Source organism: Pteropus medius, unplaced genomic scaffold (assembly GCF_902729225.1).
Source record: "Pteropus medius unplaced genomic scaffold, Ma_sr-lr_union100, whole genome shotgun sequence".
NCBI lineage: Eukaryota > Metazoa > Chordata > Mammalia > Chiroptera > Pteropodidae > Pteropus > Pteropus medius.
Window position 1 is genome coordinate 11,814,206 of NW_024353517.1, and position 72,089 is coordinate 11,886,294.

The following is a 72,089-nucleotide window of genomic DNA, read 5'->3' on the forward strand; positions in this document are numbered from 1 at the left end:
GGAGGGAAGGGTGTTGGGAGGCTGGGAGAAAGGGATGAAGGGTTAAAGAGGAACAAATTAGTAGTTGAAAGGTGGTCAGGGGATGCAGAGTGCGGCATAGGGAATGTAGTCAATAGTATTATAATGGCTATGTATAGAGCCAGAGGGGTGATAGAGTAATCAAAAGACTATATTACCTGCAGCTATGAGCAAAGCTGCTGGACTCCCAGGGAAATCAAGACTGCGATTCAACTGGCACAAGTCAAAAATTACAGTCCACTACCACAGAGGGAACTGAGTCACCCAAGGGATAGAGCGAGAGAATTCTTTCAGAGACAGTAGTGTCTGATTGATGTTCTGAGATGTTTCTCGGTGGGTGTACTTTAGGATAGATTAGGCCTGGAAACACTTAAAAGAGCAGGAGTTAAATGATAGCCAAAAAACTTGATAATAATATAGAAAGAACTGAAATAGTAGCCAAAAATATTAGTGAAAACATTAATAAACCATGTTTTCATAGGTGAAATCTTAAAAATAAGAATTGAAAGAATTTGCTTATGATTATGTGATAGAAATACTTGTAGTTTGAGTTGTAATTACTATTTAAGATATTCTGAAATTATAATTCTATGTAAGTAAAATAACAAATATTACAATTGGAATTATTGACAAGGAAATAATGCTTTCTAAGTTTATAGTGGTTTATAGGTTAAATTTGGTAATACTGAATTTAAGATTATTTCAGTGAAATGATACTTCTTTCAACCTTAAGATCCCTTCAATCATATACATCGTTTGAAAATATTACAAAAGGCTTATAACAGAAACAGATATACATAGGCTTTGTTCTATTTTAGGTGCAAACTGTCAGCAGAAATGAGCTGCTCAGTAGTTGTGTGGCCTTTCAGTGCCTCAGTTTCCTGATTTGTAAAATGATTATAATAGTACTTATTTCATAGAATTGTTCTGAGAAAATTAAATAAATTATATAGTGTAAGCCTTTAGAACAGGGTCTGACACATATAAAGAGCTCAGTAAGTGTTAGTTGTTTTTATTGTGATGATTGATTTTTTTTATTATTTGGGATAAATTCAAGTGTATTCCCAATGACCATAGAAAAGAAAGCAGGCTTGGGTAGCAATTTAATTGAAACAAGATAACTTTAACCACCCCCGCCCCCCACAAAAATGTTGCATTCCCAAAACTTACCTAACCTTAGAGGAAAAAAGAAGAGAGAGAGAGAGAGAGAGAGAGAGAGGAAGCTGGCATTGTGGCATAAATTGTTTAGAAGAAATCCACAAGAGATAACCATTCTACTAGGGAACCCATCACTAACCTCAAGTGGCTCCCAGAGCTGTGCCACAGTTATCTTTCTGTCATCCATGTCTGTAATGAGTGCAAGATGGTCCATAGGCAGGAGGAAGCAAAGGTTTTTAAGAAAAGCCTCTCTATGAGAGAGGGGAGAGGGTGAAGACATCCTAGGATGTAACCAAGGAAACCCTGTTAGGAGTGCAGAGGGGAGGGTGTTGGGTAATAGGTCATGAGGACTGAAAGCTGAGGGTGGAAGGAGAGAAGAGATCCAGAAAGGATGTTGTGGTGAGATGACCACAGCTCCCACAACCAGTTGCAGGAAATACACCACAAGCCTCTCCACATCCCAAAAGCAGTCCAAAGGCTGGAGATGCTGACAGATGATCTCAACATCCTCAGGCCTGCTGGAACGTTATTGACTTAAAACCAGACTGTGGTTTTTAATTAAATTTATTGGGGCAACATTGGTTAATAACATTATATACATTACAGGTGTACAACTTTATATGACATCTGTATTCTCTGTTGTGTGCTCACCACCCCAAGACTAGTCTCTTTCCATCACCATATATCTGACCCCTTTACCCTCTTCATCTTCCCCTCCACCCCCTTTCCCCTCTGGTAACCACCATGCTATGTGACAAGGTCTTTTAACTATTAAGAGACAGAACTTGGCTCTGGGGTCATACTCTGGCTTTAATGTCCATGCTCCACCATCTGCCAGATGATGAACTTGAGTAAGATACTTAGCTTCTCCGGGCCCTAGCTTCCTCATAGGAAAGGTGCCTTTCACACAGCAAGAGCTCAATAGACTTTAGCTATTATTATTGTTTGCTGACAATTTCATCTTCTGAGAGTAGAGGAAGTAATAAGGGGAACTGCCACTCTGAACCTAAATTTGGCCAAAAGGCGGAATTAGTTGGCAGGGTGGAAGTGGCAAGAACCTTGGGAGAAAGCAACTGAGTCTTGAAGTTTATGATCCTGAGAGAAATGGTAGGGCACAGTAAGATGTGTTCTCTAGATTTTTAACAATTAAAAGAATATTAATACGATGGCTTGAGACTTTAGAAAAATGCTCAAGAACCAAATAACTTCTTAAGAACATTCACTTTATCTATGAAATCTCAAGTCAGTGAAAAAAGGGAAGGACTTGAAGAAATCATACAATTACACATACGTTTGTATATTTGATCGTAACAGAAAGTAAGCCTAAAATAGACAGAGGGGTGATAACCACTGATGAACATAAGAAGATGAAATAGATGCCTAATGTACTTTTGAGAAAGTGAAAGCCTCCTGTGAATTGAGTCCTGTAAAGGGCTTCAGAAAGTCATATTTAAAGCAAAAAAGGGATACACTGTTTGTGGTCAATGTTGTCATGTTGGCGGTTGACAAAGAGAAAGCAGAACCTATTTTGTATTTTGCTTCTGGTTTTTTTTTTTTTTGCCAAGAATGTTCTCAGAACAGAAACGCCCAGAGAAAAAATTAACCCAAGGTGGGAGAAAAATTTGCAAGAGACAACCCCAGTGTCTCTACATGAATTCCAGGAATCTTACCAGGACAAATTATTTCCTAGAATGTAGGGAGACTTGCAAATTAATTACCCTTGAGGCATTGTCTAAAGGATAGATCTCTGGAGGCAGGCATTTAGTACAATTTTTAAAACAGTGAGGGAATTCAATTTTCCACACGCAAGTCATTGTATTTATTGAGAGTCCCAGAACTAAAAGAGATTATTGATGAGAAGGCTGGTAAGTGCCTCCAAGAGGCACCCTCCCTAGGATTTAGTGTAGATGGATAGAGAGCATTTCCACTGCTGCCATTTTGGCCCTACGGAGGTTTTCAACACAAATATTTAAAGTCAATTATACCAACATTGATTCATTTTTATCAGGAATGTATTTTCTAGAACGAACACCACTAAGTCAATTTAATTCCTCCATCATCTTTCTATGACACATTCTTGAAACATTTCTATTTTTATCCATTTTAATTTTTTTCAAATGAAGTGTTTTTCACTAAAATCAATTTTTTTTCATTTAAATGCTTTTATTAAGTTATATCTCATTGCTTGGTTTCTTTATCTGTATTGGAATGATATCAAATTTTACTAAAGTTTTTGCCATTATTATTGTCCCCCACTTCTCAACAATATCCATGTCCTTATTCCTGGTGATTACCCCAACTTTTATCCAATAACCATATTTCCACCAGGCAACCAGGGACTTTAAGGAAAGCCAACTCCACCCCTGGCTAAAGTAGGGACCATGGCTCAGGCCTCAGCTCATCAGCAAAATCCCATCTCCAGTGAACTCTTATTACTGCAAGAAGCAGAATATGACTGAAATCAGGCCAGTGAGGTTTGAAAAAATATTTTGGTGGGGGCTTCTGGGAAAGCAGTTCCCTTCTCTTCATTTGACTAGTGTGGTATGAAGATGTGAGGCCTGGAAGCACTGCAGCCATTTTGTTATGGTGAGGGAAACTTGGTTGAGCGCTAAGCCACCACTTAGCGCTCTAGAGACTTCCATGGAAACCAAACCGAAGCCCTATCAAGCTGCATCCGAAAGAGCTATTTGTGGACTTTACAGTTATGTAAGCCATGAAGACCCCTCCCAGTCCTCCTTTTTAGCCAGCTTAGTTGAGGTTCATGTTCTCTGCAACCAAAAATATCTTAACTTAATACGCCCACTGTAGGTTTTCTTTTATGGCTTTCTATGAAGTCCAAATTTTCTGACTCAAATTTTGCTGGCCTAACTTTTGTCAGGAAGATTTTTATTTTTCAATTTTTAGCTAAAAATAAATTTTAATGTTTCAGCATAAGCAGTTTTCAGTTGAATGTGTTTACCAATGATATTCATTTTGAATTAGATACAAAATTACAAGATAGCTTATATTTATTTCTTGGCTAATCCATGAGGATATTACAAGCCATGAGTCAGAAAGAGGAAGAGGAAGAGGAGAAGAAGGAGGAGAAGAAGAAGAGATTGTGGTGTAGGTATAATGTCAAAACCTAAATGTATGAAGGGAGGGGGAGCTCAAAATACTACACTTTACTCAGAAGGGGCTGGACACGGTATTTGGAGTTGGGGCTAGACTAAGTAACTATTCAGAACTTCAGAACCCCTGAAACCTATGACTATGATTCTATGAACATTAAACTGCGCAATGAAATATCTGTGGAAGAATTCATTACGAGGTGGGCAATATCACTAGTAGCTCTAGTCCATGGCTTCTGCTGTGTCTTCGTATGAGTTAGAAGAGGAGCCCCTCCAGCTGGACACAGCCCACAACAAATCTAGCAAAGGCTAGGTTTCAGCCTCCACTTCTCTCTCTGGTCAGTGCTCTTTTGCAGTAATCCAGCACAACTGTATAATGTGGTTCTCAGCGTGGCAGAGGCTTTGGACCTTGGGCCATGGGACTAGGAGTGCCAGCTGAGAGGTCCAAAGTCTTGGGGTCATCAGTCTGGGTCATGAAGGGTTACACCTAAGGACAAAGCAATGTCTGACCAAATAGGCTGTCTCAGAGCTGTGGAGCTTCCAAAGATCAGGGCAAGGATGAAGAGGCCCAAGATTGGTTCAATAGTGGGTCCAGTGCTGCAGGATGAGATCAGGGAATGGAGCCAAGGAGAGAGTCTTTGTCAGCAACAACTCAAGAAGGGATGCAGCTGCTGCTGCTCTGCCAGGAAGATGGTTTTTGTCATTTCAGCTTCATCCTGCCTAACCAGGCTCCTTTTCTGCAGGTTCTTTACCAGTTTCTGCCCCAGTTCTATCCTCTGTGCCCTCTGCATCCAGACCAAAGTGAGGAGGGTTCTCTGCCCCTCCAAGGGAAGTGCCCTGGTAACCAGGACCCTTGCCAGAGTTGAGAGTCAAGGCAATCCCCTTCTCTGCTACACCCTGCGTAACTCAGATGGCTGACCTGGTCCATAAGAACCTTAACCTTCCTTATGCCACACTTCTCTCTGGTAGTCTGGAAAAGCCTGTAGACTTCGCAGAATCATGTTTTTAATGTGGAAAATAAAATATATAGTTTATGTATATAATAAAATATATTTTATTATAAAGGAAATAAACTATATGGAAACAGAATTCTATCCACAGACACCTTGGCTCCATGGACTCCAAGTCAAGAAGTCCTGAGGGAATAGTAGATAGTAGTTTGGAATTTAAAAAAAACAGGTGAAAATACTATTGAAAGAATTTGTTTTCAGAAAGGTTGATTAAAGTAGAAAATAGCAAACTACTCTAAGTTTTATATATGTTCAAATTTTATTTTATTATTAAACATAAATATTTTCTGGTCAGCTCTATTTCAGCCTCTCACATCTCAATATTAACCTAAATATTCAAATTTCCCTTAGTGGCTTAAAGTTTCTTGATTTCTGTATTTAAATCACTTTTGGAATTGATTTTTACTTTCAAATTGTACCACTTCTTAGGGTAATGAATTTCACAAGTGTCCAAGTTCTCTGCATGAATTAATACTTCATTTTATTTGTTTATGGTATATCTCCAGGTTCAAGATGTGCTCCCAATACTATTATTCTATTTTATAATCTAATCTATAAATTATTCACTTAAAGTTTTTATGCTCAGGCATCACATTTTGATTTGTCCCCATAGGACTGCTCTAACTCTCACTCCCAGCCCCTTGATCATTTCTGTTCCCCTCCTGTACACTTTTCCTACTTTGCTCTCATACAGTTTTTTATTTTTGAGGTTCAGCAATCACAACCAAATTTCTCAAATATGACCATGTTATGTGTACCAGATAGGATCCTAGAAGCAAAGACTTGGCACGTGCAAATAAGGCAACTTGAGGAAGGCTTGATAAATGGCCCAGTACAAAGATGTGGTCATGGTAGTATAGGAACCCAGGACTTGCCACCAAAGGCTGTAAAATCCCTAGGTCTCAGGAAAGGCAACGATGATCAGAACCCAGATGGTAAATGTCCAATGTGACACAGAGAGGCTTTTGACCCAGGGAAGCAGCCATCCTGGAGAAACCCTGATTGCAAAAAACCAGAAGAATAAGTAGCCCATCTGCTCTCTCCTCTCTGCCTCTAATCTCTTGTCAGAGTTCCTGGTTAGAGATCCCACCTTAGAAGCCAAAGAACACAGAAACTGTTGATGTAGTCAATATAGGTCAGCTGCCCTGAATAGAGAGCAGGGTACGCAAGGTAGAGAGTGGATCCAGAAGATCAAACAGAATAAATCCACACATTGTGGTTCTATACAGGAGTGGAAGGAATCATGTTAACTTTTTTTTTCCCTACTATAATTTCCTACTATGTAATGGTAACAGTAGCATCTTGGCACAATATGTTCTTAAAGAGACTTTAATGCCTCTCATTCTATGTCTTGCAACTTGTCATACTATAAACAGAATTTAAATTGTTTTCTTTGTGTGTTACTGGTCATTTGCTTACACTGACACCTAAACTTGACAGTTATTGTTCTTACTGCTAACATGCTCTCACACAATTTTCCTACAGAATTAGTCCCATCAGCTTGACTTTTTACTATATAAAAAGAATTTAATATCAGTCACTATTTGTCCATCATTTTCATACCCTCATCTAGATCATTTACATACTTTGGACTAATCAGGATTCTTTTAATTATTAGTGACAGAAACCCAAGTTCAACTGGCTTATGCAAAAAGGAGACTTTATTGGGTCATATACCTAAAAAGTCTGATTTTAGGCAAGCCTAGATCCAAGGGCTCAAATTATGCTTTCAAAAACTTTTCTCTTCAGCTCTCAGCCCTGCCCACCTCCATGTGGTTCCACCATAGGGCAGATTCTTCCCAGGTGGCATCTATGATGGCTACTGGCAGCTCCAGGTCAATATCTTATTAGTTTAGCAATAAGATATTGGGATAAGAGGGCCTTTTTCAAAATAGCCCAGCAGAAGTCCCAGGACAGTCTCCTTGGTGCAACTTGGGGTCAAATGCCTCTCCCCTCACCAGTCACTGTGGCTGGAGGATGGCATGTGCTGATATTTGTAGACTGGGTCATATGCTTATCACTAAAGTTCCATCCAAACTACATGGAGCAAATGTGGAGGAAGAGTGGTGCCCTAAAGAAAATCAGAGAGCTTTTATCAGAAGAGGGGTGGAAGATGGGCAGATAAAAAAATAATGGCCATCCTCTACAGGTTTAGTGCTGATCACAAGTTAGACTTCATCCAGAGAAGCACACTGATCTATACCGCTTATCCTGGTCTCTAGGTCAGCTCCCAATCTACTGATCCCAGAATATGTATAATTGCTTTTAGAATATAAAAAACTTTTTAAATATGTAGATTACATATAACAAACCCATGCAAATTTCCCCATAGCAGAACTTCAATGGAAGAAAAATTCCCTCTTAATAGCTTGGTTGTCTTTTCCTATAATATGTTATGTTTCCTGGGGAGTTCATTAAAATAACCAGTAGACTTGTAGAGTTGAATCACAATGCTGGTGAAATAGAGCACAGGATAGAGAGGGCGAAGATTCACATTTTAGATCCAGGTCTGTTGTTAAGAGTGGGCCCCAATTTGTTCATTAATAAAATGAGATTAGATGAGATGTCTAAGATCTATTCTAACTGTAAGAACTTAGAGTTCTATACTGAGATATGAATTATCAAAGAAGCAGTGAGATAGGAATACCACTTATTTAGGGGAAAGAAGTTAAGGTCCTTAGGCTGAAACCATGGGCCAAAGATGAGAGGAAGAATTGCAGCTCAAGTTTTATAGACTTGAAGTTTGTGTGTATCAAAGGACATAATCAACACAATGAAAAGGCAAACTACAGAATGGGAGAATATATTTGCAAATCATAAAACTGATAAACGGTTATTAACCAGAATACATAAACAACTCTTAGAACTCAACAACAAAAATCCAAATTACCCAATTAAAAAATAGGCAAAGGACTTGAATGGACATTCCTCCAAAGGAGATACACGAATGATCAACAAGCATATGAAAAAATGCTCTACATCACTAATATCAGAGAAATGAAAATCAAAACCACAATGAGCTAGTATCTTATATCCATTAGGATGACTTTATCAAAACAAAACAAAACAAAAACAGAAAACAACAAGTGTTGGCAAGGGCATAGAAAAGTTGAAACCCTTATGTTCTGTAGGTGAGAATGTAAAATGGTGCAGCCTTTATGGAAAACAGTTAGGCAGTTCCTTAAAAAATTAAAAAAAGAAGTGCCATATGATCCATCAATACTGCTCTGGATACAAAAAAAGAATTGCAACAGGATCTACAGGATATACTTGTACACTCATGTTTATAGCAGCATTGTTCACAAGAGCCGAACGGTAGAAGGGTAGAAGGAACCTAAGTGTCCATCAACAGATGAATGGATAAGCAAAATGTGGTATACATATACAATGGAATATTATTCAGCTTTAAAAAGGGAGGAAATTCTTACACACCCTACGGCATGGATGAAGCTAGAATAGATTATGCTAAGTGAGATAAGCCAGTCACAAAAAGACAAATATTGTATGATTCCACTTATACAAGGTACCTAAAATATTTAAACTCATAAAAACAGAAAGTAGAATAGTAGTTGCCAAGGGTTGAATGGAGGGGGAAAACTGGAGTTGTTTACTGGGTACAGAGTTTCAGATTTGCAAGATGAAAAAGTTCTGGTAATGATGGTGATGATGGTTGCAGAACAATGAAAATAATTAACTCTACTGAACTATACATTTAAAAATGGTTAAGATGGTAAATTTTATGTTATGTGTATTTACCACAATTGCAAATTAAAAAAAAAAAATGTTTAAAGTGGAAAGGAATGTCAGAGATCTTTTAGATCAAACCCTTTATCTTACAGACAGGAAAACTAAGGCCCTGAGTGTTAAATAATTTACACAAGAACAGAACACAGTAGCACAAATGGAAACTCCATCCTTCCCAGCCTTACCTTTTCCTTTTCTGATCAATAGTGACTTTAAAATACACATCACTTGACATTTGTCTGGCTCTATAATACAGCAACCACACAGATTTCCTCCTGGTCACAAGAAGAAAAAACACAATGAAGGGGTCAAACCATCAGCACTTAATCCAGGGGTTAATCTTAGCATTACTAGTAGTAGGACAACCAGATATGTTTCCCGATGTGAGGCAACATAAAGTTCCAACATCACTGAGAATATATCCTTGCTAAAAAATGTTTAACTGAATTGAATCAAACCTTCAAATCTAATCTACCATTTATAGGAAATAAAGGGCATAGAAAAGCCAGCTACACTACAACAAAGAAGTAGGCAGATAAATCCAGAGGACGGGACATCCCCTTCCATTTATCGGCATAACAATTGTTTTTGCTTATTTTTCTTTCTTTTTTTCTTAATTTTTATTCTTCAATTAGAGTCGACATTCAATATTATTTTATATTAGTTTCAGGAGTATAGCAAAGGGGTTAGACATTTACATAATCTACAAAATGATCTCCCAATTGTCTAGTACCCACCTGGCACTATACATAATTATTACAATATTATTGACTATATTCCCTATGCTGTACTTCACATTCCTGTGACTATTTTGTAACTACCAATTTTACTTCTTAATCCCTTCACTTTTTTTATGCAGCCCCTAACCCCCTCCCATCTGACAATCACCAGTTTGTTCTCTGTCCCTATGTCTGTTTTTGTTTTGTTCATTTATTTTGTTCTTTAGATTCCACATATAAGTGAAATCATATGGTATTTGTCTTTCTCCGACTTATTTCACTTGGCATAATGTCCTCTAGATCCATCCATGTCATTGCAAACGGTAAGGTTTCATTTTTTAATGGCTGAATAATATTTCATTGCATGTATGTGTGTGTATATGTATATGTGTATATATATATACCACCTCTTTATCTTATCGTCTATTCAACTTAGGTTGCTTCCATATCTTGGCTATTGTAAATAGCAGTGCAGTAAACATAAGGTGCATATATCTTTTCAAATGAGTGTTTTGGTTTTCTTCAGATAAATACCCAGAAGTGGAATTGCTGGGTCATAAGGTAGTTCTAGTTTTAATTTTTTGAGAAATCTCCAAACTGTTTTCCACAGTGGCTGCACCAATTTGCAATCCCACCAACAGTGCACATTACCCTTTCTTCACATTCTCACCAAAACTTGTTTTTTGAATTATCGATGATAGCCATTCTGACAGGTGTGAGGTGATATCTCATTGTGGTTTTAATTTGCATTTCTCTGATGATTAGTGACTTTGAGCATCTTCTCATATGTCTATTGGTCATCTGTATGTCCTCTTTGGATAAATGCCTTTTCAGGTCCTCTGCCCATTTTTTAATCGGATTGTTTGTTTTTTTGGTGTTGAGTTGTATGAGTACTTTACAAAGTTTGCATCATAATTAAAAGAGCCTTAAGTACCATAAAAACCAGATGTAGTACATAGTCCTAGATTAGATCCTGGCTTGGATGAAACAGCAATCAAAGACATTTTGGGGACAACAGGGGAGATTTTGAACATGAATTTAATAATAGATAATATCAGAAGATTATAATTAATTTTGTTGGGCATTATATTTTTATTTCAGCTCTGCAGATTAATATTCTTATGTTTTAAAGGTATATACTAAAATACTTAGGAGCGGAATTTCATTATGTCTTTAAATATACTTCAACACATTTCAGCAAAAAATTAGTAAAGTGAGCCGACTGGGAGGAAAGCTCTTCTTGAAAGACACTGGGCACACAGGAGGTAGAAAGGCGGTATGTCAAGATTGTAGTAAACATCGGGGTGAACCAAGTGCATCTCTTTGGCAAGGAAAGGGCCCACTAACAGCTCTTTGTTCTCAGCATTTCCTTCCCGCTGAGGTTCCAGTACTGACTTCCTTTGGGTTTGTAAGTTTCTGAGAAACTCTGCTTCTATCAGGACCTCCTCTGGGGTGGGGTGGGGGTGTGGGAGGTGGCGGGGGAAGTAAGTCTGGAGACTAAGGCATCTGAGGGCCTGCCCCACAGAGGAGAGTCCCACGTGGGCCAGTGGGGATAACTGGAAGAGGCAGATTTCAGCTGCATAAGAGGCAAAATGGAGCTGATTTCCTGGAGAAGTAGCAAAATTCCCATCCCTGGAAGTATCAAACACAGGCTGGAAGGCTTGGTAGTGCTGGCCTTGACAACGTCCTCAGTCCCTTTCAGCCTCACATGCCAAGACCCAGGAAAAGGGTAGGTGGAGCTAGAGGTGCTGACAAAAGGACAGAGCGGTAGGCAATGAATGAGGCAGGGAGCCTGGCACTGACTGGGCTGGGCCTGAGCTAATTTTCTGGTTTCCCTTCCCAGACCCCGCTTCTCAGCTCCACTTCCTGTTTCTCGCAATCTGGAGCCAATTTCCTTCAAGGGCTGATTTTATTTGATAAAGAAAGGAAGGGAGCCCAAGCCAAGCCATCACAAGGCCTGTCCTTGAGCAGAAACAGGGAGCTCAGTCTTTACAGTTTCTACTCCATTCCAATCGGTCCCCAACAGAGGGAGAATTCGGAGAGAAGCTGCAAGCCAAATTATTGCAAAGTTTGTTTTGAACTTTGCAAATACTGTATTTAAAGCCAACAAAGAACAGTGCCCAGCATATTTCTAAGCTCCGGTGAGGATAGAACAATAGTTTCAGGTCAAAAAGCTGAACTCCACGGCCACTTTGTGCTGGGCTCAGATGGGATACAAAGATGAATAGATCCTTTCTCTGCCCTCAAAGCATTCAAAACCTTTGACTGCAGCCAAAAGGTAAGAAATTAAATACAAAGAAGAACTCACTGTAAGACATACTTAGTTCTGAATGACTGAGAGAGGATATGGAATCTCCTGGAAACACTTAAGAAACAGACTATATACCATGCTCTTGCTTATCCATCTGGGGTAGTTTAGATACAGCCTTAGGTAAGAGACAGGAAAACGGCCTAATACTAATGACACTTTGGTGGTCTTGTCTAGACCCAGGATTCTAGAGGTAGATTTCCCTATTAGTCTCTCTTGGCCACAGAAAAAAAAAAGAATCCCCCTCCTCACACAGCACTACGAGCCAAATCCCTAGAAATAGTCCTGCTCTGTTCTGTCCTGTCTTGCCTCTCAAAAGCCATAGAACCATCAAGAATCCAGTTTGTCCCAATACCTAATTCTGTGTCTATGAAACAGAAGCCAAAGTACTGTTGAAAAAGAAACAGTCATAATAAATGATGTTTTAAAAGCATTCTACTGTTTACAAAACCTTCATATCATTATCTTATTTGACTATCTTAATTTTGTGGGATACTTATGGAGAGCATTATTGATATCCATTTGCAGATGAAAAAAACTGAGGCTCAAAGGTAAGTGACCGCCTCAAACCACACAGCAGCAAAATCAAGCACATGGCTGTGGTCTAGTCCCACCAGGGGGAGGTGATAAAACTCCCATCTGCTTTCTCCTAAACCACACTGCCTCTACTGGAATATGCCAGAGTGGAGAGAGTGCATAAGGGCATCGTAACAGTAGAATTGGGGCAAAAGCTGTGAGAAGGTACAAGGTCACATTTTTGAGGGATCTCTACAAAACTGCTCCCCACTACTGTGCTTTGATCCCCAATTCCAGATGTTGTGCCCCCCGGATTCCTTCCCCACATGGCACGCAGGTTTAGACCAAGTTATAGGCCAGATTGCAGGTAGGTGCTCATATGCTCACCCTGTCTGGGTAGAGGATACAGCAAGGGAGTGGGAATACCAAAATGTGTAAGAGATTGCCAGAGGCCTTTGATTAGTGCTGATTATAGTCTCTAAGATAAATGTGATGCCTCTGTGGGGGGTGGGGGGAGGAGATAGGGGAGCTGGCTAGCTTTGCCTCTCCCACATGCTCCATCTATTTATTCCCTGAGTGACCGGATATCAATGAGGTGAATGTTTAGATTGGCTCATGATCCTGGTGGTAGGGAAAAGGAGGAAATGAAAATACGGGAAAGGGAAAGTTGGAAGAACTAGAGCTTTCATGGGTAAAAGCAGAGGGTAAAGAATTAGGAAAAAGCAAAAAACAAAAAGCCAGGTCCTCAAAAGTCATCCTCCTCCCTCCTGAAGAAGACTGTCAGCTTTACAAAAAAAACATGGTGTTTGTGGCTCAACTCACCACAGGGTGTGGGTTTGGCTCTGAAGTGGAACTGAGAACGAGTTAGCTTTTCCACTCTACAGGTTTCTTCCTTCAAGCTCCTCCCCACAGGGCACCCCACAGTACCCCACCCTCCTGAGCACCTGAAGTGTGCCGCTGCTGCCCCCTGCTGCAAGAACGCTGCTGCACCCAGGGGAGAGGGATGCCTTTGGAGGGCCCTCACTTCTCACAACCAGGGGCAGGAGAGGAGGGGACGCCAAGGAGTAGGCAATAAAACAGAGTGTTTTAAATGTTGACAGCCCAAAAAAATCAATCTTTGCAAGAAATGTTAAAGAGATTTCTTTGGAGAGAAGAAGAAGGAAAAAAAAAAAAGATCAAACATGAATAATACAATGGCAATAACAACACATCGATCACCAATTACTTTAAATGTAAATGAATTAAATGCTCCAATCAAAAGGCATAGGGTGGCTGAATGGATAAGAAAATAAGACCCTTACATATACTGCCTACAAAAGACTCACTTCAGATCAAAAGACACACACACACAGTAAAGGATGGAAAAAGATATTTCATGAAAATGAAAATTTTTTAAAAAGCTGAAGTAGCAACACTTACACCAGATGAAATAAACTTTAAAACAAAGGCTGTAACAAGAGACTAAGAAAAGAAAAAAAAAAATGAAACAAACTCATAGATACAGAGAACATTTTGATAGATGCCAGATGGAGGTGGTGGGGGGGAGGATGGGTGAAAAAAGGGAAGGAATTAAAAAGTACAAATTGGTAGTTACAAAATACTCATGGGGATGTAAAGTATAGCAGAGAGAATATAGTCAGTACTATTGTAATAATTATGTGTGGTCTCAGATGGGTACTAGATTTATTGGGGTGATCACTTTGTAAGTTATATAAATGTCTAATCACTATGTTGTACACCTGAAAATAACATAATGTTATATGTCACCTGTAATTGAAAAATGAAAAGTTATTTTAAAAAAAAGACAAGATGGGACAGGGCATATGCCGTCACCCTAAAAATGGGATCAGGGCATAAATGTGGGGAAAATCTTAAATAAGACACTCTTACTAAAACATAAGATCCAGGGGATGCTTTCTGGGCCCCACCTAGATGCCACGTATTTCCTCTCTGCATTCACTCACTAAACATTCATCGACACCTATTGTGTACACAGAACTATGCCCAGTGCCACATGTGGCATGTAATGAGGAAGACTGATCTGGAAACAGAACATATTTATTGTAGGTAACAAGTGTGGGACTACAAGAGCCAGGTGTGCCAAGTCACTGAATTCTACTGAGGATAGTCAGGCATTCTTCCCTTTGAATGAATTTCCTTTGTTCTTTTAAGACACAATGTTGTCCTGGAAGAGAGGATGGGCAGAGAAGACCTGAGGGAAAGGCAAGGTGGTGGAACAAAAACAAACAAACAAACAAACTTGAGATACACTTCACACCCATTAGGATGGCTGGAATTGAAAAACAAACAAATATGTGTTGGCAAGGATATGGAGAAATTGGAACCCTCATACACTGTGGTAGAAATGTAAAATGGTACAGCCACTGTGGAAAACAATTTGGCCATTCCTCAAAGATTTAAACATAGAGTTACTATATTATCCAGGAATTCTACTACTAGGAAATTTCACCCAAGGGAATCGAAAGCATAAGTTTATGCATATGTTCATGGAAAAAAATTGGACACAAATATTCAGAGCATCATCATTCATAATAACTCAAAACTGGAAACTCAAATGTCTACCAGCTGATGAATGGATAAACAAGTGTGGTATTCATCATCTATAAACCAATATAATTCTTATATAACCATAATAACCAATGAAAAATGTAATTGGAAATAAATTTTGTTCTCATTAAAAAGAAAAAAATCTTGTGTACCTGTAAGGAAAGAACACTTCTTTCCTACAGAAGACTTCCATCCATTCGAAAGGAGTTCTACTGGTGTGACAATCTCAGTCTCTCCGCCCTTGGAGGGCAAAGCAACATTAATTAGTAAATTTAGAAAGAATAATCTGGGCATGCTAGGCTCAATTCTGTTTTTCTTCTTGGCGAGAAAACTGCCGACAATGTCTTATATATAGCTATCTCTATTAGATTGTTTGTATAAATCTTTTGAATGCTTACTAATATTTGTTGGCTTGATCTACCAAGCACTTGGCTATCTGACCTAAAGCCACACACTCTAACCTGATCTCTATCAGCAGTAAAGTTAATATTTTGGCCTCTCAAGTACTACTCCTCTATTTCTCAATTTGTTCCAAACTCAAGTGGGGAATCCTATCTAATTATTGTTTCCTCAAAGATAATATTGAAAGATATAAAGGATGGTGAGCTATATCATCATTTCAGGTAAGAATACATTTTATCATAAAGCTATCAGTTCCCCCAAATCTATCAATTCAATATGTATATTGATTTATATTTTCTATTTTTAATATAACAACACAACAGAATTTTCAGGTAACGTGACAAGCTAGATCTAAAATTCAAGTGGAAGAGCAAAGGATCAAGAATAAACAAAATAATTTTTAAGATCACAACGTTGAGAGACGCTCTTTCAAAAATGAAGACTGATTGCAAAGTAAGGAGAACTAAGAGTGTATGATATAAGCCCTATGTGTGGAGAAATAGACCAAAGGAACAGAAACTGACGCATATATATATGGAAACTTGGTAAGTGGCAGAGGGGGCACTACAAATCAATGGAGGAAAGGATAAATTAGTCAAAAAATAGGACTAAGATAACATGTTAATCATATTTTTTAAATAATGAAATTTCTACTTTCATAATAAAAATAAACTCTAGGTAGATTAAAGGCCTATATTAAAAATTTTTAAAGCACTCTTCCTCCCTTTGTATTACAGATATGGAAAAGAAGTCCCAAAATACCTTTGATGCCTTTCAAAGCCCATGATGCACACTTGTCACAATGTTCTCAACTAACACATGTCCTGGGTCAGAAGGCTTCTGTTTATCAAGGCCCTAGGATCAAAGGTGTAATGTAGAGAGATAAACCAGTTTGTCTATTGAATGACCCATTGTGAACCTCTTTCAGATAGCCTAGTAATGAGCCTGCTCTTCAGGGAGGGCTGCAAAGCCTCTGGTCTATAAATTCTCTCAATTATTTGGCTGTCTCTAACACATTTCTCACACCTGGAAGGCTGAAACTATGATCGCAAAGCTAGCTTTGTTTGATGATCCTGATTCCTCCATACTCCTCCATACTCCTCTAATGTGTGGGGCAATAGGAAATTTGTAGTCTCTCCCTTGTACATAATACCTGGTACGTCCAGCTGTGCCTGGCCTCAGTACACTTCCCGAGGAAAAGGTCAGAATCTGGGGCACCACATGCATCCCCTTATACCTGCAGGTTGAAACATACCTGTATCCTGTATTATCTGTGTGGTTTGCCCTTGTCCCTTGCTTGATAAACAGAAATATTGCTGGTAAGAGTAAATTAGTCCAAATATTTTGACAATCAATTAGGCAATACCTAACAAAGGTGAAGATGGGCATAACCTATAAACTAAGAATGCCATTTTTAGTAATATACTCTAGAGAGATTCTAGCATAAATACAGAATGCATTCCAGCTTTGTTTGTAATAATAAAAAATTGGAAATAATCTAAATGGTCATCAGCAGAATAGATAGATTGTAGTATAGTTGTAAAATATAATATTGTACAGTAATTTAAAATGAATTAACAACTCCGTTTAATTATGGATAATTCATAAAGACAACGTTTAGAAGAACACAAACAGATTTTATAGTATATGTATACATATGTGTATATATATAGTTCGTAAAAATAAAAAACAATACTAAACCTTTTTTATGAATCAAGCATAAGTAAAGTTAAACAAACATGGGAATGAGAAGTGTCAGATTCTAAAGAAGAAAAAAGAAAGGAATCAAATCACAGGCAAGGGTTTATATCTGTAATATTTTGTTTCTGGGGAAAAATCATTTGAAACAAATATGGCAAAATGTTAAGATTTGTTAAAACTGAACAGTGGGCACAGAGGTGTTTGTTGTTATTCTGCTTATTTTTAAAACACCAAAAAAAAAAGAAAGAAAGAAAGAAAGAAAAAAAACAAAAACAAAAAACATGTCAAAATTACAAAAGAATAGTCATGAGACAGAGAAAACTTCAAGTTTGTGTCTGCAAAAGGGGATACCTGTGGGAATAAAGTCACTGGAGTCACAGAAGCTTACAGAGGCAGCAGATGGATTTAAAATTGGGTGAAAGAGAGGAGCCAACCTTAAAATATTTTTGACATTTGAAACATGAACATTGCCTGAGATTTTTAAAAATAATAATTAACTAAATATTTAGAAGCCTTGATAAAACAAAAATTGCTATGAACTCTATAAACAGTTAAAAGAAACAAGGTTTTAGTGAGCTAGTCATTTGACAAATAGATAAAATTGCTATTAATGAATTTGTATCCAACAATTTGTTATTTAGGAAATTGAGAAGTGTTTAAATATTATTCGTCCTTTGAGGGTCTGTTGAAAAGACACCTCTTCCATGGAGTTGCTTGGATTGAACACCTCCCTCCCTCACTCAAACATGCCCTCTTCTTCCCCTGTAGTTTCATAGCATTCGCTCCACACTTCCTTCAGGTGTCAGCATTTTCTACCATAGGTTACAGCTATTTAGACAGGTCTTGACTTCCTTGCCAGCCCATGAGATCCTTGAGGACAAAGTTTTGCCTGAGGTGTGGTACTCAAGGCAGGTCCTTAGTATGTATCTGAACAGAGGAGAGGAAAAAAGAGACCAGAAACTCTGAGGAAAGGATCAGATAATAAAATGTCTGCCTCTTCCAGCCTGTAAAGTCAAGTATATTTATAACAGTCTGTGCTTTGTGTTTAGGCCACAGACTTTTGCTGTTTCATCATTTTCCCCTCTTGGGCCATTTCCTTTGAGATGAAGTTCTGCCAGTTTCTACCTTCAGGCTCTGCCTACATTGCCAGCCTGCCAGTGTGGTGCCAGGGAGGTATTCTCAGAGGAAGCAAAGCAAGAAAATATGATGAAAGCTTTTCTCTGCAGCAGCAGTAGACCCAGCTCTCACGCTGGGGCATGTACAGCAGCAGATGAGGAGAGCTTGGGTGGGGCCAGGAGCTCAGAACCAGGCTGGTCTCAGGAGGCTACATGAAAAGCCAATGTTAAGAAGGATAAGGCAAGAGGACTCTGGCTGGGTTTTAGAGTTTCTAGATTTAATAAATAAAAATACGGGACAAATAATGAAGTTTGAATTTCAGACAAATAATGAATAATTCTTTTGCAAAAGTATATCTCATGCAACGTTGGAGTATATTTATGCTAAAAAAAAATTATTTATCTGAAATTCACATTTCGATGGGGCATCCTGTATTTTACCTGGGAACCCAGACATAGATCAGAGGTTGATCATAAGTAATGGGCAGGCTAAGAGGGAACAGTGCACAGAGGTGAGAAGAGAAGCAGAGAAGAGCAAGCTCAGACACCAAATGTGCATTGAGGGAAGAGACGTGTGTCATTCCCATTGTCTCCCCAATCCTGATGAATAAAACAACTGCCAGAGTGCCTCCAATGACTCTCCAGGAAGGTCAGACAGCCCACTACTACTGGTGTCTGCCTCTTAAAGAGCATCTACCTTATTATAGGATGTCTGTCCATTGACATGTCTGCTTCCCCCTTGAATGAAAAGTGACCAGGCTTTTGAGTCAGAGATCCGGGTTCAAATGCAAACTATGAAGCTTAAATCTGTGAGACTTTAGCGAGTCATTTGTCTTATGTGAGACTCAGTTTTGTCTCCTATAAAACATGAACCATCAAGATGTTGTGATAAATAAATGTGATAATGTAGGTAAAGCACGTAGTAGGTGCTCAAAATATTAAGCACAACATCTATGAAAACCCGAGTGCAAGGACCTAGTTCTAATACCCCACTGTGCATGCGAAGCCATGCTCAGTTGATGAGAGATAAATGAATGGTACAAAAGAGGAGAGTGAGCTCTATATTGAGTCTCTAGACTAGAGGCTCTCAGTATTTTATTTTTGCTGCTAGTCATGATTCTAATAGGAAAAGAGGTAAGAAAGCCTCAATCATAATTTCCCACCAGCCATCTCTAATAAGGCGCTGAAAAACAGATGCAGAGAGGACAAGGCCTTGTAATACCCTTGTCCTTTATCATATCCCATGCTTCCTCATGGGAGGGGCTCCTTCAGAGAAGAGCCTTTAACTCCTCATGAGGGTCACCAAGTCAGAGACTTGGGTATGAGGGTGACAGGCCACAGCAGGGTGTGAAATCAGGGGACACGTAGAGGCTACAGTAGGGAAGAGAGTGCTGGGGATACGGTAGGTCCTCTGGACAGATCCCTGGCTCCATCTTCCTGCAAGTTCTCCTTTTCCATCTCCAAACCTATAGCTCTAAATTTCACTCTGTGAGAAGCAAGAACATTTCATTTGGTTGAAGCAGTAGAGGATTTGAACATATAATTCCTTTGCTGTCTGTTATGAACTGAATGTTCGTGTCCCCCAAAAATGTATATTTAGAAACCCTACCCCCTGAAGTGATGGAATTAGGAGGTGGGGTCTTTCGGAGGTAATTAGGATTAAGTGAAGTCATAAGAGTGGAACTCTCATGGATGGGATTAGTGCCCTTAAAAGTCATGAGAGAGCTTGCTTCTCTGCTCTCATCTCACCAGTATGAGGATGCAATGAAAAATCCAAAGTCTGCAACCCAGAAGAAGGGTTCTCACCAAAAACGGACCATGCTAGCATCCTGATATCTGATTTCCAGGCTCCAGACTTTGAGAAATAAATTTCTATTGCCTATAACCCACCTGGTTTGTGGTATTTTGTTATAGCAGCCCAAGCTGACACTAAAATATTCCCTAAAATATTCCCTCAGTGACACTCAATTCACTTCAGTATCCCAAAAGCAACCAGAATTAAACTCCGGGGTGTCCAGGAAAGGAATCCGGTGAAATATGTAAGCATAATGCCCAAAGAGAGGGAGCAACTTATTAACAATGCAATTACTCTTGTTTGTAATGCTCAAAATAAGAAGTCAGTGAGCAGCTGGGGGCTAACGATTCAAGATCAGCAAACAAAAAGCGGATCACTGAGCTGGCTTTCCTTTGACTTTCAAACCTCACCATCCTTCAGTCTCTCTCTTAAAGCAAGAAACAGAAGCTTGAGACAAGAAGTATGCTTTATTTTTTCAAGATCCAAAAGACCTGAGTTTTTTATTCTCGTCTTTAATTTAGCAAACCAGCTCCTATTAAGATCTCCCAGGAAATCTTAAGATACACCAGGAAAATGTTTTTCCCTCATGGTTGGTTCCTAATGATATTTACCTATTGTAGGTAGGTAAAGCAGTTCAGTAATTATAATGAGAAGTGTGTTAAACGCTTACTGTGTTCCTAGCACTGTTCTAAGGAGCTCAACATGCCTTTCATTTAATTTTCACAACATCCTTAAAAGTAGGTAGCACTATTCTCCCCATTTTACAGATAAGAGAAAGGAAGCACAGAGAAATCACTTCTCCAAAGTTACAGAGCTAGTAAGTGGTAGTACTGGTGTTTGAATCCAGGCAATTTTGACTCTAGAATTCATACCCTTATCCACTATACTATGTACCTTACAAACACTGGGTTAAAAAATGCAATCCGACAAAGACCTTCCAACAAATCTGTAATATCCTGAAATAGTTCTTGGCCTTATCCCCTTGCTCCAGTGAACAACTAAACACAGTATTGAAGTTGCCTTCAGAGAGAAACAGGAGAATTGGTAGAGAGAAATTTTACCAGGTGTATAACTTTTTTAGGACTGCTATACCAAAATACTTCACTGGATGGCTTAAACAACACAAATTTATCATCTCACTGTTCTGGAGGCCAGAAGTCCTAGACCCGAGTGTGGGCAGAGTTGGATCCTTCTGAGAGCTATGAGGGAAGAATCTGTCCCGGGCTTCTTTCCTAGCATCTGGTGGTTTGCTGGCAATCTTTAGTTTTCCTTGGCTTCTGTTGCATCACCCCGATCTCTGCCTTCATCTTCATGTGGCGTTCTTTCTGTGTGCATATCTGTGTCCAAATACTCCCTTTCTATGAGGACACTAATTACACTGGATTAGAGGCCCACCTTTCTCCAGTATGACCTCAACTAATTATATCTACAATGACCCTATTTCTAAATTAAGGTCACATTCTGAGGGACTGGCAAGGTTAGGACTTCAACATGTCATTTTAGAGGTGACACAATTCAACCTATAACACCAGGTTTTATTATTTCTTTCTTGCAGCAATTTTCAATGATTATACTTTTTTTTTAAGAGGTAAAAAGTTTAATTCTAAAATGTGACCAGACCACAGATGCAGCTTCTCAGCTTTGAGTTAGCACTCAAATTTCACTGCCACCCTGTCGCTTATTGTATGTCAATTAAATCTCAATAAAACAGTTTAAAAAATTAAAAATTTCTCAAGTGATTCTAGTGGGCATCCAAAAATGAGAACCACTAAGCTGGGTCAACCTCCTCATTTAAGTAGATAAGGAAACAGCCCTATAAGGGAAGAAATCTGCTCAGGAATCATGTCATGCTAGCAGCACTGACACCTGAACTCTACTCATGATAGAAAATTACTGGGCTCCCCAAAAATCTTTAAAAGAGACACTTGAGGACATGGTTCCATAATGTAGCGGTTAGCACGTCTGCTTTACACGTAGAAGGTCCTGGGTTCGCGTCCCAGTGGAGCCATGGTCCATGGTCTACGGCCATGCCACCCTGAACAAGCCTGATGTCTGATCTTGGAAGCTAAGCAGGGCTGGGCCTGGTTAGTACTTGGATAGAAGACCACCTAGGAAGACCAGGTGCTGTAGGCATAAATAATAATAACAAATAAAATAAAATAAAATAAAATAAAATAAAATAAAATAAAATAAAATAAAATAAAATAGACATTCGAAAAATTTGAAGTGCTAAGATTGTTTCTCAGAGGTATAGAGCAGGGGTCTCCAACCCCTGCGCCAAGCAGTCCATGGCCTGTTAGGAACTGGGCCACACAGCAGGAGGTGAGGGCCAGCCAGCGAGGGAAGCTTCATCTTATCTGTATTCGCAGCTGCTCCCCAGCACTAGCATCACCACCTCAGCTCCACCTCAGATCATCTGGGATTAGATTCTCATAAGAGCGCCGGTCCCAGGTGCCAAAAAGGTTAGGGACCACTGGTGTAGAGCACAAGCTAAACAAAATAAAAACCCGCCAGCCTTTACTCAGTAGAGTCACCTCTTTGGGGGCAGTTGGTTGTCCTTCTAATGTACCCCAGCATACTCTCCGCTCACTCTGCCCACTGGGTTGTGGAGTGTAGTGGAGTGAGTAGAGAAATGAAAAAAGCAGCACATCAACAGCTCTATCATTGCTGTTCAGTGGCCGATTGGCTGTCTCCTTCCTTAACTCTTGATTTATTTCCAACATTCTTTTGAGTATTTCTACCTTAGATTCAACATGTTCAAAACTGAACTCATCACCTCCTACTCCAATCCATTCCTTTTCAATTCCCTATATTAATAAAGAGTACCGTTATTCTCCTAAACGCCACACCAAAAAAAATGCCTCACCCTCTACATACCAATGGTTTCCATCTATCTTCCTGAATACCTCTTAAATGCATTCTTCCTCTACGTCCTTACAGTCACCTTAGTTTAGGGCTTCATCATTTCCCGTTTAGACCTCCTGACCCATCTCCCATTTTTCTATTACTGCCTTGTGCAGCTGGCGTAATCATTGAAAAATACCATGGATCATGCCATGCTCCCACTAAAAACCTTTGAACGGCTTCCTCATGATAAATAGGATGAAACCCAAACTCCTTAGCATGACAATTATGATCTAGCCCTAATCTCCCTGTTCCATATCCTCTGCCACCACTCTTCCAGGATGCATTGTTTCCATACATACTAGATCTACTTATGCCTCTATATCATTGTACGTACTATTCCATCTGCTTAGAATAGTGGATCAGTACTCACTAACTCCTATTCAACTTCTAAGACTCAGCTTAAGTATCACCCCAGGTTAAGTTTAATACTCCCTCTCCCTATCCTACACTGGACTTCATATATAACTCCATTAAAGCAAGTATTCCACTGTTTCATGGTAATCTATTTCCATATTTGCTCTCTCACTAGCATATGAACAATTTTAGAACAGACCATTTCATTTTGCTTTCTCTCATAGCTACATCCTGAGGACCTGGCAAAAGCCTGGCACGCATAGGTGCCAAAAAATATTTAATGAATTATGAGTTATCTTCTTTTTCATTCTTTCTAAACTGCTAAATGGTTGACTAGCAGCTGAGTAGGCAGAGAGATCTTCATAATTCCAGAAGCTATGGGTCAGCCATGGCCACCTAAAATTCAAAGTGGTATAGAGTCACTATCCATACTGTGTGGCTCCATAGGCGCTGAAGTCCACTATTCTTCTAGGCTGTATTTGGAAAAGTGGATGCATTTGGCGGCTCCCAAAACTTCGGTGTAGCCACTTTCAGTTACCAATGTGCCTTTCAGCAAGTAGCCATCCATCCATGTTCTTTACTGCTCTGGAAAATTTGTTCATGAACTATGTCACTCTGGCTTGTTGGAGAGAAGTCATCAACTCTTCTCATTCCAAACTTAAGCATTCTTTCTTCAAAGGTAAAGGTGACCAATAAAGGAGGATAGATGAATAAAAGAACTTTTAAACAGTGGTTGGAAAATGTGAACAAGTTAGCTACGTTAAAATAAACAAAGATATCTGGCCTATTCCCATTACAATATGCCTCTAATCTAAATTTAGATATGAGCACTTTAATAAATTATTTCATGGAGTCTTTATCAAGGGAGATAGGACCTCAAAACTATCATTAATTTCATCCCCCCCCTCCATTTATTAGAGAAAAGGAGGGAGCAGAAACACAATAATTTAGTATTATACAATAGGATAAGCAGGACCTGACTTCCCTAACCTTCTTCTTAAATATTTTCTTGTTTAAAAAGAAACAGAAATTAAGGACTATCAACAGGATGATCTAAGAAAAACTCCCTAAATTATTTTTACTTCTTGACTTACTCATTATGAATTCTTATATACATGAGCTGAATAATGTCAATCTTAAATCCTGAGGGGCTGCTTCTATTAACAAACTATATTCTAGAATAGAGAACATGTTGCTCTCAACATTTTAATGAATACATTAAATAAAAAGCAAACGGTTCGGGGGAGGATACAAAAAAGAAATTAGGACAACAAACTGGTAAAGCTGTCCCTGATTATCTATTCCCACTAAATAAAAAGATAAATACAGAAATTTTTACACCTACTTTTTAGAAAATTAAAACTTTTCATATAAATTTTAACATTAATATATCAAGCAACTTTTAGCAACATGATCACCTGATTCTCTCTTAAGGTTTTGGATCACAGAAGCCATTTGTTCAGCCATGCCAATTTCTTATTATTCTTGGCAAACAACCACATTATCAAACTGTTAGCTGGGGATGGAGGCAATAGGGCAACAGGATCCTAGTGAATTACTATTCCTTGACCACGTTCCATTCTAAACTTGGGAAATGCGATTCCAGTATGAAAAGCCATGGAACTTGTAGGTAAATTCCATTACATTTGGCTACTTAAGATACCCCAGTTTTCCTGACATATAAACAAGTTCCTTGTTTTAAATGTAAGCAATAACGGGAGGTTAATGTTTGTTTTAACTTTTTATTAAGAAACTAAAGGAAACAACAGAATTTCAAAAAATTAAAATACAGAATTCTAAATTTGATTCTAAACAAATATGAAATCTACACCAAGAACTAAAAATCAGAGTTTACCAATATTTAAGAATAAAGGGGAAAGGCTAAAATGCATTCACAGTCGTTATTGTTTCCTTATTAGACTCAGAATTGCATCCCTTTCCTTTGTGCTTCACTTGGACAGGACACAGAAAGAATTTCTTTCTCATCCATCTTGCGTTATTATATAGTAACTTCAGAGAAGCTTATGTCTTCCTACACAGTTCTCTGTTCCTTCAGCAAATATGTGAGCACCTGCCTATTGGGCCAAGACGATATGGGCATAAAGACGAGCCCATTAGAGATCTTGTCTTAAGATGTTCAGGGGAGAAAAGACTCTAACGAATAATCAATAAATAAATTTATACACGATATACTATCACATAGATTATATCGTAATATCACATAGATTAAATATAGATAAAATATAAAAATAGGAAAATTCCAAGAAGGGAGAGGTTACATTCAGCTAGAGGAATTGAGGAATGCTTTGTGAGGATAGCATTTGGATTGGGTCTAGACTGTTCCTTTAAGGAAGGCTTCGAAGTGGTCCCTTGATTTCTGGAGAGTAAGCATCTCAACATTAATTTTTGAAACTTAAGTTTCTATCTCTTCACACTGCTCATTATTTAAAATCATCAAAAAAATATTAATATTAATCTACATAAGCAACAGTTTGGAGGCTTAAAAGTTAAATATAATACCTACTATATGGTTTAGGGCTCTGTTATTTTCTAGTCTTTTCCAGGTCAAATTATATCTAAAAGGCATAAGATGTCTAATTGTTGAGCCATGACTTTTAAATATTCACCTGGGCAAAACCTACTTGCTTTAGGTGCCTTCTTAAGTCTAAACGTAAACTTACATGAATAAAAATGAAAGAGATGAAATAAGTGGCTTAATATTAAAAAATCAGATTAAAAAGTAACAGCAACTATAAAATGATATATATTTAACCACAGAACTCTTTGTATGAAATGTTTTAATGAATTATGAACCATTGATCATTACAGACTTTAAGCCTTTAATATTTCTTCTTTCCTATGTAAAACCAGATAATTAGAACAGCCTATCTCAAGTATGACAGAATACTACAGTATGAATGGGAGTAATAGTAATGTTTGCTTTACACATCTCATGCTTCACGAAAGTTAAGAACCAAAGGGAGTGCTCCCGGCTTCTCATGTCAACAAAGCAAATTCAATTATACATTTTTCCTGCTTAGTTTCAGCTGAAATACACTACTTTGCCTTTCACTAGCACTTTTATCCATCTCACAAGCACCTTCGCATTATTTTTTCTACTTTCAATATCCTTGTGAGGTAGTGAAGGGAGGGAGCAAGGATTTTTTTTTTTTAATTTCGCAGATGAGAAAACTTAAGGTGAATTTTTAACTCAACCTTGGCAGCATATTGAAAATCATCTAGGAAGTTTTTTTTTTAATCCTTATTGTCATGTCTTATTCCAGACCAATATCAGAATTTTAGGGTATAGAACCCAAGTATCAATATTTTTCAAAATGCGCATGACTCCTAAGTACAGCTAAGGTTAACTATTGATTTTGATGATTTATACTCAATCTTCAGGTGCAACAGTCTTCTACCTAAAAGCTCTCTCAGCACCAATAAAAAAGAGATTCCATTTCCTTGCACATTGTAGCAATTTGCTTTAATATTCTGTATAGCTACTATTGGTCTCCAGTAACAAATTCATTTATCAGGTTATAAATGAAGGCTCTTCATTCCCCTAATGTTCGTGCTAAATATGAACCTCCAATTTTATAATGTTAGCAAATGGGATATTAGAGAATCTAAATCTTTAAAAATAGCTTGTTAAATATTTAGGCAATTATTTGATTCTAGGTTCAATACGCAATAACCATGTGTTTCTGTTTTCCACTCAGCACCTTCAAAACTTTGTTACAAAATGAATGTCTACTAACAAGGCAAAACGTTATAAACAAAACTCTGAGCAAAAGTTCTTGGAATTGGCTGTACCACAACCTAAAAAAGAAACAAGTATTTAAAGGTCTTTATAGTTTTCTAACTAGCTCAATCTTCATCTTGAACCAGTTCTTTTTTAAATTTTGTCAAATTGAGTCAAGAAAAATCAATTTCTGTAGCAGCTATAGTCTCTAATACATGTAACATATAATTTCACTATGTACTATTAAATATGGTTTCCAGGAGTTTCTTCTTGACATAGATGTCGAAAAGAATCTTTAACAAATTTCATCTTTAAGCAACATAACAAATACATAATAAATATATGTAAACCTGTCAGGTGGCAAAAATAAATCTTTGTTCATGATTCAAATCCCCTGCTTCATAGGAGTACTGATAATCCTAACTCTTAAAGAGCAGCCCAAGAACCCCAGTCAGCTGCTTGCTGTCCCTAATTTTATTAAAGACAAAATATACATACAGCAATAACCTAAAAAGTACAAAGATTCCACTTGCCTTAGTCAGTATTTATCACAAAGATGTATCTGACACCATACAATTTATACTTTCATACAGAAAGATGTTTGTTTCTCTTCTAACAAAAGAAAATCTCAGCTCATGTATGTTGGATTATTAATTCAAAGGAGTAATAGTGAAATCAAATTTATTAGTCAAAAATTCAGAATAGGAATTAATGTTAAACTCTTCTACAATGAAACCTTCAAAATATTGCCAACCTGAAGTTTTCAGCACAAGGTGTTTTATTCCAAGTCCCATGGGGGCAATTATATATACTGAGATTAAGAACATTCTTAACCTGAGTTCAGGTTGGCACTGTTCCTGGTGGGTGAGTAAACATTTTCTTGATAACCCCAATGAAGAGTCTGAGGCTTAGATTGTTGCATGATGTAAACAATATTAAAATTTAAAAAATTATAATATCTACATTATAAAGTTATAAAATAAAAGGACCATTAATTGATTCTTTTCCTAAGGTCTGTGAGTAACAGCTTTCATATTTGAGGCCTATAAAAGCAAATGGCAATGTCTGTGTTGTCATGAGACATTTTCTCAGAAGGCCAAAAAATAAAACCAGATACAAGATGCACATCATTATTATTACTGATATACGTATGATTAAAAATAAATTTGCCTTCCCTCAATCTTTAGCCAGGAGATTAAAGGATTTTTACAATAATTTTGATCATTTTTTTAAGAAAAACAGACTATAATAGCTATGGAAACTGTAAACTAAATATAAAATAAGCCAATACAACATATCTCCTCTTAAAATCCTCTTCTTTGTAGTTACCTAATTGTCTCTAAATGTTATTTTAATTTTGTACCATGTAGTGGTTTTTAAGAAATTGGACTAGAACAAAGCAACCCCTTTGTCCTGTTTTTGTTTTTTTTTTACAGTTGTTTTTACACACATATTTGTATATACAACTTTTAAAATAGCTGCACAATTTTACATCTCACTGTTAGAGAAGTGCAGTCCAAGCAGACCATGCTTCTCAATATATTAAAAATATTAAATAAAACCCAACCAGTTTCATACATTTCTGATAGTCAAGCTGGCTGGAAAAAAGGGGTCTGGAGAAAAAACAGGCAGTTGTAAAACAGGATCAGTCTTTCTTCACAAACACACTACTTAAAAATCTTGCTATTTCCTTATCTTATTCCTTTTACAGCATCTCTAAATTCTCACCTTAAAAGTTGGAAATAACACATTGCTAACTTACAGACAAAATCTGTTGCAACATGCATATGTCAACTGCCCACTCAACCAACTGCAACCCTGAGGATTTTTCTGGCCCAGTAGAAAGAGGAAACACTAAGATAATCTCTGCTGTAGAGTTGCTTCTCCAGTTAACAATTTCATGTTTTCAGGATGTTTCTTGGGCATGCATGTATGACACTGTCACTTCATGATTCTACTTTCCACAAGAAGATATCTCCTCTACTGTCTTTCATCCCAAGAAAGCCACTGTCATCCATCCAAAGGTTTTCCAAGGTAAACCAAAGTCACTTCTGTGTTGCCATATACAGCGGAAACTGCTGGATACAAGCAGGCCTTGGGAAGCCCTCTAAAGGCAACCCCCAGGAACTCATATCCACGTTCAAAGGCTAAAGTCTTATCTTCCATGTCCAAGATGACTCGAATTCTTTCTCCTATCTGCAAATAGATAACAAATGAAGGTTAGAAGAAAACCCACCAAGGGCATAGATAGAAGAAACATGAGACAAATGAACAAGTTGAAAATATTATTTTGGATATATACCCTAAAAGTTATCTAGAGAAACAAGGAGAAACTTCGGGAAGAAAATATATCAATTTCATTACAACTGCCTGTTTTGATAATTTTTTTTTAAATTTAAGACTTGCATGGGATCTACATTTAATACTAAAAATTTAAATGTTTCCTTTGAATAGTCTCCAGATTTTATTTACTCTTTGTTAAAAGGCTTTTCTTAAGTAGGTTACCACTAAAAGCTATAACTTGGTACAGCACTTTACCAAAAAAGACTTTCTAAATAAACTTTTCAAATTACTATAGTAGGTATATGTAAAATAGAATGTTATTCATCCATAAAAAGAAATGCACTTTTAATATATGCTACAATATGGATGCATCTTGAAAACATTATGCTACATTAAATAAGGCAGACACATAAAGATAAATATTGTATGATTCTACTTATATCAGGCACCTAGACTATTCACATTCATAGTCAGAAAGTAGAACAGAGGTTACCAGAAGCTGGGGGCAGGGAGAGAAATAAAGAGTTATTTTCTAATGAGCACATAGTTTATGTTGGGGATAATGAAAAAGTCTGGGGTATAGATAATGGTGATGGTTATACAACGTTGTGAATGTATTTAATGCCACTGAACTATACACTTACAAATGGTTAAAATTATAAATGCTGTATATATTTTACCACAATAAAAAAGTTACATATATACTATAATAAAATACTTACATAGCCTTTAAAGTTTACAAAGCAGTTCTATATACAATGTGGAACTTACATGGTCATAAAAAGCCAAATCTGACTACAGATTCTAAAGATGCAGAATAGGCTTATTAAATAGTCACTCTGTAGATCACTGCTCTGAAACATCTGTTCGTTATAAAAACAGAAGCACTGATTGTTAACTAAACTGAAAGCACAATATATCCAGTTATTTTCCCATTTGGAAAAGTAAGCAAAGAAATAAGGATGTTTTATCTTTATAATTTGCACCTATAAAAGGCTGAAACATCTATATACTTGGAGGCAGAAAGTCCTAACATTTGCAATAAAAAATAATAATTTAATACTTGCCAAGTATAACTCCTGTTGTTATTACTTTCCTTCACTGTATTTCCTAACACAAATAACTACTAATATCTGCTTTTTTTCCACCCTTTGCCCAACTCACGATTAACCTATACCCCATTTTATAGACCCAAGAATATCCTACTCATCATATAACTACTGTACCATCAAAACATGAAAAACAACAAAAAATTAAAAATTAATATCTTGTTAGATATTCGTTTTGTGCTTTGTTTTATCTTTTTTTTTTTTTTTTGATATTGACATCAATCCTAGGAGTTATCCTTATTTTACAGAAAATGAAACTAAGAAGACACTGTCACTCCTGGTGAAATTTGCAAGTTTGCTTTACTTTTGTTTGAGGATACAGTATGCACACAGTATAGAGAGCAGAAAGCAGAAGTCTTACTAACTTAAATTGTCAGAGGGCAATACTTGGAGACAGCAGAGTAATTGGAAACTTAAGAAGTAGGAACTCTAGAAGCAACGGAACCACAAAGAGGATGAGCCCCCAAATCTGGGAATAAACTCTGCCCAAATCCAGGTGTGACCACTATACTACACAGATACAGAGGAAACCTCCAGAGAACCAGGCTGAAAAAGTAGCAGCTAGAAGGCCCCACCTCACCCCCTTAAAAAAACAAACAAAAAATTGAACGAAGACATTAGCTGCTACACAGCGTGGTGGAGACAGTTTATAGCTTTAGTCTACAAAAATTAACTGCCTGCTAGAACAAGAAAACTTACACCCTTCAGAAAAACAAAGCAATTTCTAGAGGAACAAAACATTCCAGATACTGTGCATATTATTGATAATGCACAGTTTTCAATTTAAAAATTACTGGATATGAAAAGAAACAGAAAAGTACAACTCATACTCAGGGAGAAAAAAGAAGTCAATTGAAACTGATTCCAAGTAGGCCCTGATATTGGTAGGCCTCGATATTGGATTGGCAGACAAAGACTTCAAAGCAATTATTATAAATATGTGCAAAAAATTAAAGAAAAATCTAGTATTGATGAATGCACAAATAGAGAATCTCAATAGAGAAATGGAAACCATAGAAAAAAGAACCAAATGAAAATTCTAAAGCTGAAGAGGACAATAACTAAAATTCACTAGCCCGGCTTAACAGCAAGAAGAAATAGCAAGAAGAAAGAATCTATGAACTTGAAGATAAAGCAAGAGAAATTATCCAATCCAAAAAAAAAATAAAGAAAGAAAAAAAATTTTTTTAAAGAAAATAGCTTCAGAGGCACAGAGACAAGGACAATATCAAGCAGCCCAACAATTACATTAAATGTAAATGGATTAAACAGTCAAATCAAAAGGTAGAGATTATAAGATCAGGTTTGGTAAAAAGCAAGACTCAATTATAGCCAGTCTAGGAGACTCGTTTTTAATACAAAGACAGATTAAAAGAAAAAAGATGGAGGAAAAGAGGTACTTTGCAGCAATAAGCATAAGAAAGTTGGAATGGCTATATTTATATCAGACAAAATAAACTTAAAAGTAAGGCATATTACTAGAGTCAAAGTCGGTCAATTCATAATGATAAAAGAGCTAATAAGGCTGGGAGATATAACAATTATAAATGTATATACACCTAATAACAGAGCTCTAAAAACACATGAAGCAAAAACTGACAGAACTAAAAAAAGAAATAGATAAATTAGCAAGTACCGTTGGAGATTTCAATACTCCTTTCAGTAAATGACTGAACAGGAGAAAGAAAAATCAGTAAGGATATAGAAGACTTGAATACTATCAACTAACTTGACCTATCATTTATAGAATATTCCATCCAACAATAGAATATGTGTTCAAACACACATGGAACACTCATCAAGATAAGTCATATGCTGGGAAGAAAACAAATCTCAATAAATTTAAAAGAACCGAAATCATACTAGAGTTTGTGTTCTCTGAAAAACAAAGACTAAAGGACTTTCACTATAAAATCACCACAAGACTAGTCATGGACTTTATCTTCAATGATTATTAAGTCTAGACACCCTTCTAGGATATTTGCAGAGACTGAAAGGACAGTGAGGAAAGGATTCTATGAAAGAAAATCCTTCCAGGCTTTTCTATCTCAGGAAATTGAATATATTTTTAGTTCTACTTTAGTATGCCTGACTTGAAGTCATTACTGAGGCTAGAGTTTTCAAGCCATACGTTCCTATGAAATATGCACTCTATAATTCCTTAAAATTTCCAGTTTCTTATCAGATTGTGTTTTAGACTCTGCTGAATCCATGGTAATCATATACCCTTTATAAACAGGAACTATAATTTTGACCTAGAATCAAATAAGTATAGGTAAGACTAAGACGAAAAGAATTTAAAATGCAAAAGTTTGCCTGAACTTTCCTGTCTTTATAGAAATCAGTGACACCTTCAGAGGCCACAAACAGATTAATTAAGTAGCAGAGGGTATGTGTGTGCATGCACACAGGTGCATTTGTGGGGGCGAGAGGTCTAGAAAAAGTAGATTTGGGTGTACCAAAACATAGGAAAGATGGCAATTTAAAGCATGAGTTGGCAAACTATGGTCCCTGATCCATATCTGGCCTGCAGCCCATAAATAAGGTTTTACTGTAACACAGCTATGCTCATTCTTTACATATTATCTATGGCTGTTTTTGTGCTATAACAACAAGAGTTGAATAGTGACAGAGACCATATGGATGACAAAGCCAAAAATATTTACTATCTGGCCCTGCACAGAAAAAGTTTGCCAACCCCTGATGTAGAGAGCAAAGATGACTTGCTCAAGGTTGAATATGTATTAGGAAACAAGTACTGAGATAATAGAAGATTATCAGAGTAGCAAAGAAAGGACAGTTACACCATTTAATTAAAAATTACCAAAAAGACATACAAAGCTACTATATTAAATTTTGTAAATTTAAAACAAATAAAGGCATGATTTGACAAAGGCTCACATCTCAGAAAACACCTATTTCTCACCTGATATTTTGGTGCATTGTTGCACTGTGGAAAACTGCCATTGACTTCTCCATTATGAAGTAGATTATTGTCCACCAGATTCCAGCCCCAGCTTTGGTCATCACTGCCCAGCAATGCCACGTAACCTTGGCACTGCATGGGAGCCCGTTTTGTGGCAATTCCAATCACTGCCACAGTGCCTAGAGGGCCCTCCCACCATACTTCCCATGCATGGCGGCCCTCACTGAAACCAATCTTGGTCCTTGCACCATCAGTGCTTTGAGCAATGGGGTTTCGATGTAAAGTAAAGCCATTCTTCTTAATGTAGACATTCCTGGAGCAGTCATTAGTGCTGAAGGCATGCTGGAAAGCACGTACCTGAAAAGATGAAAACCAGACCAAAGAAACAGAAGTTTGATATTTCTTAAATATTAAAAAATGCCTAAACTTTAGGCTATGTGTTTTTAAACAATAAAGTTATATATTTCTAAATAGTACAATACGTATTTCTAAAAAATAGCTAAAGTTTCAGGATGGGATACTAACGTAACATTTAAAATAACTGCCAACTATTTCATTGTTGATAAAATTCTAAAACGTAATATTATTTCTCCAAATAGGCTTCTTAAAATGTCAAATACATATACACAAGAATCTTTATATTTTAGAGATAATGCTGAAATGTTTATGGATAAGATGATATCAAGGAATTGCTTTGAAATACCTAGGGTTGGAGCAGGATAGTAGGTGGGGTAAACATGAAAACTAGATTGCCCATAAATCATTAATTGGCAAAGCTTGGTGATAGGTATAGTTAGTCATTAAACTATTTTCTCTATTCTTGTTTATATTTGATATTTTTATATCGAAAAGTTAAGAGAGGCAGTTTTCATGTTGGCAATGCTGCCAGCAAAAGAATATTTTAAGTAAAATAGGAAACTTAGTCATAGCAGCTCTAAAGTTAATAAAAAATTTTAATAAACACAAACTATCTTAGATCCTTGGCCTCCTTGCTAGACATCACTCAAATAATCCCCTAGATAGCATCTAAATTCAACCACTAGGATTTATAGAGAGCCATTAAGAACAGCTGTCATTGGCAGACAGGTTAGCTGATCTTCAGTAATTATCAGTTTTTTAAGCTTCCAAAATACAGACTGTATGAAAATTGCCACTCTGAACAAATAACAATTTCTCATGTTATTTGGTTTTGGTTTGTATGTTTTTTTTAAATACCCTACTTTATTCAAACTACCCAAAAGCAGCCAAAGGCTAAGACCCATTGCTTTAGTTAACTTGCGATATCAACTCTGGAATCATAGAATTTCAGTGTTAGGAAGGATCCTAAATGTCACCTAGTTCAACTCAGGGATGAGGACATGGACCTAAAAGTCAACAGCTAGTTTGAGCAAGAACCCCAAAGAGAAGTCAGGTATCTAGTACCCTCATCCAGTGTTCATTTACTATTAGTCAGTACTCCACTATTTCATTATTGTGCTTCAGAGCAGAGAAATTTAATAAAAAACAAACAAATCCTGCTTGTTTCAGGGATCCCATGTTTTCACAAGGAGGCTGTAAAACTGAAGCATTCCTAAATTTTTTCCCTATCTGTTCCTATTTATAATACACTTTTAAGCACCTAAAAGATCAGAATATAGGATGAAAAGGGGGAGTAAAATGTCCCCCAAAATTTATGTACATCCTAAATAACTCAAAAGACTACTATCAAGACAATTAACTCCTTATTATAAAATATTTAATTAATTCTTACCTATGCCTATCTTCAATTCTTATAAATTCCAATTGCTTTTCCTCTAACCTTATTCTCGTTGTCATACTGACACTGTTGACAAGCTCTTCCTCAAAGATCTATGACATCTCCCTATTACCTTGGACTATCTTTTACTGTATACTTTTTTGGTGACTATCCTACTTCTGCTCCTAAATTCTCTAGATCTCGATCTTCAGTCTTCTACCTGAATTCTTCCAGATATGTCATTCTAAAACAGTACCTTTATTACATTTCATCCCAGTTCAATAACCTTTGATAGTTCTGTACTACCATATGAACTGTAAATTCTGCCTGGCCTTCAAAGCCCTCCAGATGTGGTTCCTCCTGTTTCTAAGTTCGTGTTGTTCTCCTTGTCTGTGGTATCATACCTGCTTTCCTTCTCCCACATATCCTCTAAGACCGGCTCGTCTTACCACCTCCATGAAGCTATTCTTAACCAGGACCACCCAATCTCCCTGACTTCACTCTCCTGAACTCCTACCCATCATAGTCGGCACCATGCAACACTTAATTCTGTACACACCCCAACCACTTGATTCTAGTAAAAAATATATCGCGAAAAATATGATCTAACCTAAATGAATCAAACCTCTATAGGATATACAGAGGATAGAAGAGCATGTTAAGCAACACCATGGGAATGAAATACACAAAATCCAGACTGAGGAAAACTCTACAGGGTAAACAACCTGGTTTCTTCAACAAATAAGTTACTAGGGTAGGAGGTAGGGAGATGGAGGGTGAATTTGTAGACTGAAATAGCCTTAAGAGACATATCAACTGATTGCATAGAAACATTATATAGATCTTGATTAAACTGAAAATTAAAAATAAACATCTGAAATTTATGAGATAATTGGAAATTTGAACACTTTGTTTTTTATATTATAGTTTATTTCTTTATACTTTAGATATGATATTGTGATTATGTTAAGTGTCCTTATCTTTTAGAGATGGATACTGAAAACTTTAGGTGAAATGGGAAAATAAATCCATGAATTAATCTATAGTTCCCGTCTCACACTCTTATGCACAACCTGGATGTTAACATTATGCCAAACAACTTTAAGACATAGTTTAGGATCTAAGTCTGAACTTTAGAGAATTATAGTTAGATGCTAAGTATGACTGGAATAATTGATGCTATTTGGTGACATGTACAACATGAACTTTTAAAAAGAAGACGAATCCTAAATAGACTGACAACTCCAAATACTTTCCAGTTTTATGCTATCCCAAGCCTGTTCCCATACTTCTCTGTTACCCAGGCTTCCTGGTAATCCTGATTCTTCCTTCTTCCTCATCTTACTCACCTAGTCAACTAGCTGTCCGCCATGTAGATCTGTTCTCTGCAATAGCTCTCCTAACCATTCCCTTCCCTCCTTTATACACTTGTTCACACATTTGTTCTATACCTTAAATACCTCTGGTATAGGCACTAACCCTTGCCCTCTCCAATTCATTTTATGGCTTAGTTTTTCTAACACACAGCTCTTACTTTGTCACTCCTCTGTTCAAACTTCTGTGGTTTCCAACTGCAGAACGAAGCCCAAACTGTATTTCAAAGACCTCTATGATACATCCAGTTTCAGCTTATCTGTGCATATTTTCTACTACTTTAATTCAATATAACTATTTTATATCTTTAGCCGCTCCTGTAAGCTCTAAACTCTTAACAACTACCTATCTGAAATCTCCTGGATATCTCAAAAACAATGTAAATTCTACTCTACAGAAATTGAATTCATTCCTCCTAAATCTATCTAGCCCGGGTGATCGCTCTATTATGTAAGCCAGATATCTAGGAGTCATCCTTAACACCTCCCTCTTCTTCACTCCTAATGCAAATCTATTGCTAAGTCTTATAAATTTTGCTTCCTAAATCTCTCTTAAATTTCTCCCCATCTGCTCCACTACTTACTTCCCAATTGATCTACCCATATTTCTAAGTTTCTCTTCAACTTGTTCTCCATACTGAAGCTAGAAATCTCTTAAAAATGCATAATAATCATATCACCAATCCCCACACTCCTAACCCCCTTACTTACAGTTTAAAAAGGTTTCCCTATAGAAGTAGGCCCCAACCTACTCCTTCTGTCTTATCTCAAACCTACCTCACCTTTGCTCTCTATGCTCCAGCCACACTGAAGTATTTTTTTGTCCTTCATACTCATCAGGTTCCCTCCTGGAAGGCTCTTCTCTCCCCGCTTAATCGATTAATCCTTATCTTTCAGGTCTCAGTTCATGCTTTATGTCTTCAGAGGACTCCCCTGACCGTCCTAAGTGAAATCTTCCGTTACTGACACTCAGAGCACCATGTCTCTCTCCTTCACAGTACTTACCGCAGATATGATTTCACAATTGTGATTATTTGATTAATATCTATTTTCCCCAACTAGATTGTAAGGCAAGGCATCCATAAGAGCCTGTGTCTGTTTTTATTCACCATTCCATCTACAAAACTAAGCACAGTGGCTGGCATTCACATATTTTTTAAAATAAAAATACGGTATATGCTGTACAAAGCCTTTGCTTTCCATTTGTCCTGCTTTTCTTCAGGATATTTCCTATTAGTAAAATGTTCAAATCCTCCCCATCCTTAAAGTTCAGCTCAGATATAATCTCAACCTCAAACCTTCTCCAATCCTCCACTCAACTTGCAAATCTCTTTCACTGAACTTCTAGCATATGTTTTTTTAATCTCTAACAGGAGCAATTTCTACCATGTGTTAGTTATTTCTACACATTTTTTTCTCCCCTATTAGACTGAGGGCTTCCTTACTAGACTATCTGACTTCTTTTGAATTAATCTTTTTATCCTCAAGATATTCGAGAAAAGTCCTCCAATGTCTGAATGCTATTAGTATGCCTACGATACTTTCAGTGCTTGTAGTAGAAAGACATACAAAATACTAAAAACTTAAGAAACCTAAACTATCTACATAAGGATACAAAAGAAATAGGTAACACAGGCTGCCTCCAAGAAGGGAAACTGGGTGGCTGGAGGACAAGGGCAAAAGGAAGACATTTTGCTTTTTTTGAATGTTGACTCACATGAACACATTATCTATTACATATGATTATATGACTCTTGAATTATGTGAACTTATCTATTATAGAACAATTACCAAAATGTCTCAATTTAAAATAAGTAAAAACAATAAACTATGTAAAAATAAAAAATAAAACTTATGAAGCCTATACGTTTATTAGGCAAAACAGGTGCAATCTTCCTCACTATACTATGTAAATTACAGCTAGTATCCACTGAGCATCTACCAGGTACAAATATTGTCGTAGTAAATTAACATGTTATTTCACTTAGTAGGAAAAACTTGATCATATTTAACAGCAATATTCCTCATTTTATTTAACTAAAACCTTCTTTATTACAGAAGAATAAATTTTACATCTATTTCACATGGGAAAGTTTATGTCTTACCTCGATCACCACTGGCAGTCTAGCACTAAAAAGAGATGTTTTCCAATTTTAATTATTAATGTATTTTTTATGTTTACCACATTTTAAGTCAGCCTTTATCCTCTCTCATATACGCTCTTGGTGACTGCTATACTTAATAGCTGTTATCCATCTAACTGAACTCAAGCTTGAGGCCTTTTATTTATATCGCCTGAAGAATCCTCTCAGCCCTACTGTATCTGTTACTTGACATTTATTTGTATATGAATGTAGTAATATGTACGAGAATCTAGAAGAAAAAAAGGCAGCAAGCAAAACCGGAATTCTATGACAAATCGAACAGATGAGACATACCATCAAGGCGAAACTAGGAAAAAGTTGGCAAGAAAGTAGCCACTTAATACTGGGACAAGGCAGTATTATGACGGTTAAGAGATGCTGAGGGGAGTCTGGGCTATGAAAGCCTGTATCTTGAAAATTAACAGGATGCCTAGGACCACACTCACTTATAAGCCTGAAACATAGTGGAAGGAATTAAAGAAGACCTGGGTGAAAACAAAGAAAAAATAGTTCTAAATCAGAACTTGGAAAAGATGAGGTAAAATGTGGGATGAAAACGAAAATCTTTGAAATTAAGCGGATGTTAAGGCAACAGAGATATCTAATAAAGCCTATTTGAAGGGTAGGGGAAAAAATGAGCGTATTAAAGGTACAACAATGGGGGTGGTCTGTCTTTAAAGGGAAAGACTGTGGAAAGTAGAATGAGTGATGGAAAACCAGGGATGGGAAAGCAACTGGTCCTTTAAAAAGTGTATCACGGAAGTGTAGTGGGTTAAGGAGCAGAACTTCAATCCAAAGAGAAAAGAATCTTCATGGAGGGGTGAGGTAAGGTATTGACCGGTGCGGTGGAAAGGCGGGATGGTGAAGCGAGGCGTCTGACTCAGAAGCTTAGATGAGAAGCGCTGAGAGCGGTGCGCAGGAGCGGGGCTGAGGGCAGCGGCGTAGCTCGGGGCTCCCTCACCTTGGCCTTGTAGCTGGGCAGGTTGCAGAGGATGTCCGTGCGCAGAGCCTCTTCTGCCAGGCTGCGGGCACACAGGCTCCGCCACACCTCGCTATTCTCATCGCCGTGCAGGCAGCGGTACCAGTGCTTGCAAACCAGGGCGCAGCTCCGCAGCTCGGACAGCTCCAGGTAGGAGAACACCAACTCCAGCACCCGGCTGGGCAGCCGGCCCCCGGCCCCCGCGGACCCAGAGCCCGAGCCGGAGCTTGCGCCGCCGCCGCCGCCGCCACTGCTACAGCCAGCGCCGCCCGAGGCTGCTCCAGCCCCAGGGGCCGGGGCCGCCATCGCCTCACTAGCCGGCCCGAGGGCCGCCGCCGCCGCTTCGCCCCGTCTCTGCTGGGGAGGCCAAACCTCGCCTTGAGACCGGAGCAGCGCGCTCACCGCCCCTTTCACAGTCAACCGTCCAGCCCTTCCACCACTCCCGCCCCTGCTCAGGGGCGTCCGCCGCGCGCCCCGCCTCACTGAGGGCAGACGCACCAGCCGTATGGGCGTCCCCCGCCCCTCCCCCGCGGCTCAGCGCGGGCGCCGGAACCGCCCGACTAGCACGGCTTCCCCGTGGCGCGCCCGTGACTCCGCCATGCGGGTTGAGGGCACGAAGCAAAGGCGCACGCCCAGCTCGTTCGCGGTTCCTCTCAGGCCCGGATGTGACTGTTTGGCTGAGGCGCCTCGCACCCTACGCTACATGGGATTGGGCGCCCGTGGGTGAGGTCATTACGAGGCGCCGAGGAGGGAAGCGGGAAGCGCAGGTATGAGGCTGGCGCCGGTGGGCTCGTGGCTGGCCTCCGGTGCCTTTTCCTCTTTTGCGGGTAGAGATCCCGCATTGGCTTTCCTAGGCCTTTCTTCCTGTGAGTTTCCTTCTGTCAGCTAGGTCCCTGCCTCAGACTCCAACCTAACGCATGAAATTTCCCTCTCTAGCAAATTCCTGGCTCCGCAACCTTCGGCTTAAGTCGGCTCTTCTTCCTTTACATTCGGCAGATGAAGTCTTATTGGTCAAGCCCTCTTGTTTTCCCCAAGTATCGGTACTTATTAGAAAGTGTGACCCAGCGTGTATTCGGAAAGTAAGGTCGCCGCATTTGAACCCCCCTCCCCAGCAACGTTTGATAACCTTAAAGTGCCGTTTAAGTGCTTATTAAGTGCTACATTCTTTTGGGCAAAATGTAGCCTTTTTCAGTCTTTCCTGTAATCCCACCGATTAGTAGGCGGGTTAAGGCAAATGTGTTTTTATTTAGACAGTCCGATGGGGAGAATGACGTAGAGGCTAAAATTATACGTGGCTTCTTGGAAGAGAAAGAATTGCAGCATTATTTGGTCACGTTTTCCTAGGTGGCCCAAAAAGTTTTCGGACAGCCTTTAAAGTGTGACGAATGTTTAATAGGAGAAAATAACTATAATGTGAGCCAGACCCTGTAATGAAGTCCTTTACGCGGGTTTTTATGTAACTCCCAAAACGTATCTGAGGTAATTATTATAATAATAGGCTTCACAGATTCCCTAAGTAGTCAACCCCATTGTCTTGCCTTTATGTAGTAAGAAATCATTCCAGAAACTCCTCTGTTGTTCCCTAGTAAAAATAGAACAGCCACTACCTTCTCTACTCTGATATATAGTGTTTGATTATTGCATTCCCTTCCCAGATGTTTTTTTCCAACATGCTTAGTAATCCAGATTCTTTTCATTCTTGCTAATGCCAGTGGCGCAGCCCTTTAGTCATATTGTTTGCTATCCAGCTTCAGATCAAGACCAACTTTGGAAAACCAAAACATGTAAAGAAAAGTTGACCTATATTCATTACAGTGATAGTAACTATATGGTAGTGTAACCTCAGACTGCAGTTTTATTAATTAATTTTTCAGCTTTCAACCATAGGACATCCAAGGAAGGAAGATCAGCTTTTTCTGGAAAGACACTTACGTTTCATTTAAATCTTCAAGGATGAGTAGAGTTGATGCATCTGAGAAGGGGCAAAGACCCAGGCAAAATGAACAGCTTTAAAGTCACACTTGAAAAGAACAAGTGGATATATGGAAATATGACTGGAGCAGTGTTTAGAGTAGAGCTCATTCAGTTATTAAAGATGTTGGCCTTTATCCTGTCATAGTATAGGGGAGGTAGAGCCTTTCAAGGAGCTGATCAGACAATTTTGGTGCTAATCTACTCCAGTTAGTTAGGTGACTTTTTGCGGGAAAGTACCCGCCAAGTGGCCCAGGTAGAATTTCAAAGTAGGAAAAGATTTTCTTTATCATACCTCCTTTTCTTTATACAGATCTTTTACCTACTCATCACCCTCCTGACCATGCGCCATCCCTCAAGTTCAGTATCCTCATTCTGCCCTCTGGCTGTTTAGAGCTGCCAATTGTTGTACTCCACCCTTTCTAAAAATGCTCTCAAAATACCCCACTCTTCCCCGCCATCCCAGTCCATGATCTCATTTGGTGTTGGAAGGAATCTCTATTAGCTAATTAAAGTAATTCACAATAGGATATGATTAATTGTGCTTGACACCTTTAGGCATCTGTGTATGAGAAGTTTGACTTGATACCTAAATGTGGGGACAGTGACACCTATTTCTGGTACACTTTCCAGTCTCAATAAGAGAAAAACAAGAAACTGGCTTGATACCTTATTTCTGAAAGTTTGTTTTGATTTAACCCAGATTTAATTACATTTTTCCCACTACTTTGTACCACAGGTATCTGATTAACACTTTTCAGTGGTGGTCTTTGTGTTTTAAATAATAACAAATTTTAATTTTGCAGACAAACAAGTAATTTCAGGGGCTCTGGTTGAATCACAGATCAATACTCTGCATGATAAATGTTGATTGACTAAAAAGCTTGTTTTTTACTAAGGCACATAAAGGTTAAGGTAGAGCTGAACTTGGTCTTAACAAGATTAGTAGACTGAGAGTTACTACTGGTGTCATTAATAGAGAAATTTACAGAAACTGCGTTGTCTGTAATAGTCCCTTTAAATATAAAATCCATCTGTTGCCTGACCTCACACTTTGGGGTGAAGCTTAACCAAATGTGTGTTTAAAATTGAGTTAATCTTTTCCAGAAAAGACTCATATTAGGAAGAAAACCTGCTAAAACTTTTGTCTGCCAGTCAGCATTTACTTAGGTCCTCTGTGGGTAAATTTATGATGGAGAAACCCTGCCTCATTCTTGCCTTAGAGAAAACCTAAAATCCCAGCAGAGATCCAAAAAATTATATGCACACAAAATCCTAAAGCTGTAGAGGGTGGACTTCTGGACTTTAAAGTTAATACATCATAGAGAAAATAAGTGATCAATATTCTAAAGATTCATAACAAAGTTAAACAAAATTATTTGTAATTTAAATGACATTTTCAATAGCTAATTCAAATTTTCATATTTTAAAGTATGATATTGTCTTTATCACATAAGTCAATAGTCACCACAGATGACAGTTCCTAAGCCTAAATGATATTAATATCTTTTATTTTATATTGTGCTAAGTGTCATTTTTTTCTGACATTTGCCAAGAGTCTTTGTTATGGTAGAAAATTATTTAGCATTTCAAAACTTGTCAGCAAAAATCAAACCACCGGGGCTCCCTATCTTTACCTCCCTGTGAGTCATTTCCTCTCTAAACCTCTCCATTAAAACTTACTTGTTTCAGTCTCTGTATAATTAGTTTCCTCTGTATACTAATTGAGTGCTTCTGCTAAGATTAAAAATATATATCTTTTTGTATTTTTGCTATTTTGTTGTCTTTATGAAAATTGCTATCTGATTTTGTGAAATTTCTGTTACTTTGATTACTAAGAAATAAGTGATTTTTTTGCAGTCTAGTTTGTGTGTGTGTGTGTGTATGTGTGTGGCTAAAAGTGGGAGGAAACAAGCTTTGTGTTGGGAATAGAAATTTTAGGAAGATTGCCAGATTACTTTAAATGATTTTTCAAACCAATATTAAGAAATTTATCTCTGTATTATTGGACTAATTTCAGGTATTGTATCTGAAAATAGTAAAACAACTACAACAATTCTTCACTAGATAAATTCACCTTTGGCTTGTGAAATGAAGAATTAAATTTAACCAAATTGGTTTGCTTCCTTGTGTCTGGCCACTTAAAGTTGCGTAAATTGCCTTGATTTCCGTTTTTGCTTTGCCCAATAGGCAGTTATAGCAGGGAAGTATGTGGCAATTTCAGTTTATAGATCTGGGATGCCTCGCATATCAGGAATCTAAATTTTGTGCATAAGTACTATTGCATAAGTGCAAGTATGTAATAATGTGATTAAAAATTTGTGAGTACATTTAAAAGCAGTTATGCATTATTAGTAGCTTTTAGTCATTTTCTGTACTTTCAAAGAATACTAACCAGTATAACTATTGTTAAGAGAAATTGTTAGAACAGGGTCTTCATTATTTGAAAGTTTGGAATCCCTTTATATTGTATCCCATGTACAAACCCTAAGGTCCAGGTAACCAGCTCTCCAGAAGAGTTTTGGTTTAGTACAGGTTCTCAAATTCTAGCCTGCATCACAATCATCTGGAGGACTTATTAAAACATTGCTGGGCCCAACCCCAGTTTGTGATTCAGTGGGTCTAGGCGTTCCTAGGTGATGCTGATGCAGCTAGTCTGGAGACCATACTTTGAGGACCATTGGTGTAGTATAAGGAAAGTGATCATTGTAATATTCGTTTAGTGCTCATTATGTACCAGGCACTATTAATATTGTCTCGAATTTTCTCTGATTCTATGAAATGGATGTTATTATTATGACCCCCATTTTATAGAAAAGGAAAGTGAATCACAGAGAGGAATTTCAGTTACTTGCCCAGTTATTCATCTAATAGGTAATAGAGCTATTTAAACCCATAGTCTAGTTCTAGAGCTCATTCTCTAAAACATTCTGATAAAAGATATAACCTGATGATTATGCAGCCCCCTTTTAAAAAGAATTTTTTCTAATTTAAAATATATACAGTATTATGTGAGCATCACATCAAAGACTGGAGAACCAGGTGTACCTGGGTTGCTGATTGCAAGGGAAGCCCATTTAGGCATATTCCAGCCAGGCGCACAATAACCCTGTGTTCAGCTAGACTTTTGTAGACTTTGTCTTCAAATGTTGTTTTTTTTTCCCCAGTTTTTTAGATGTCTTTTTTTTAATATCTAGATGAAATATTACTTATTGCATCTGTCTCCCACCATCAAGTTCTTAAACAAGACATAAGATTATATTCTTTCCTCCTCTTCACAGAGTCTTCTGGACCGTTATGGCAGTCAAGTGGTCTGGTGGACATTCTTCTCCTATCCTCTGCCTGAATGCAAATCAAGAAGGACTGGTGGCTTCTGGAGCAGAGGGTGGAGATCTCATGGCTTGGGGTGAAGATGGGACTCCATTGGGACACACACGCTTCCAAGGGGCCGAAGATGTTACCAGTGTCTTATTCTCTCCCTCCTGCCCAACCAAGCTCTATGCCTCACATGGAGAAAACATTAGCTTACTAGATATCAGGTCTCTCAAAGGTTCTCTGGACCATTTTCATGTGAATGAAGAAGAAATCAATTGTCTTTCATTGAATGAAACAGAAAACCTGCTGGCTTCTGCTGATGACTCCGGGGCAATCAAAATCCTAGACTTGGAAAATAAGAAAGTTAGCAGATCACTGAGGAGACATTCCAATATCTGTTCTTCTGTAGCTTTTCGGCCTCAAAGGCCTCAGAGCCTAGTATCATGTGGACTGGATATGCAGGTGATGCTTTACAAAGAGTACTTGGGTAATTTCTAAATGAGACGTGCTAATAGAATCAAATTATTGATCAGACTAAAGATATCTTGTAATTTTCTATTATCTACTAACATGTCTTCTACTGTGTGTTTCATGCTAACTTGACAAAGCTAACTAGATTTTACTTGCAAAGTAATCATTAATTCTTTAGTCTTCCTTTCTTAATGCTTTAATACTTTCCTGAAACCTGAGGATTCAGCGTTTGATTCTAAACATTTATTTAAACAAAAGGGCTTGCTGAAGGCAGAGTTTATCACCCGCTTTCTACAAACACTGTGTTTTTTTTAAAAAAAAGTTGAAGGGATTAGATCTGTTTTTATTTTAAAATTCTGGGGTGCATTGATTGAAATAATGTATTTTGGTGACCAGGATCAGAGCATTGTATTCATGCAGAGTTTTGAAAGGAACATCACAAACTAGCCCAAATTCAGAGGAAGGCCATCAAGGAGGTATATCTGTCTAGAAACCCCATAATGTGGAGGAACTGGAGATATTTTATTTTTGGTTTTCATGAAGAGGAAGAATGGAATACGCTGGTCTGAATAGAAGTTATTATAGAGAAGCAGATTTTGGTTTAATAAAAGAAGAAAGCTTTAAATAGCTTGAACTTTCCCACAGCAGATGTGCTTCTTGAGAATAAATCTCTTATCACTGGATTGGGAATAAGCACGGCTTCTTTCTGGTGAGCACTTAGTACTTGCCAATGCTTACATATATTAATTTTCATTCTTATCACACCCTGATAGTGATTTACTTCATTTTTGGACATGAGGAAACAGATTCAAATTAAGTACCTGCATAACTGCCTCACTTAGGATTCAAACCTCAGTGTCTCTGACTCCAAAGCCTATATTTTTAATCTGTGACACCAGAGGTATTTAAGTAGAATATCATCAGTAATGTGGTAGAAAAGGTTCTTGGTTTGGGAACAGGTGACTTCCAGAGGGGAAAAAAACCCATTGTTTTTTAATGTTATGTGCCCAGCATTGTTCTAGGCATTTAATCTACTTTCTGAACTATATACAGTATCTTCTAGGACTGTGATTCTGTTAATAGTATCAAAGGTTTTGTCTTTCCACCTTCTTGACCAGTGATATTTACCACTCCCTCCTCTACGCTCCCCACCTCTTAATTTAGAAATAGATGAGGTTGGTTTTTGTTGTCACCGTGACTGCCATTCCCTCTCCCTCAAGTTACTAGTATTTAGTAGGCAGAATCAGCGTAGGTCCTGCGTGCTGGGACAGTCCTTAAACAATAAAGAATTATCCTACCAAAAATGTCTCTATTGCCTATGCCGAGAATTTTTCTAGACTTATGGGGCACAGTGACCCTATGACCTCTAAACTCCTTTTCCACTCCTAGGTCTTAATCAAGCCCTTTTAAACCTCCTACAATTTTCTACCCTTGGTCGTGCAGAAGGACCTACACAACTAGGTGGACATCTGTTTTAAGTAGGCAGGTAGTACAGTGTCTCTTTGACTAGTTGTTCTTTCATCCTTAAGCTATACCAGTTTTCAATCACAGGTTCATTATTTCATTACTAGGCCTGGCAATAAACATTTATGTGTGCAAAAATGACCTGGTATTCTTCAGATTAGGCAAGTAGGCATCCAGAATTTACCATTTTGCATCCAGTTCTAGGCAGGAAGCTTTAGCAGAAGGCAGCTGCTAGAGAACAGTATAGGAAATAAATATTTTGTCAAAAAGGAGGCTTAGGTAATTGCTTGACTGCCAAGAATTGCTAAGTTTGCTGTAGATTACCTTCTGCACTGGGTTATGATAATCACAACAATGACTAAGACAGCACAACCATGCTTTTAAGAAATTATTTCCTATTTGCAACAACATGGATGGACCTAGGGGTTATTATGCTGAGCGAAATAAGTCAGAGAAAGATACATACCGTATGATTTCACTTATATGTGGAATCTAAGGAACAAAAAGAACAAACATCAAAAATAGTCACGAATATAGAGGACAATCTGGTGACAGCCAGAGGGGCGGGGATTGGGGGCTGGAAGGAAAAGGTAAAGGGTTAAAGGAGTACAAATAAGTTAATTGATAGTCACAGGGATGGAGATCATGGCATAGGGAATGCAGTTAGCATTAATGTAATGACTATGTAGAGCCAAAGGGGTAATGAGTAATTGGGGGATCATTTCATAAACTATATAAATGTCTAACCAGTGGACTGTATACTTGAAACTAATAATAACAAAATGCTAAAAATAAATTATTCCCTACTGACATTGAAACTTAATTTCTTCCACAATTTACCTTTTAAAACCTGGTTATCCAGTATTTTAAATTTTAAAAATAGCCTATAGGGGAGTCCAAGAGTATAATTATAATAGTGGCAGTTCTTATCAGGTTGATTTTGAGAGTTATTTCTTTCTGAGCAAATGCATTTTATCTCAAGGTTGGAATTGAATTGCTGCCACACAAAGTAGATATGTTCAGTATACCTATCCTTGTTATTATAGAAATCATAAAAACTATCTTTTGATTTCGATAGATTTAAAATAATTAGGCAAAGCATACTCAAAGAGTCAGGAACCTTAAGAACAAAGTGATTTATTAAGATAATTGAGACCACTTTAAATAGGTACAAATTTTTATATGTGTTAAGGCATAATATTAAATAAATACATGTGTAAGCACCACTCAAATATAGTATAAAAACCTTTGGAAATTTGAAACCATCGTATATTTCTGTAGCACGCATGATTCCTCCCCGTCCCATTTCCACACCTGAAAGTATAGGTACAAAGGTTTGTTCTTTCTGGAATTTGAAAGATTGCTAGTATCAACACTTAAGGATTGGGATGGTGAAGAAGGCTTTTTTTTTCCTTGATTTTTTTATGTGGAGAGAGAGAACTTTTTGAGCAGGGTCACTTTGATATGGTTGCATTCACTTCCAAACATTGGCCAGTTGTCCACTTTTTCTCCCATTGATGTTTTATATGACTGTAAACCCCAAACTCTTGTATTCTTTTCCTTCAATATCTGTAGCTCTCCTTAGGGTAATATTGCATAAAAAGGTGATTGAGAAATTATGAAACACCTTGGAGTATTTGGCAATTAGGAAAAATAAAGCATAAAGAGAATTGTTCCAAGCAGGAACAATTTGGGGATCTTCAGTACTTGAAAATGATCTTGAATTGGTAATCTGGGATGGTTATTAACACATTTAGATGATTTAAGTAAATATAAAACTGTTAAAGGGAGTGGCTCCATAGCGTAGTGGTTAGCACGTCTGCTTTGTACACAGAAGTCCTGGGTTTGCGCCCCAGGTGGATCCACGGACCATACCCTGGGTGCGCCAGGCCCCTCACCTTCAGAGATCCAGTTCTTAAGGGGAAACGTCAACATCCATGGGTCAGGGGTGGAAGTGGATGGGGGGGAATTAAAGGGGAAAAAAATGTTTAAGCTGCTGAAAACACTTTGGGTATAGTTCATGTCTTAGGGGTACAGAAAGTATAATCCAAGCATGAAGGAGCTGAGTGAGAAACTTGTAGATATCTGCCCATTATAGTTAAGCTGGCAGATTTTCTGATATTTCTTTAATTTCAGTTAGTAGTATCTTGGCTTCGCCCAAATACCTATTGCTGGCCACTTAGTATAATTTTATAAATCCAATTCAAAAGGATTTTCAGTTCTTTCCCTAGTAGCAGAATATAGTTATTAGATTTCACTTCTTTTGAAAGTAGGCTGAGTTGACGTAAGTTAACCTTGAATAGAAAACAAATTCTTAATATCACCAGCAATAGTAATCTTGTCAATTCAGATCTATGCTTTTGACTATCTAACAAGGTCTTGCTTATCCTAGTGTCCATTTTAAATTCAGTTATAATTCAGGGATAATACAAGATGGTAAAATAAAGCTGTCTGTTCTCTCTAAAAGTATTAAGAACATTTTCCTTTCCAAATTGCTTACTACAGGAAGAAAATGAATCACTAGAGAGTAAAATCAATTCATAAAGCTTATTTTGTTTTCTAAATGGGTTTTGATTAGCATTTTATTTAAATCAATTTATAGGTTCAAGATCATGGTAGGGAACAACAACAAAAAACCAAATATACCAGGGTATTAAATTAATCAACAGACATGTTTGGAATTTGTTTTTTTTCCAGGCAATATGTTAGGCATGAGCAAAGATTAATTAAATCTAAAAGAACTGACAAGCTTGTAGTATATGTCAGTTAATAGAATAAAAATTAATTATGGGAAAGAGAGAAGTGAAAGGAAAGGAAAAACATTCTAGATTTCAGTGGTATTCCAGATTTAGTTTATTTAGTTGATAGGCATGTAACCAGCTTAGACGAAAATTAATAAATTTCATAATCTATTTTACTTGTAGAGATGAGGGTAGAATGACTTAAAGAAACTGGCAACTGCTTAAGAATTTGTATTACTCTTTAGTGGGTTTGTTAATTGAAAGTTATTCAGGATCTTGTTTTCTAAAATCCACTTTATGGCCCATTGGCATTCTAGTTTCGGTACCAGGGTAACATTCCACTGGCATGTTGTGATGCCATCTAAACTTTTTTAAAAAATATTACTGGAAATGCATCCTACTAATCACTCTTAGACTACTTTGATGATTTTATTAGAAGCAGAATAAGCATGGTAGTTGAGCAAAATGGCTAGAACTCTATTTGACTGTAACTTCCTTTTATTTAAAGGTGATGCTGTGGAACCTTCAGAAAGCCCGACCACTCTGGATTACAAATTTACAGGAGGATGAAATGGAAGAAATGGAGAGCCCACAATCACCTGGTCAACTTTTAAACCCTGCTCTAGCCCACTCCGTGTCTGTGGCATCATGTGGCAATATTTTTAGTTGTGGTGCAGAAGATGGTAAAGTTAGAATCTTTAGGGTGATGGGAGTCAAGTGTGAACAAGAACTGGGATTTAAGGGCCACACTTTGGGGGTATCCCAGGTCTGCTTTCTGCCAGAATCCTATTTGCTGCTTACTGGAGGGAATGATGGAAAGATAATGTTGTGGGATGTAGGCAGTGAAGTTGAGAAGAAACAGAAGAGTCCTACAAAACATACCCACAGGAAGAAAACTAAAAGAGCAACTTATACCAAGCAGGGTGGAAACACTAATGCTTCAGTAACAGATGAAAAACATGGCAAAATTTTACCAAAGCTAAGTATTGAACATGGAGAAAAAGTGAACTGGCTCTTGAGTACAAAAATAAAGGGATACCAAAATATATTAGTTGCTGATCAAACTAGTTGTATATCTCTGTATCCCTTACATGAATTTTAAATTCAATAAAAACACTTGGAAAACTGCAGCAAAACTTTTTAGGTTAAAAAAAAATCCTGATTCTTTGTTTAAAAACTCGTGTAGAATAATACCATTCTGATGTATAAATGTTAAGACATTTGAGCAAAAGAAGATACTTGGATAATGCTTCATATAGTAAATGATATTAAAATTTGAGGGAAGAGAATTAATATTCACTCAGTACTGATCATATACCAGTGACTTTACATATATTTCATTTTTTATTCCAAATCAATTTAAGTGGATGATTTCCCCCATTTTATTGCCACGGGAATTGAGAGAAATGTTCTGTAACTTGAGAATTCAGGAAAATTGCAGGCCTAATTTCCTGCAAAGGATCTTGGTTGTCTTATCAAGCCTCCTGCCTTAAGCCCACATTCTGATCCAAATGTGGTCACATCATCAATTATAACGAGTTATTTTGGATCCTAGAATGTCATGAGGAACCTTACCAACTTGGAAGAGGAAACCTGTTCTTGTTCTTTGTTGTTTCTGAGAAGGGGGTTCCAGAGTCAAATCAGTTTAGCATATTATGTAGCAATCTAGGCCATGATGCTGGTAGGACCAAGAATAAGCTGAAGTCATGAAAAAGGTAGAGATGAGATAGAAGAGGTAGAAAATAAAGGCCAAGGTAATATGTCAAGACTAAGTTCCTTTTCCTCATGGCCTGGATTGCTGTCTTCTGCACATGTTCTTTCAGCTTCTGCTTTTACTTCCTGCTCTTATATTAAAAATTTTAAAAGAGGGAATCGGTTACCATTATCCTTGTTTAAGGAGAACTCTCCGATAAGCTTAGTTTAAGTTAGAATGCTTGTTGAAAGTGACAGAAACCAAATTTGAATTGGCTTAAGAGAATAAAAAGGAATTTATTGACACATAACTGAGATGTCCATGGATAGTCAGGCATGTACTGCTGGGATAGCTAAGCTAATAGGATATGAGTCTGTAGGTGCCCCACCTTGTGGAAAGTCTCCTAGAGGTGAAGAGATGGAATCCTCACTGTAATTTTGAGCCTAAAATCAACCATGCCTGAAACAAGTGTATTCTTGAGCTTTTTTTTGTTTGTTTGTTTGTTTTTGGCTTAAGCTATTTAAGTTAAATTTTTAACTTGCATCTAAAAGTCCTGAACAATTAGTGGGCAGTCAGTAAATACTATTTAGTGATCTCACTTAGAATTTAAGGGAAGAATAATACCATCCTGGCCCTAAAAAATTATTGACAAAGGACCCTGGCCTGAGTAGTGACAGAGACGAGATTCTAATTTCAGCACTGGGCAAGATTCTTAGCCATATTGAGCTTTACGTTCCTTACTTGAAAGGGAAAGGGTTAAACTAGATATCCCCTAAGATGCTTTTGTGACACTATTTTATGAAATGAAAACAACATAATCATAATACTGTGCTTAGTCTAGCTAATGGTTATAAAATTTATTAAAATGTTATAGGAAAGGCTAATCATTGGTTAATCCCTGAAGGTTTTAGAGGGATCTCTTGAAAAATTACCCAAGTACAGCATTATTTTACATATTGAGCCTGAATAATTTTGTGGGAGCAAGGTAAGTATTTAAGCCAGGATTGAAACATCAGTCTTAAACATCTTTTGGTTTCTGATAACAGATACCCACTAAGACTGCCTAAGCAGAAAGTAAAATTTACTCTCAGGATGCGGGATATGAGGGAGCAGAATCCTCTCAACCTAGAGCAGAAATGTAGCTCAACTTCACTTGAGTCTGACCAGGGAAGCCTTTAAGAACCAAGGCAGCTTCTTGTCTCTGAGTCGCCATGGTCATTTGTTTCTGCTTCTTTCTACATAATGGCTTTTGCTTGACAAAAGATGACCTTTCAGGAAACGTTGAGATCTTGCTTCTAAGTGCATCCTCTGGTTCAAATAAATTTTTATTAAAATTCTTTTTTAAAAAAAGTCACCTTTCAGGGCTACATTTCAATTTCAGAAACCAAGGGAGCTGTATATAAGTTCCACATCTCTGAAGAGAATCTGATTGGTCCAACTTAGTCAAGTGCCTATCTCTGATTCAGTTGGGTCTGATCAGAGAATTGTCACTGAATATTGACATTGTCAAAGGGTCCATGAGTGGGGAGGTAGTTCTCAGAAAAGGGGAGCATGGATTGATCCAATAGCCCTAAAAGATCTACCACCATTGATATTTTGGTAGATTTACAGTGAAAATTATATGCAAAATGAACTATTCTTAGGTCAGCCATTTTGCTATAGTTTGACTCAGTTTGCAAGCAACAGAGACATTCCCAGATTAGTTAATGAGAGTTTGAGGAAACAAGCAAAAGAAAGCACCAGAGCCTGGGTTAACAGAAAAATGGCATTTTGAATATAGCTTAGCTCTAGTAGTTAGCCAGTTACTCAGATAACATAACTTCAGCGGTCACCCCTCAGAAGTGGGCTTCTGATGTTCCCCATCTTTAGTAGGTTGAAAATGTCCCCCTACTCCCTGGAAATGTTACCTTATTTGGTAGAAGGATCTTTGTGGATACAATTAAGTTACAAATCATAAATGATTATGTTGAACAAGATCATGGTAATTGTATACTTGCCTTTATTTATTAGAGTGTAAGATGCTTAAGGACAAGGTGTCTGCCCTCTTTAGTTTTAGAGCTTATGATCTAGCCTATCTTGGACCCCTCTAGTTCATACAAACAGTACTCATTAAATATTAAATGAATCAAAGGAGGGTGAGAAGGGGAAAGTGTTAGACCATGGATAGAGAAAAATAAAGGTCAACTTGAAGGAAGCTGGTGGCAGGGCTGCCTGGCAACGAGGCTGAAACCCTTTGCTTGTGCTTCAGGTTATTTTTAACACCAGCTCTCAGAGCTACATATAGCTCTCCTAACCATTGTTCAATTTACAGACACCCAGACATGCTCATTTCATATTTAATGTTCCCTCCAAATTACAAGTTTATGATCCAGAATAGATAATCCTGGAGTTGATGCAGTGCTGCCCAGTTGCAACTCCCTGCCAAGAGAAATACCTTCAAGATTAATCACCCTCTGGCAGAATTATGTATAATCCTCATGCCTTAACCTATGAACAGCTCTCCTTTGACCTGTTTTTCTATTCACAAGGTGAGAATTCAAGAAAAACAGTAATATACTGCACATATGCTCTGTATGTATGTGTATTTTGTTGTCTGAACTATTTGAAAGTGAGATACCATGATATTGATCCCAAATACATCAGTATACATCTCCTAAAAAACACTTCCCAATATAACCATAACATTGATCTCATATCTAATAAACTTAATAATTCACACTCTTGCTCCCAACCAGCCAATTAAATTGTGATTTAATACCATCCTTAATACATTAAAGTCTGATGGTGGGAGAGGGTGGCAACCAGAACTGCAGAAGCCAGGTCCCTCAGCCATGGGCGAAGCTTATGGAGATGAAAGGTTGAGAACAAGAGGGACCATGTGGTTCAGTCTGGGATCCGAGCAGAGGTGAGTCTCCTTTGTAGCCAACCACCTTCCTGTGGAGTGCTCCCAGTGGTGAAGACTAATTTTAGACTAAGTTGCCAGTCCAAAGGGACATTGTGGGAGAGTGAGGACCTGAGTCTTAGCTGGAGTGAACAAGGTACCCTGCTATCACCACCACCACCTCCTGGGGCCATACTACAGCCAGAGGAGCAGAATTTAATCTAGGACCAGGAGAGGATGTGTTTAAGGGTACATACTTGCAACTAGTAGATAACTCCTGGGACCTAATACACAGTACAGCGATTATAGACAACAAAATTTTATTATAAACATTAAACTTACTAAGAGACGAGATCTTAATTGCTCCTAACAGGAGAAATAATTATATGATGTGATAGAAGTGTTAGCTAACACTACAATGTCAGTCATATTGAAATATAAATATATCAAGTCAATATGTTGTACAACTTAAACTTACACAATGTAATATATCAAATATATCAATAAATAAGATAGTATAATATCAGATAAAGGGAATTATATAAATATAGACTGATGAGGAGAGCTTTTTTATGTAGGTTAGTGTGGCATACTCATGAAAGAAGGAAAGTTGAATAAACTAATATTTGAACTGAGGATATATCGGTCTGAAGGACCAAAGCAAACAGCTGTGGCCCAATATCCTGGGGTTTCATCTTGCCATTTGGTGGGGCTTCTCTGCAATTCTGTCCCTCCATCTGAAAACAAAGTAATAAGTGGCACCCCCACCAGCCCAGGATCCTTCTTGTAACTTGTAGGCCTCTCTCAGCCCAAGTGCTGGGGCTGGCCCAGGTTTTCACAAGCATCCTCAGTGTACATCTCAGACTGAGGGATTAAAGACAGAGCTGAGAACATTTTGAGCAAACGCGTATGCTGACACTGAATTAGATGGGTGATGGCAAATTCTTCCCTTCTTGACTATATCTCGATTCTTTTGTATAGCTCTTGTTTGGAAGGAGGAATTTAACCTAATAGAAAAATACAGCATGATATGCAAGGAGAATTTGGAAGGTCACTGGGTTGAAGTGCTGTACCATGAAGGGTTTAGGAAGCAGCAGTCCTGTTCTCACTGGTTGGGTGGTACTCATGTATCAGGAGAGGAGCCAAAGACTGAAACAGGTCTGAGTACGTATTCCCAGTGGTCTGCAAGTGCTCCATTATACTTTCTTTTTACTTTAGCTTGCTATTTCTTATGTAATTGACATATCAATGAAACACTTTTTAAAAAAATCTTACTGTGCTTATGTATGTGTTTCGTGACTTAAAAAGTTTTAACAGTGTGAGATAAGAGACAGCTGCTGTTTCAAACACTAGAAATAACAATTTTTTTTTTTTTGGTACCAGTAGAAACAAGAATATAGCACTAGGGAACAAAGATTTTCCATCAATAATTATATTTTTGTTTTTTTAAAACAGATTTATTAAGGTATAATTCACATATGATACAATTCACCCATTTAACATGTACAATTTAATGGTTTTAAATAAATTGATAGGGTTGTACCACCATCACTACAACCTAATTTTAGAAAATTTCTCTCTCTCCAAAAGGAAACCCCACACCCATTAGCAGTTATTCCCCATTTTCTCTTACACTACCACCCCACACCCACTGTAGGCAAACATTAATTTACTTTCTGTCTCTGTAGGTTTGCCATTTCTGGATATTTCATGTAAATGGAATCACATGTGGTCTTTGTGACTGGCTTTTTTCTGTCAGCATAATGTTTTCAAGATTCATCCATGTTGTAGCATGTACTTCATTCCTTTTTATGGCCAAATAATATTCCATTGTATGTACATATCACATTTTGTTTTTCCACTCATCAGCTGATGGATATTTAGGTAGTTTCCACTTTTGAGCTATTAGGAATAATGCTGCTATGAATAAGTATATACCTAGAGTGGAATTGTGTCGTATGGTCACTATGTGTTTAATATTTTGAAGAACTGCCAGATTGTTTTCCAGAGAGAGTGTACCCTTTTATATTTCCAGCAGCAAAATATGAAATTTCCTGTTTTTCCACATCCTCACCAATATTTCTTATTTTCTGTTTTTTTTATTATTGCAATCTGAGTGGGTGTGAAGTGATATCTCATTGTAGTTTTGATTTGCATTTCCCTAATGACTAATGATCTTGAACATTCTTTCATGTGTTTATTGGCTTGTTTGTTTATGATAAACAAATTTCCAACAAAAGTGCCAATGTAATTCAATGGGGGAAGTTATGGTCTTTCCAACAAATGTTGCTGGAACAATCGGATATCGAATATGTCCAAAAATGAACCTCAACCCTTACTTCACATAAATAATAGATCATAGAATTAAAAATAATAGCTAAACAGAAGATCTTTGTGACCTTGAGTTAGATGAAGGTTTCTTAGAACACAAAAAGCATGAGCCACAAAAGAAAAAATTTTTTGACAAGTTGGACCCCATCAAAATGGAAAACTTTTGCTCTTCAAAAAAAAAAAAACCAAACTATTAAATGCAAAGTCAAGCCATAGATTGGAAGCAAATATTCGGAACAAAAATCTGCTAAAGGACTTACAAAATATATAAGGAACTCTTACTACTTAAGAAAACAATCCAATTAAAAAATGAGCGAAAGATTTGAACAGACACCTTACCCAAGTGGATATACAAATGGCCAATAAGTACATGAAAATGTGCCTGATATTAATAGTCACGAGGTAAACACAAATTAATATCACAATGTTATATCTATACACATCCATTGTAATGGCTAAAGTTTAAAAGTCTTGACAATGTTGATGAAGATGAAGACCAACTGGAACTCTCATACATTGTTCATGGGAATAAAAAATGGAACAGCCACTTTGGAAAACAGTTTGGCAGTTTTTATAAAGTCAAATGTATACTTACTACATGACTCAGATATTCTACTCCTAGATATTTACCTAAGAGAAATAAAAACTTATGTACATACAAAGATCTCTACCCAATCTTTATATCACTTTATGCATAATAGCCAAATTGAAAATAAACCAAATGTCTATCAACTGGTGACTATTGGAACAAATGGTGGTATGTCCACACAATGGAATACTACTGAACAATAAAAGGAACAAAATATTGGTACATGCAACAACATGAATAAATCTCAAAAGCATTATGATATGTGAAAGAAGTTGGACACAAAACACTGTATGATTCTATTTATATGACATTCTAAAAAAAGCAAAACAGAAAGCAGATCAGAGGTTAACAGGGGTCAGAGGTTGGGAATAGAATGGATTGCAAAGAAGTGCAAGGGAACTTCGGGAAGTAATAGGGGATGTTCTGTGAACCTTAACCTGATTTTGCTGGTGGTCACATGACTAAATATTTTGTCAAAACTCATCAAGTTGTACTTTTAAAATTATTGAGTTTTATTGTGTATATAGATTGTATCTCAAAATTGATTTTTAATAAAAGCCTGCTTGCAATAAAAGTAGTCTCAAGACAAGTGTCTTAGTGCTCTTTCCAAACCTGTTACCACTCAATGCTTTGTACATAGAAAGTTCCATTAATGTTTGTTTTGCTTAGATTAATCACTGCTAATTTTTCACTTAAGAATTTTTTTCCTTAGGTTTCACAATTTAATACTTGTTCCATTCTTTTTCTAGTTTAAAAGTTATGACATTAGAAATAACAAAGAAGAGTTTAAACTGTGTATGTATTCAACAGAAACACTTTGGTTGTTCAGCAGACACAGATCCCCCAGAGCTAACAGAGTCACTCAATGAAAGAGTCAAGAAACCCCCTCCCCAGTGTCCTATTATCAAATTTTCCACTCATCCATAGTAGTAGCAAAAGTAACAAGAAGAATTTATCTTCTATGACATGTCATAGAGTATCTTTGGTTTGAAAAACTCATAAAATCTAAAAATGTTTTAAATGGCAGGTGTAAATATTCTGGGTTTTTAAAAATCTGCAATATACAAACAATGCATAAACCAAGTGATAGATATAATTCAATTAGAGAAAAGTTTTATAATGGGTCATTATTCTGCCTGAAGTAATATCAACTTGCCAAATTCAAAAGAACCTTCTCTAAAAGTGTCAAATCCATGATGTGAGAAGTGATTTAGTTTCAGCAAAACAGCATCGGCCATTATAATAAATTAATGTTGACAATTTAATTTTATTAGCTGTAATTTGGGTTGTATTTAATATGTATATTTGTTTTTATTTCATAATAACATGAGAGTTATAGACTTTATACCTAATATTGGGTTTGGACATATTAAAGCAACATTATACTAAAATAATTTTAGTATAATAAATAAAAATAAATCCTAGAAGTCTAATAGTTTTTTTTCTCTTAAAAATATACATCATTCAAGCTTGAGTGCATGGGCCTGTAAATAATGTCCTGCAAATCCTCTTGAGTGGCCTTTAGCATCTCCCAGTGAGATTAAGACTAGGTCAGTGATGTTGCTAGGGAATGGAGGGAAACAGCAAGGTTGGAACCTATAGTTTGCTATGGAAGAGGGTATTCTGGAGGAGTACAGAGGGTTTTGCATTATAAATTCTAAGGTAGCCAAGTAAGAAAACTAGTCACATTATCAGAAGTCCAGATAATGAAGTCCAGCTTTCTGCTTTCAGTGACTGGGTGGATCCTGATGCCATAAACCCAGGTAGGGTGGTGCACAAGAGGGTGAGCAGGTTCGACTACTTAGACCTACCTTATCTGCCCTGACTAGCCCTGACTACCATTCTGGTGTCATTACCACGAGTTCTCCAAAGTGGCACATAGCTGCTGTTATTAGTCTGTACTCTAGTTGCACATGACAGACTTCCACTGGAGAAGCAGAGGTAGTTTAAAGTCTGGAGTAAGCCAGATGGGAGATTAGGCGAACATTTCTCTTTCTTTTGTTTTTTTTAAACCTGTTGTTTTTAGATCTGCTCCTTTTTTTTAATAACCTACTCTAATTTTCTAATTGATGTTGCTGCTCTTCATGAGACACTACTTTTTAATTGCTTAGGATTTTTAATATTTTCCCTTCCTGCATTGTTCTGTAGAGGTTCAGCTCCCCTTAGAGACACAATCCACAACTTTCCACAGTTGTCAGAAATGCTGATAGCCTCAAATTAGTCAATTAACTTGATTAGTCACTACCTGAACTTTTTCTATTTTCTTTTCTAGGTGAGTTGGGTAGTTAGATATCTCCTTATCAACTAGCTTACTCATTTCCTTCCTTCCTTCCTTCCTTCCTTCCTTCCTTCCTTCCTTCTTCCTTCTTCTTCCTTCCTTCCTTCCTTCACTCCTTCCTTCCTTCCTTCCTTCCTTCCTCCTCCCTCCCTCCCCTCCCTCCTCCTTCCTCCTTCCCTCCTTCCTTCCTTCCTTCATCCTTCCTTCCTTCATTTCCTTCCTTCCTTCCTTCCTTTAAACCTTCCACTTCCTCCCTTCCTTCCTTCCCTTCCCTCCCTTCTTCCTTTTCTTTCTTTCTTTCTTTTCTGTGTTTCTTTCTTTCCTTTCTGTTTCTTTCTTTCTGTCTTTCCTGCCTTTCTTTTTTCTTTGTTTCTTTCTTGTTGATAAAGAATTCTTCATAGCTCTAAGTAACCATTTATTACTCAATATTCAAATTTAAAATTATTTTTGATCTTAGTAGATCTTTAAAAAATTAATCTATTTTGAATTTTCAAAAATTTAAAAAATATTTTCCAAAAAAAGTTATTATTTTCCAGGGTCATAGAACCCTTGTTTATATTTCTGAACTGTCTGTCATTCAGCTCTACAGCCTACCACATATTTTTGTTGTCTATGACATTCGCATCATTGGATATGGCTATTTCTTCGAAGGATGACTTTTCCTTTGAAGCTTGGGTCTTCTGAATTCAAGGTGTCTTCATAATCTTGGCTGCAAACAGATTCACTAGTGAAGATTTTTAAATACCTAGATGCCTGGGTCCTATCCCTCAAAAACCTGAATCAGTACAAGTTATAGAGGTTTAATAGGTTGCAGATTAACTTATCCTTCAAAAACACTAACAATCTAGATGAAATATTTTAGAAATTTATTTGCACACCTGACATAATGGCTAAAATTTAATAAATAATGACAGCAGCAAATGCTGGTAAAGATGTAGAGAACTAGATCTATCATTTATTCCTGGTAGGAATGTAAAATGGCACAGCCACTGTGGAAGACAGTTTAGCAGTTTCCTTCAAAACTAAACATACCATTACTGTATGGCCCAACAGTTGAACTCCAAGGCATTTATCCCATAGAAATATAAACATATGTTCACCTAAAAACCTGTACAGGACATTTATAGCAGCTTTATTTGTAATAGTCCCAAACTGGAATCAGCCCAGATTCCTTAAACAGGTTAATGGTTAAACAAACAGTGATATATCCACACCATGGAATACTACTAAGAATAAAAAGGAACAAACTATTGTTGTCATGAATTTGTTTATAATATCCTCTTAGCTTTTTAATATCTGTTTTTATGTATAGTGCTGTTCCCTTCTTCAATCTTATATTGCTTATCTAGCTTTTCTATTTTATTAGTTTCATCAAGATCATTTCAATATTAATAACCTTTTCAAAGAACCAGGATTTGCCTTAGATAATTCTATTTGTTTCCTTTTTATTTAATTCCTGCTCCAATCTTTATTATTTTCTTCATTTTACTATGTTTAGATTTAATTTTCTCTTTTTATAACACTTTAAGATGGACACTTAAGCTCACTGATTTTTCAGCCTTTTTTTTGGCATATATGCATTTATATTAAATGTCTTGAATAGACAAATATAGAAACAGAAGTATATTGGTGCTGGGGGAAAGGAGAGGAGAGCTTAGGAAGGAATGTAGAGTAATTCCTTCCTAAGGAGAATATGCTAAAAATTCAAATTGCACATTTAAGATGTATTATATATGAATTATATCTCAATAAAGCTGTTAAAATTAGACACAGACAGAGGGAAAGGAGGGTCGGGGGAGGTTTAAGAGAGTAAAAGAGGTCAAATATATGGTAATAGAAGGAGACTAGACTTTAGATGGTGAGCACACACTGCTATATAGATGATGTATTACAGAATTATACCCTTGAGTCAATTATTAACGAATGTCACCCCAATAAATTTAATAAAAAAATATTTTATTTTATTTATTAAAAAAAAGTTCAAAAACAGACACAACTAACATATAATGAGACATGGTGGTTATCTTTAGGGAAGAGAAGGAGAGCAATAATTAGGAGGAACCACAAGGGCCATGCCAATTCTGACAAGCTGGCAATACTCTATTTCTTGCTTTGAGTTAAGGTTACATGAGTGTGTTCACTTTGTGATAAGTCATTAAAAGAAAACACACCATTTCATCTCTACACTTGTTAGCACCGAGTTGATCGAGAAGGGAAGGTTTCGGTGGTGAGATGCCCAATTGGAAGAATGCACCAGGGGCTGACATGAGAATGAAACGGCAGGCACCAACTTTATTGTGGGAAGTGTGCTTCTGTGTTAGGGGACCGCATGGGCTCCACATATGTCAGAGAACAATAGTGGCATTCTGCTACACATGCGTGATACAATAAGCCGAATCATGCTTGCATGAGCTGGGCGCGGGCGCCCTACTACATTAATGTAACATTCTAAATCCAAGGTCCTATTCCCAGCCAGGCCTGGGACCCACAACACTCAATACTGCTGACACTGGATGTATGGTTTTCACTCTAAGCAATTCTCCAGTTCTCGGTAGACACTGGCTGGGTGTCCTGCAATTTAACTCAGTCCTAAAATTAACTGCCTGGAAGCAGCACAGACCCCACAGGTTAAGTGCTCCCACTTTAGATGCTAATCAGAAAAGAGTTCCGAGTTGTCACCTGTACTTCTGACTGGCTATAAATTAGGGGTTCCCATGACCCCCTTCTCAAGTTTGATAATTTGCTAGAATGACTCACAGAAACCAGGGAAACAGTTTACTCACTATTACTGATTTATTATAAAAGATATATTAAAGAAAATAAATGAACAACTAGATGAAAAAATACATAGGGTGAGGTCTGGAAGGGTCCCAACATAGGAGCTTCTGTTATTGTGGAGCTTGGAGTGTACCACCCTCCCAACACACAGATATGTTGTTCATATCCTAGAAGCTCTCCAACTCCTTTGGTTTGGGTTTTTATAGAGGCTTCATTATAATACACATTATTAATTAAGTCATTGGTCACTGTGATTAACTTAACCTCCACCACCACCCACTCCTTCCTCCTCAGAGGTTGAAGGGCGGGGCTGAAAAATCCTCACCTAATCATGGGGTTGGTTCTCCTGGTAACCAGCCCCACATCTCTAGGGCTTTTTAAGAATTGCCTTATTAACATAAACAAGAGTGATTGAAAGGAGCTGGTTAAACTTGTTTCATCTGATCACTTCAGGGCTATCTTTAACTGGGGGATTAAAAGCCAAATATTATAATAAAAATAATGCTCTTTTCACCTATTTCAGAAGCTGGGGGCAAAAAATACACAAATATTATAATGGAAGATGTTCCTATTGTTCTTATCACTTAGAAAGTGACAAGAGTTTTAGAAGCTGGGTGCCAAGAACTGGGACAAAGACCAAATGTATATTTATTATATCACAACATCACAGTCACTGAGTTTGTGATATACTTTAGTTTTTTAAAATCTTTATAATTTGAAAAAAATGTTTCAGTAGATTTGAAGTAGATAAAGCATTTGTATGATTTTCACCAGCTCCTTAATGAAAGCTTTCATAAGAACCCCATTGTCTATGATTATAACTATATACGTAAAGTATATTTGAAACTAGCAAACACACATTTTAGAGTCAAGAGCTGACCTAGCTGGTAGGGTCTGCTAAGCTTCTTTGAGATTAATGCTTGAGCAAGAAATGTCACACAGGCAGTAGGAGTGTAGTCTTAGTTTGGTTTACACCAGAAGCGGGACCTGAGATGAGAACTGCACATATTTTGTGAGGTGATTCCAAGAAGCACCTATTGAAGTAGGAAAGTGAGACAGAGAATGGAAGGAAGCTGAGTGCAGAGTGCATTATAATGTACAGAGTACATTAACCAGTAGGTTCCCTCTGTGGGCAACTGAGACTCAATCCTTCTAGATGCCTTTCGATATGGCCACGATCCCCATTTTGCAAATATAAAAATGGGCTGAGAGATATTAGGTAACCTGCACAAGCTCATAGTGCCGAGGTAGAACAAGAATTTGTACCAATCTAATCAGTGCGCAAGGATAGTTTGGTCTGAAGGACACCAAACCAGTTTTTGGAAACGGGTCTAGAAATGAGGGAGGAAACAAACACAAGCAGGTTACAAGCAAATGGAGTGATTTCCTGGAATCACGGCTGCTGTGTGGATCTTGCTTTTTACATGATGACTGAGCCAGGTGCAAGGTTGAGTCTGGTGATGAAACTGACAAAAATGTATAGACTGCTCTTTCTAGAATATAAGCTCAGACATTCTCAATAAATTCTGTTATTGTCTTTATACATTTGCAAGGTAAAGAACCCCTTCCTTTTAAGTATTAGTATATATAACTATCTGGATTGAAGGCATCTTTTTGAAGATTACACTGTAAGCAAAATGCAAAGTGGGCAAAAAACAGGTTGGCAGCACCCTTGACAAAGTATCATTTTAACAAATCCATATGTGCTACTGTTACAAGAACTCTTAGGGCATGGTGGCCATTAGTAAGTTTACTAATGGTAACTTAATGTTTGGCAAAAAAAAACAAAACAAACAAACAAAAAAACTCCTGGATCTTTTTCCTGGGTCAGAAGCCTCTGGGAATAGCATTACTCTATTAGTATCTGTACTTTAAGTCCAGATTTCAAAAGTGTAGTATTCGAATATTCAATTGTTAGTACTCAATTCAGCTCTACAATAAACAACAAAAACCTGCTGCTGCTTTAGATGTTTATTTTTAAACGCTTGTTTTAGCAGTGAAAAGTACTATTTAATTCTTGGCACCACTGGTTAGCCCCTGAACACAACATTTTTTCAAAGATCTATAACCTGCAACAGAAAGCAGGCAGGAATCTAAGCCATAGCTTTGTTATAGAAAAGTTTATCGGAGCAAATCTTTGAAAAAGATCTGATTAAAGACTGTTATCCAAAATATAGAAAGAACTCTTAAAACTCAACAGTAAGAAAATAAACAACCGGTTTAAAATTAGGCAAAACATCTGAATAGACACTTCACCAAAGATGATGGCAAGTAAGTGTATGAAAAGATGCTCCACGTCATATGTTAGTAGGGAATTGCAATTAAAACAACAGTGAGATACCACTACACATCTAGTAGAGTAGCCAAAATCCAAAACACAGACAACGCTAAATGCTGACAAAGATGCAGTGCAAAAGGAACTCTCATTCATTGCTGGTGGAAATGCAAAATGGTACATCCATTTTGGAAGACAGGTAGTTCTTACAAAACTAGACATATTCTTACCATATGATCCAGCAATTGAGCTCCTTAGTATTTACCTAAATAAATTGAAAAGTTATGTACACATGAAAACCTGCACACAGATGTTTATAGCAGTTTTATTCATAATTGCCCAAACTTGGATGCACCCAATAGTTTTTCAGTAGGTAAATAGATAAATAAACTAGTATATCCAGAGAATGGAATATTATTCAGCACTAAAAAGAAATGAGCTATCAAGCCATGTATAGACATGGAGGAAATTTAAATACATATTAATGAGTGAAAGAAACTGATCTAAAAAGGCTACATACATACTATATGATTTCAACTACATGACATTCTAGAAAAGGCAAAATTATGGAGACAGTAAAAAGATCAGTGGTAGCCAGAAGTTTGAGGGAAGAAGGACAGAGCATAGAGAGTTTTAAGGACAGTGAAACTATTTGGTATGATACTACAATAGTAGGTACACGTTCCTATACATTCATCAAAACTCATAGAATGGACACCACCAAGTGAGTAATCCTTAATGTTAACTATAGACTTTGGGTGACGATGATGTGTCACTGTCGGTTTATCAGTTGTAACAAATATCCCCCTCTGGTGCAGGAAACTAACAGTGGAGGAGGTGTATATGTGTGAGGGCAAGGATAAATAGGAACTCTTGTACTTTCTGCTTATTTGGCTGTGAACCTAAAATTGCTCTGAAAAATAAGGTTCATTTATATAAAAAAAAAATTTGGAAAGCAATACAGCAGGGAGAATTAGGAAGAAGATGAGCCTGGCAGAAGACATCGGAACATTACAAAAGATTGGGCAGTCAAAAGGCCAAATACCAGGGAGGCAATCAAGGATGGAAAGATCAGCAGATACTAGTTAGGTCTACACAGACAAGAGGCAGTCATTTAAATCAGGGGAAAGAGAACAAGTATTATATCTGGAGAGGCAGGCAGCATTCTACAAGAAATGGTACTGGTAGGTGGAATTGTCAAGCTCTGATCCTGGAGCAGAACTCTTTGCTCTTTGCCCTGTTCCAAACGTTCTTCCAGGGGTTGAGGGCTGGTCCCACAGTAGTTTATTCTGAGTGAGCTACTAGATTACATCAGAGTCTCTACCATTCTTTCCTTCCTTCTCTGTTTTATTTCTCTGTCAAAATTCTGGCCACAGAGCTACCCACAAGAAAACTAATGTTAGTTCCAGAGAAATGAAGGGCTTCAGAAGAAACCTCAGCAAAGAACCTGATCAATAAAGTCTCCTTAAGGACAGAAGCCCCAACTATAAAATGCTTAATCAAAAAAGCAAAGTTGTTATTCCTCACAATAAACACGCTAACAATGGAACAGTTCTAGGAGACGTTAATTCAGTGACAGTTTCTTTCTTTCTTTTTTTCTTTACCCTTTTACCAACCTATTTTCCTATTCCCCAGCCTGTGGCAACCACTTTTCTATCTTTTTCTGTGAGTTTGACTTTTTATTTAGATTCCAGATGTAAGTGATACCATGAAGTATTTGTCTTTGTCTTGCTTATTTCACCTAGCATAACGTCCTCAAGGTCCATCCATGTCGTGGCAAACAGTAGGATTTCCTTTTTTCTCGGACACTTAGGCTGTTTCCATAGCTTGGCTATTGTGATTAATGCTGCAATGAACATGAGAGTGCAGATATGTCTTTGATATTCTGTTTTCATTTTCTTTGGAGAGAGATATATATACATCTGGAGATATATTTATATATATTTATATCTGGAGATATATTTTTATATTTATATTTATCTGGAGATATGTTTTATATATATATCTGGAGATATATTTTTATATTTATATTTATCTGGATATATATATACACACATATATATATTTCCTGGATCATATGGTAGTTCTATTTTTAATTTTTTGAGGAACTTCCATCATGAAGTTTTAGAGGAACTTTTCATTGTGGTAGGTTCTTTTCATCTTTCTGCTCTGCTGGTTTGCTTTGGGAAGCTGGTTCCCCTTGTAGTCATAACAGGATGGCTGCTGCAGTTTACATGCATCATTTGAAGACCAACATTATTGAGGGATGATGAGAGACCATTTTCTCCTGTGTGTTTCTTCCTATCATCAGAAAAACTATTCTCCCAGTGACAAAAAGACAAAATATTGTACAATGCCGCTTATACAAGTATCTAGAGTAGTCAAATTCAGAAACAAAAGTAGAATGGTGATTTTAGGGGCTGAGGAGAGAGGAGAATGTGGGGGTGATATTTAATGGGTACAGAGTTTCAGTTGGAGAATATGAAAAAGTTCTGGAGATGGATGGTGGTGATGGTTGGACAGCAGTGTAAATATACTTAATGCCACGGAACTGTACTCTTAAAAATGATCAAAAGAAGAAAAAATTTTAAATTGAGATGTAATTAACATAATAGTATAGTAGTTCCCCTTTACCCATGGTTTCGCTCTATGAGGTTTCACTTTCTGCAGTTTCACTCATCCTCAATCAACTGTGGTCCCAAAATATTAAATGGAAAATTCCAGAAATAAATAATAAATTTTAAATTGCTCACTGTTCTCAGTAGTTTGATGAAATCTGGAGCTGTCTTGCGCTGACCCACTGCATCCTGCCCCTGCTATGTATGAGTCATCCCTTTGTCCAACAGATCCATGCCCCTTCTTCACTTAGAAGACATCTCAGTTTCAGATCCACTGTCATATTATCACAATGCTTGTGTTCAAGCAAGCCTTATATTATCTTAACACTACATCACAATGCCTACATCATACACCTCACTTCATCTCATCAGTAGGCATTTTATCTTACATCATCACAAGAAGGGTGAGAACAGTAGAGTAAGATATGTTGAGAAAGAAAACACATTAATATAACTTTTATTACAATATATTATCATAATTCTTCTATTTTATTACTAGCTATTGTTATTAATCTCTAAGTATGCCTAATTTCTAAATTAAACTTTTTCATAGGTATGTATGTATACGAAAAAACAGTGTATATAGAGTTTGCTGCTATCTGCAGTTTCAGGCATCCATTGGCAGTCTGGGAACATATCCCTTGATTCGATAAAGGTATGTATTGAGAAATGATCACCGCAAGAAGTCTGGTTAACATCCATCACCACAGAGTTACAAATTTTTTTTCTTGCGATGAGAACTTTTAAGACCTACTCTCTTAGCAACCTTCAAATATACAATACGATGTATTAATTATAGTCTCCATGCTGTTCATTACATCCCCAGGGCTTATTTATTTCATAACTGAAAGTTTGTACCTTTTGGCACAAAATGGTTTTCTCTTGCTTTCACTCATTTCACCCACCCTCTACCAAAATGGTAAATTTCATGTCATACATATTTTATCACAATTAAAAAAGAAAAACTTTTCTCTGAAACTTCATAGTAGACTTTTTATGTAAGCCAGAATTCTGCCACTTGCCCATTCCTAAACCAATGATAATGACAACAATAATGAAATTAATACGATTGGCTTAACCGAATCAAGATCGTCTCCCCTTTGACTGCGGTGGGGCCCAGCCTCCCCTGAAGCACATAGCCTCCCAATACTTGAACAAAATTTGGATTCTGTTAATGAGATAAAAGTAGCAAGGGGTTGGTAGGAGAGTAGGGAGGATGGCTACCTGGTAGAACACAAGACAAGGCTTTTCCCACTGAGGCAAGGAAGGACTAGATTCCCTCAAAGAATTTTGTTGGGCAGCCAAAATTTTCTGAAGATTTATGTGAGATTTACCTACTCCAACCCTCAGGAGTCCTTGGGGGAATCATAATGTCTCTCATATCTGTCCCTTTGTCTTTCCACTCCAAGGACCAACATTGTAATTTACTCCCTCATCACTGCACATTTGACTGTGATAGCAGTCTTCTGAGGGACTTGTCTGCCTCTGGTTTCATTCCCACTTAGATTTACCCTAAATACCACTGCTAGATCAACTTTACAGAACCAACAGCTCACGTATGTTCAAATTTATTATCAGGCTACCTGGCACCATCCATTCTTTTATAATCCTTGTTTTCTGTCTCCTTATTAGTATGTTCCTTAGGGCAAAGATTTTGTCTTACTCATCATTGTATTCTCAGTACCTGGAATAGTACCGATCGTACATAGGTTTTATCCATTCAACTGATGTTTATGGTGTCCAGTAATATCGAATAAGTGAATATATTATTCAACAAATAAATAAGGTCATAACTTGGCTCTTATCAATTTAAATTTTTTTCTCACATGAATCTTATGTTTAAACTATACTTATTGTTCCCTGACCACATTATGTAACTTGCCACTTCTGTAATTTTGCTCACACAATTTTTCCAGTTTGTAAAACCTTTCTCTTTCTTCTCTGATAATCAAAGACCTACATTTTTTATTTTTAGAACAAAGCCCAAATCTACATTCAATGTGAATGTTTCTCAATTACTCAAGACTTATGACCTATTCTCTCATCTTCTATGATTTTTATGATCTGTACCTATTTAGCACACAACATTTTATATATATTTTCTTTTTTAAGTAATGTCTTATTTCCCCAATTAGAATTTAAATCCCTTAAATTCAGGAATCTTATTTTATCTCTGTTTTTATTTCCAACGCCTAATCTAATACTAGAATTTATCAATAAATATTTATTAGTTTCTAAGGATGGTTAGATTTTTAGCATTGATATAATACATCATAAAAGCTCTCTTTAAACTTAATTTAGGTTATAATTGAATGATTAAGCTGTTAAAATTTGAGAGTAATATTTCTATCAATTTAATCTTAGTATATGTATACATTTGTATATCCATATGTATATTATACATTTACCAGAATATACATAGAACCAATTACATCTGGTTGTGCTATGTTGATATACTATGGCTTATTTTTCAAAGGCAAATATTATAGTGCATTCCAGGACACCTTACTTCACATGATCAGTTCTTTGAAACTATATTTGGATGTACAAGCTATTAAAAGCTTCTTGTACTGAGTGACCTTTCAGGCAGAATTTAGATCAAATACTCATGCTAGTGCTGCCTGTTGCTGAGTGGAAGACAGCAGAAAACCCTGAATTTGAATCTCCATTGGGTTTTTGATTTGCTTGTTTTGTTTACTTTCGTTCTGCCTTGAGAAGATGAACAATGAAACCACCCTGATATCCTTGAAGGAGGCCATAAAAAGGTTGCTAAGGGCTACAGGGAGGGAGCAAGCATAGGTCTGCTTTTCTGGGAAGATGGGTAAGAGAAAAATGAGGAGTAAAAATAGGCAAAGAACTACAGCTATGCCCATTAGGATTCTATGTTAAAGTGGTTTGAGTCTTCCAGGTTAAAAAAAATTTTGTAAGTTAATAATAAAGAAAATTTTACTCCCAGGTGCTATAATTGTATTCAATTAATGAATGTGCTATATAGTAGGTATACAAAAATAAGTAAAATATGGTTTCTGCCCTCAAGGAGCTAAAAGTCTGTAGGGATAACATAAGTATTCAAAAATACTTACGATTTAATATAATTGACCTTATGATGTTCCTAAAGGCCTATGAGAACATGAAGAGAGAATTAATTTTGCCTTCGACATTAGGAAAAGGAACTCTTCATAGAGGGACATTTAAGCTGGATCTTAAAGAGTGAGTAGGAGTTTATGAGAAAGAAAAATATGGGAGGAAACGCTCGACTGAGGAAACAGTATACCTAAGCCATAGAAGCTTGGAATCGCGTACTGTATTAAGTCAGCAGCTCAGTGGCTTACGTGATTCATGACTAGGCTATGAGAGGAGTGGCAGAAGATGGGAGGAGATCCCAGTTGGCTCTAACTATATATCACTGGGCAAGTCCGGGTGGCATAAAAGGTATATAATCCGTGCGGTTACATGATCAGTTTTACGTTTCAGGAGTGTATTACTGGAAGATGGATTGGAGGTGGCAGAAATTGAAAGTACGCTACTATAATCCTAGGTCCAGGTGAAAGATAGTGCTTAACTGGTTTTGTAGAGATAGAGACAAGGAGATAAATTAGGGACATTAATGGGGAGGAAGGGAAAAAGTAAGAATTAATCTGAGATTTCTAATTCAAGCAATTGAGTAGATGGCGATGTCATTAACTGATCTGAGGAATTGTAGAAAACAGACTTAGATTCGCAGTCATGTTGTTCAGGATTTATTTGGAATGGTCTGGGAATGCCTTTTGGTGAGAGGACTCTGAAGAACTGCTGCAACCGTAAACCTTTATCCTGATTGACAAGCTAGAGTTCCTCTCTAAAGTTCAAGCTAGAGACAACTTTCAAGCAATATAGTCTTAAAAGTCTGAAATTTAATATACACAGTATACCAGATAACATTGTTTTGGTGTGTAGGCAGAGATTGCTGGTATATTAGGTCATTCAGGTTTACACTCTCACAAAAGGCACATTTCCTACTGAACCTTATCAATATGTAAATAAAATCCAAAGAAGTGAGAAAATTCCACTGTAGTAATTTCAGAAGATGGGAATGGGGTGGGGGGCGGGGGGATGGAGTTAGTAGGTTAAATTTAGGACAGTTGAGTTTGACATCCATCCACGTGGAGATGTATAAAATTGAGTTGAAGATAACAGGTCTAGAGCTTAGGAGAGAGGTAGGTGGTACCTGAAAGCTGAATTAGCCTTGGGAGAAAGTTCAAGGATAGAATCTAGGCAACCACAACAGTATTCAGGTCACTGGGGACAATTGAAACTCAGGAAAGAGGTCTGTGTGTTAGTGTACCATTTTCTTCATAAAAGACAATGTGGGTGGCTTCAGGCAAGTGAGTTATGGTGTTATAGTTCTCTGTGGTTCAGTTAGACATAATTCTGGTGCCACAGCGCCCTCTGTTGATTAGGGCTGTTCAGAGCTACTCAGATCCCCTTGGGTTACATTGCTCAGCATCTCATTCACATAACAGATTTCAATCATACAAGACATTTTGTAACTTCTGTGTAAGGCCTCTGCTAGTTGTTGGTGGACAAGTATATAGATGTCCAAGAAAGTCTCTGAGTCCCCTCCCTCCAAGAGCTTACAATTTTGTTCACGAAAAGCTAACTCTAAAAATAAAGCAGGAGGTGGGGGGTGACAGGTGGTAGAGGCAGTCCCTGTGAGAATGAAGCAAGCAGGGAGGAGATCTCCAGGTAGAAAGGCTGGGGGATTCAAGCAGGCAGTGGAATTTGAGCTTATCCTTGAAAGAAGGATAAGGTAGAGAAAGCCACCTTATTAAATGCTGGTTTTAGCACTAGCTAGCTATATGATAATAGGTCTCAATTTTTTGAGAATCAATTTCTTTATCTGTAAATAGTAAATAGTAAATAGTAAAATTGACTGCTTCACTTCTTATGGTGCTTGTGAGACTCAAAGTAATGCTTGTATAAAATACT

At 37.3% G+C, this 72,089-nt stretch overlaps 3 protein-coding genes and 1 pseudogene across 8 annotated transcripts in view; 3 read left to right on the top strand and 1 right to left on the bottom strand.

Moving 5' to 3' along the window:
- Positions 1-22,181: 22,181 nt before the first annotated feature.
- Positions 22,182-22,297, top strand: LOC120593089 (uncharacterized; annotated as a pseudogene).
- Positions 22,298-26,206: 3,909 nt separating this feature from the next.
- On the bottom strand, positions 26,207-40,136 carry FBXO45 (F-box protein 45). 2 transcript variants are annotated; one of them, XM_039850510.1, is made up of 3 exons: positions 39,699-40,119; positions 33,486-33,842; positions 26,207-29,363 (listed from the first exon to the last, which is right to left on the bottom strand). In XM_039850510.1, the coding sequence occupies exons 1-3, from the start codon at positions 40,020-40,022 to the stop codon at positions 29,178-29,180; spliced, it is 867 nt and encodes a 288-aa protein (XP_039706444.1). In that variant the 5' UTR covers positions 40,023-40,119; the 3' UTR covers positions 26,207-29,177. The 2 variants fall into 2 exon arrangements, with proteins under 2 accessions (XP_039706444.1, XP_039706445.1); XM_039850511.1 differs by lacking the exon at positions 26,207-29,363 and adding an exon at positions 30,752-33,395 and having other exon boundaries at positions 33,434-33,842; positions 39,699-40,136.
- On the top strand, positions 39,746-50,814 carry WDR53 (WD repeat domain 53). 5 transcript variants are annotated; one of them, XM_039850505.1, is made up of 3 exons: positions 40,341-40,483; positions 44,969-45,464; positions 50,187-50,808. In XM_039850505.1, exons 2-3 carry the CDS (start codon positions 44,985-44,987, stop codon positions 50,778-50,780), a joined length of 1,074 nt encoding a protein of 357 aa, XP_039706439.1. In that variant the 5' UTR covers positions 40,341-40,483; positions 44,969-44,984; the 3' UTR covers positions 50,781-50,808. The 5 variants fall into 5 exon arrangements, with proteins under 5 accessions (XP_039706443.1, XP_039706441.1, XP_039706439.1 ...); XM_039850506.1 differs by lacking the exon at positions 40,341-40,483 and adding an exon at positions 40,502-40,582 and having other exon boundaries at positions 50,187-50,814; XM_039850509.1 differs by lacking the exons at positions 40,341-40,483; positions 44,969-45,464 and adding an exon at positions 39,746-39,866.
- Positions 50,815-69,839: 19,025 nt separating this feature from the next.
- The window catches only part of SMCO1 (single-pass membrane protein with coiled-coil domains 1), a 3,625-nt gene continuing 1,375 nt past the window's right edge, over positions 69,840-72,089 (top strand). The window contains exon 1 of the mRNA XM_039850847.1: positions 69,840-69,886. Within this exon, the coding sequence (XP_039706781.1) occupies positions 69,840-69,886 (47 nt within the window). The remainder of the gene's footprint in view (positions 69,887-72,089) is intronic.

Coding starts and splice junctions, on each gene's coding strand:
- FBXO45 (XM_039850510.1), bottom strand. CDS start 40,022: ATGGCGGCCCCGGCCCCTGGGGCTGGAGCAGCCTCGGGCGGCGCTGGC. Junction 33,843..39,698: donor TGCCCAGCTACAAGGCCAAG/GTGAGGGAGCCC, acceptor TCATCTTTTCAG/GTACGTGCTTTCCAGCATGC. Junction 29,364..33,485: donor ACAATGCACCAAAATATCAG/GTGAGAAATAGG, acceptor ATCTATTTGCAG/ATAGGAGAAAGAATTCGAGT.
- WDR53 (XM_039850505.1), top strand. CDS start 44,985: ATGGCAGTCAAGTGGTCTGGTGGACATTCTTCTCCTATCCTCTGCCTG. Junction 45,465..50,186: donor CATGTGGACTGGATATGCAG/GTGATGCTTTAC, acceptor TTTTATTTAAAG/GTGATGCTGTGGAACCTTCA.